Consider the following 72089-nt stretch of genomic DNA (forward strand, 5'->3'; position numbering starts at 1 on the left):
CGGACCTCCGATTTCGATTCCGTAAAAATCCAAACGCTCAGAAAATTATAACTCATACAATACTCTAAGTATATAAAGTTAATTTACAGTTTTAACACAATTAAATCACCACAAATCAAGAATACTCATCAAAACCTAACAATTCCAAAAATCATGAAATATAGGGATTTCAACGTAAACATATTTCTACCCATTGACCCAATCATACTAACCCACAATAATAAGGATTCTCCCTCTTACCTCTTCAATTTTCTGGAAACCTTAGCTTCTCTCTTGTTCTTCCCCTCTTCTCCTTACTTTTCCTCTTTTCTTTCTCTATTGTCGTCAATGATCAAATGAATCCTACTTCTCACTCTCCTCACCTCTTACTATTCTAGTATTATATTTGGGCTTAAAGAATGATACCTCTAATTTAATTAATAGGCCCAATAAGACATAGTATTATAATATCTCTATTTAATTCAAATAAATTAAACCAACACAGTGTACACACCAAGTTAATTAATATAATCAATTATTATACTACCTAACAACCAATTAATTAATTAACACTCCAAATAAATAAAATAAAATATAATAAAAATAATATAAGAAATAAATACTAAAATTGGGTTGTTACAACTCTCCCCCGCTTAAAAGATTTTCGGCCTCGAAAATTTACCTCAAACGAACAACTCCGGATACGATTCCTTCATCTTATCCTCGAGTTCCCAAGTAATATTGCCATTGGCGGCTCCGCCCCATATCACTTTCACCAAAGCAATCTCCTTACCACGAAGCTTCTTCACTTCTCGATCTTCAATTTGCATAGGTGATGTATCAACCGTCAAATTATCCCTCACTTGAACATCATCTAATGGAATAACATGTGATGGATCCGCAATATACTTCCTCAATTGAGACACATGGAACACATCATGAAGATTAGAAAGTGACGGTGGTAATGCAATCTGATATGCCACTTCACCTACCCTCTCGAAAATCTGATAAGGACCAATGAAACGCGGCGTCAACTTACGCGACTTCAAAGCTCTACCAACACCCGTTATTGGCGTAACTCGAAGAAACACATGCTCATCTTTCTCAAACTCAAGAGCTTTCCTCCTCTTATCATGATAACTCTTTTGATGACTCTGAGAAGCCTTCATCTTCTCTTGAATCATCTTAATCTTATCTGTATTCTCTTGAATCAACTCGGGTCTAACCACAGCACTCTCTCCCGATTCGTACCGACACAAAGGAGTTCTACACCTTCTACCATAAAGAGCCTCAAAAGGTGCCATTCTAATACTCGAATGGAAACTGTTGTTATACGTAAACTCGATCAAAGGCAAGAAACTATCCCAATTTCCTCCTTGTTCCAAAACACAAGACCTCAAAAGATCTTCAAGTGACTGAATAGTCCTCTCCGTTTGACCATCAGTTTGCGGATGATACGCCGAACTCAAATGCAACTTCGTACCCAAAGCACTTTGCAAACCTTCCCAAAATCTCGAAGTGAACCTCGGATCTCTATCCGAAACAATGCTCGATGGAATACCATCCAAACACACAATCCTTTCGATGTACAACTTAGCAAGTCTCTCCATCGAATAATCCATCCTCATTGGAATAAAATGAGCACATTTCGCCAACCTGTCCACAACGACCCAAATCGCCTCACAATTACTCAATGTTCTCGGCAAGCCCGAAACAAAATCCATAGAGATACTATCCCACTTCCACTCGGGAATAGATAACGGTTGCATCATACCAGACGGCTTTTGATGTTCAATCTTTGACTTTTGACAAGTCAAACATGAATACACAAATTCCGCTACATCCTTCTTCATACCTTGCCACCAAAACATCTTTCTCAAGTCTTGATACATTTTAGTAGCACCTGGATGAATACTCAAACCACTTATATGCCCTTCCTCAAGAATCCTCTTTCTCAAATCCGCAACATCCGAAACACAAACTCGATCATGACACCTCATGATACCATTCTCATCAATCCGAAAGTCACCACCTTTGTCTTGATTAATCACTGTCATAACATCGACTAATTTCAAATCTGACTTCTGACCTTCTCTAATCTCGTCAAGAATGCCACACGTAAGCTTCAACATACCAAGCTTAACACACGAAGGCGTCGCTTCACAAACCAAACTCAAATCTCTAGATTGCTCCAACAATTCAAACTCTCGAATCATCAACATAGACATGTGCAATGACTTCCTACTCAATGCATCGGCTACAACATTCGCCTTTCCAGGATGATAATTCAAACCAAAATCATAATCTTTCAAGAATTCTAACCATCTCCTTTGCCTCATATTCAATTCCTTCTGATCGAACAAGTACTTCAAACCCTTGTGATCACTAAACATATCAAATCGCGATCCAAACAAATAATGTCTCCAAAGCTTCAACACAAACACAACGGCGGCCAACTCTAAATCATGCGTCGGATAATTCCTCTCATGAACTTTAAGTTTCCTTGAAGCATAAGCTACCACTTTCCCTTTTTGCATCAAAACACCTCCCAAACCCAACAAAGAAGCATCACAATACACAACGAAAGTTTCTAACGGATCCGGTAAAATCAAAATGGGAGCCGTAGTCAATCTTCTCTTAAGCTCTTGAAAATTTGCTTCACACTGCGAAGTCCAAATGAAAGCTTAACCTTTCCCAGTCAACTGCGTCAATGGTAACGACAACTTAGAAAATCCTTCAATGAACTTCCTATAATAACCAGCCAAACCAAGGAAACTTCTAATCTCAGCAATAGACTTAGGAGCTTCCCATTGAGATACAGCTTCAATCTTCGTAGGATCCACAGAAATACCACCACTTGAAATCACATGCCCAAGAAAACTTACTTCACTCAACCAAAACTCACATTTAGAGAGTTTAGCAAACAACTTTTTCTCTTTCAACACCGATAACACAACCTTCAAATGCTCGGCATGATCCTCTTCACTCTTAGAATAAATCAATATATCATCGATGAACACAATAACAAACGTATCCAGATAATCATGAAAAATTCTATTCATATACTCCATAAATACACCAGGTGCATTAGTCACACCAAAAGGCATCACAGAGTACTCGTAGTGACCGTACCTTGTCCGAAAAGCAGTCTTTTAAATATCCTCAGCTTTTACACGAATCTGATGATACCCAAACCTCAAATCAATTTTGCTAAACACACAAGCTCCAACCAGCTAATCCATCAGATCGTCAATCCTCGGGAGTGGATACTTGTTCTTAATCGTCACTTTATTCAGTTGTCTATAATCAACACATAATCTCATAGAACCTTCTTTCTTCTTGACCAACAGAACAAGTGCACCCCACGGCGACACACTAGGACGAATAAACCTCTTCTCAAGCAAGTCTTCAAGTTGACTCTTCAACTCTTTCAACTCAGAAGCAGACATTCTATAGGGAGCCATCAATACAGGACTAGTTCCAGGAACTAAATCAATCGAAAACTCAACCTCACGTTCCGGCGGTAAATCACTTATATCTTCCGAAAATACCTCCGCAAACTCACAAACTATTGGCAATTCTTCAATCGTCCTCTTCTCACGTATATCCAAGGTTGCCAACAACATAAACAACTCAGCACCATCTTGCACCGATTCATCAACTTGCTTAGCAGACACAAACCAATCTTCCTTAGCACCAACCTCAGGGAAAATAACCTTCTTCTCGAAATAGTTGATATACACTCGATTAAATTCTAACCAATACCATCCTCGAATCCGACCTCTCTTCGGATTCGGGAAAACGCAACATTCTCAAAACAGGTTAACTATCCAACACTGCACTCTTGCATGCAACAACATAATGTCCAAGCTCGATAAAATTAGAACATTCAAGATAAGAAGACGCTTCTCCTCAACTTATTTCATTCCCAACCTGCCAATGGAAAATAAAACAAGCATCGACAGTGTTCTCACACACATGTCGCATACTAGGGAACAAACATAATTAAACAACCTGGCCGGACGGACCGACCTTCTCTGATACCACTAATGTAACACCCCTTTTTCTACCCCAAAATACTTAACATATAATCAGAGTGAATAAGCACGCATATAAACAAAAGGGCGTCACATCGACGTTTTTAAAAACCAACAGCTTTCAAAAACCAAACATCATTCATCATCAATATACAATACACCTGGTCATTTAAAATAACACATTTCAATTATCATGAATATTCAGGAATATGCGTTCGCAGCGGAAAATAATGAATATTCACGCATTTCATAAAATGATTCATGTCCCATTCCATGATCATCTCTCAATAATCTCCTCAAGATACAATAAAACCATGTCCAGAATATTTGGCACTATGGCCTCTCAAACAGCAAATGCAATTAACATGTTCACAAATAATAACGTAATCCATATCCAAATAAGACATAAGTTCAATACTACTAATCTACCCCGTGTTACATGACCAGAGCATTGACTCATTACCTAGTCTCTAGGCTAAAACACGGAAACTCTCCGGCTAAATCTCGAGTGAGCTACCGTCCACTTACTTCAGCAATACTACTCTGGAGTATCTGCACGATGCCCATGTAAAGGCAACATTCAAACAGAAGGGTGAGAATTCAAATCATTATGAAAAAGTATAATAAGACACAATGATTAAATCAACAATTAATGGAATTCATCACACCTTGTATAACCATGTCAATAATATTAACCAACATTTATTTCACATGTTTCAAACATCCATCAAAACTCAAGGAGTACAATATTAAAATCCAATACTATATTCCCAAATATACACATAACTACAATTATCACATAATCACGTATTTTTGCCAAGTTATGTATCCAAACATCACCAAATTCAATTACCATATCTCATACACACCTCACAATCACAACAATGCATACACTCAATTATCACATAACTCTAATGTGACTCAATGCAAGACATGTGACTCTATGCATGTGGTACCGCAGTGTGAACCCAACGTTTCACCGCTTTCCGATTCAATATCTAGAATCCAAGCCACGCTTCCGATCCGGACAAGATCAAAGCCACTACGTCTATTTCCAATTAAGGATCAACGTCTACTACGCCTATTTCCATTCAAGGATCAACGTCTATTACCATGTGAACCCACAGTTTCACCGCTTCCACCATGAAGCCGACCATGCCATGAATGAATGTACAAATACCAACACATATGCAATTAAGATCATCTCTACCATCTTAACATTCCACATATCACCATAATTCAACTCTATGAATTATCCACCAATGGTACATATACACATTCATAACAATATATCATTCACAAATATAGGCTAATTATCCAATACGCACACTTAGATTTCATTTTAAACTGAATACAACTTTTAAAGTCTCAATTTTTCATTTTTCAACAGTGTTAACCGGTTAACGCTTTCAGGTAACCGGTTAACGCGAAACAGAATGCACTTCCTGGCAGATTTTCAACAGTGTTAACCGGTTAACGGTTTTGGTTAACCGGTTAACGCAAAACAGAATGGACTTTCTGCGCAGATTTTAACAAGTAACCGGTTAACACAAAACAGAATACAGAATTTTCTGCGTTTTTCATCGTTGGAGGCCTTTCGGACCTCCGATTTCGATTCCGTAAAAAGTCAAACGCTCAGAAAATTATAACTCATACAATACTCTAAGTATATAAAGTTAATTTACAGTTTTAACACAATTAAGTCACCACAAATCAAGAATACTCATCAAAACCTAACAATTCCAAAAACCATGAAATTTAGGGATTTCAACGTAAACATATTTCTACCCATTGACCCAATCATACTAACCCATAATAATAAGGATTCTCCCCCTTACCTCTTCAATTTTCTGGAAACCTTAGCTTCTCTCTTGTTCTTCCCCTCTTCTCCTTACTTTTCCTCTTTTCTTTCTCTGTTGCCGTCAATGATCAAATGAATCCTACTTCTCACTCTCTTCACCTCTTACTATTCTAGTATTATATTTGGGCTTAAAGAATGATACCTCTAATTTAATTAATAGGCCCAATAAGACATAGTGTTATAATATCTCTATTTAATTCAAATAAATTAAACCAACACAGTATACACACCAAGTTAATTAATATAATCAATTATTATATTACCTAACAACCAATTAATTAATTAACACTCCAAATAAATAAAATAAAATATAATAATAATAATATAAGAAATAAATACTAAAATTGGGTTGTTACACAGGGTGTAATGAATGTGGTCTTCTCCATATCTTCGGGTGCCATCTTGATCTGATTATATCCGGAAAATCCATCCATAAACGAAAAGACTTTGAATTTAGCAGTATTGTCTACCAACATATCAATGTGTGGCAGAGGGAAATCATCTTTCGGACTAGCTTTATTAAAATTTCTATAGTCAACGCGCATGCGGACTTTTTCATCTTTCTTCGGCACAGGCACAATATTGGCCACCCATTGCGGATACTCAGCGGTCACAAGGAAACCGACATCAATCTACTTCTGCACTTCCTCTTTGATCTTCACAGCTATATCAGGATGCGTTCTTCTCAACTTCTGTTTGACTGGCAGGCATTCTGGCTTCAACGGCAATCTATGCTCCACAATCTCAGAATCCAAACCAGACATGTCTTGATAAGACCAATCAAACACATCTGAATACTCTCGAAGAATATCAATCAACTCTTTATTAGCATCTGGACACAGTCGAGACCCAATCTTGACTTCCTTCACATCATCTTCGGAACCCAAGTTGACTAGCTCAATCTGCTCTTCAAACGGCTGAATAATCTTTTCATCTTGCTCAAGAAGACGAGTCAATTCATCACTCACTTCTACATCACTTTCCTCTTCGGCCTCAAACACAGGGAATTCAAAATTTGGAGAAGGAGAAGGATCATTGTATTCAATGGGGTTAGGAACCAACCTGCATAATAATTTGATATTTTGATTTTAGAGAAGTGAATTTGTGACCAAATATTATACAGATGGACAATTATATTGTTTATTTATGTTTTTTGTGATTACCATTTTCAGAATAAAGCAAAAAATAAAACAAACATCAAAGATGTGGATGAATAGAATTAATTTTATTAATAATCAATTTAAAATGCCCAAACAATGTTCACTTCTCCCTTAGGCATAGGAGAAGGATTTTAAAATATAAAAGAAATGACTTAGATCGATGCAAAATAATAGGAATATCAACAGCAGTCCAATTGTTGCACGTCTTTCCATGCGTACCAAAGTTGGTGCAGTCTTCCTCTTCACTATCCTCTAGCACGGGAGCTAAGTGTTGTTCATTGCCATGAATGAACCCTCCGCTACGGAAGCTGAGTTGCATATCTTCAGATCTTGCAATTGATGAGCCTTTCTGGAACCCCAAACTGGTTCTGCCCTTGTTGTCGGAGACCTCTACCATGTGCCCCCACTAATCAACAGTACCTTCTTCAACAATCTTCTGAGCATCTTTCAACGAGGACATAGGTGCCCCAACTCTCTTTTCAGCAGCAATAGATAAGGCTTGGAACGGAGTTCCAACCTCATCCTCAGCTTCAACATAAGAGAAAGATGAAAGGTGGCTAACCAACAACGCCTTCTCTCCTCCAACAATTACAAGCTTGCCATTCTTGACAAATTTCAACTTCTGATGTAGAGTGGAGGTAACGGCTCCTGCCTCATGAATCTATGGCCTTCCTAATAAACAGTTGTAGGCCGGGTGGATATCTATTACTTGAAAAGTAATCTGAAAATCACTCGGACCTATCTTGACTGGAAGGTCCACTTCACCAATTACTGTCTTGCGCAAACCATCAAATGCTTTGACGATTACACCGTTATACCTCATAGGCGCTCCTTGGTAAGATAGCTTTGACAAAGTTGACTTCGGAAGCACATTCGGCGATGACCCGGTGTCAACAAGCACGTTTGACAAAGCATCTTCCTTACAATTCATTGAAATATACAAAGCCAGGTTATGATTTCTTCCCTCCTCAGGGAGTTCTTTATCGCAGAAGCTCAGATTATTGCATGAAGTGATGTTAGCCACGATGTGATCAAACTGATCCACAGTAACATCATGCTCTACGTATGCTTGTTCAAGAACTCTCTGTAGTGCTTCTCTGTACGCTTCGGAATTCATCAGCAGAGACAACACTGAGATTTTTGAGGGGGTTTGGAGCAGCTGCTCAACCACATTAAACTCGCTCCTCTTTATCAATCGGAGGACCTCATCATCATCATTGGCTTTCAATTTGCTGGATTCACCAGACTTATCTTTTGAACAACCAACCGGATCTACATTAGGCACCTCCACCTTCTTACCAACAACCGTTTCTTCTTTGTTTTCTGGGAACACCGGCCCAAACACTCGACCACTGCAGATCACCTTCGTAACATCAGCAATACTCACTACTGAACTTGTCGTAGGTAACGGGACCTCTTGACCATTCTTTATCATTGTAGCATTGTACTGATACGATACAGCCTTATCAGATGAATACGGGACTGGACCCGCTAACCGTATTACCAACGGCGATACTGATCTTTGGCTGACATTATTATTGTTGCTGCTGTCATATTGAATTACCAACCGCTCTTGTTGTTTGAAAACGGGCACTATGACATTGACATCATCATCTACATGACGAGATTGAAAAATTTGAATCATGCCTTCATCCATCAGACATTGGATGTCCCTTTTCACTACAACACACCCTCTTGGGTTCATACTACAAACAACACAACCATCATGGTCATGTTCATAGTCACTCACCATACAGATATCCTTATGCATCTGCACCAAGGATCTTCGGATAAACCGAACGTCACAAACCTTGAATTCTCCAAGACAACCGTCCACCATATTCACTGAAGAGTTCCCATGAGCGGGAAAAGGCTTCGCTTTCACATTTGGCGCGCAGTCCTCAAAGGACACCATACCATTCTTCATGAGCTTTTGAACCTCATACTTCAATGGATAGCAGTTTTTAATATCGTGTCCGGGTGCTCCTTGATGAAAAGCACAACGGTGCTTAGGTTTATACCACCAGGGAAGTGATTTTGGGATCTTCGGTGGGTTCCTCGATTGAATTAAGTTCTTGAGAACTAGCGAGGGATACAACTCTGCATATGACATAGGAATCGGGTTAAAAGAAACCTTCTTCCTCTCAAAGTTCTGCTGATGATGATTGTTGTTGTTGTAGGTGTTCGTTCTTTGTTGTGGTTGTTGTTGACGTTGATGTTGTTGTTGTTGAATTGGTGTTGCTTGTTGATTAGAAAATACCAGAATTACGGATGACACTTGATGATGATGATGTTGACAGGGTTGTTGATTCCTTCTGATCTGAGGCCTCCTCTGCCTCCCACTGATTATTGTGTTGGTCTCACTATCCTTCTTCTTACCAAAGTTTCTACCATATCTCTTGCTTGTTGACGCCTCATATCTTGACAAACATCCCTCATGGACTCCTTCCTCAAGCCTCATCCCCATGTTTACCATTTCGGTAAAGTCATTGGGGGAACTAGCAATCATTCGTTCATAGTAAAATGAACGCAGAGTTTTCAAGAAGATCTTTGTCATTTCTTTAAATGACAAAGATATGGGCGGCCGACTCCCTCCATCTTTGCGCATATTCTTTAAATGTCTCTTTGTCCTTCTGAGACATAGACCTCAACTGGTCTCTATCCAGCGCCATGTCCACATTATACTTGTATTGCTTCACAAAAGCCTCTCCCAAGTTGTTGAAAGTGCGAATGCTTGCACTATCCAACCCCATGTACCAACGAAGTGCAGCACCAGTCAGACTATCTTAGAAGTGAATAAGCAATTGATCATTGTCGATCTGAGTAGACATCTTTCGGGCATACATCACAAGATGACTGAGCGGACAAGAGTTCCCCTTATACTTTTCAAAGTCAGGCACTTTGAACTTCACTGGGATCTTGACGTTGGGCACTAAGCACAACTCAGCAGCACTCTTTCCAAACAAATCTTTACCTCTCAGCGTCTTCAATTCCTTGCGCAGCTTAAGAAACTGATCTTTCATCTCGTCCATCTTCTCAAAAACATCCGGACCCTCAGACGGCTTGGAATGATAGATGGTATCCTCTACGCGAGGCAAAGTGTGCACAACGGGAGGTAGCACGGACATGACCGGGCTAGATACCAACATGGAAGTAAATGTAGGCGCAAAGCCTTCGGGCACAAAGTTGGGCGGAATTCCCCTAGGGAATCTGGCAGGCATATTCGACACGAAATGAGAGGTAGCAGCGGGCATGGTAGAGGTAGTCACCTCTGAAGTAACAGTCCTCGCGGGAGGAGTTACAGGTGTTGAAGAAGCTTGATTCTGAGCAGCAAGAACTGACTCCATCATGGCAGTCAGGCGGGCGATCTCGTCCTTCAGCTCTCTGTTCTCTTGCTCCAAATGTGCCAGGATTTTTAGATGATTGGCTCGGGTATTGTACCAGTGAGTCAGCTTGGCTAAAGCATAGAAGAAACACCAATCATACATCTGGCGAAAACCTGCTTATGCAAATGATGCATGAAATGCAATGCTTGATTATTTTATTTTCAAGGAACTTACTATATCATTTGCAAATATATAATATTTAAATGGAAATTGCAACAATTTGATATGACCAAAAATCTATTTTTATTTATATAAATTGGAAGGATTACACTGAGTACAATTTCAGAAACCAAAATAAAAAGATACAAGAGAAAAGAAGACTAGTCATACTAAGGATCCCTAACAACAATGTCAGAAGATCTGGTTGAAGGTGCGTACTTCCTTTGAATGCGACGGATCTCGGTCTCAAAAGAAGCCTTCATCTGAGTCTTCTCGAGGACAAGCTGATCAACAATCTTCTTCCAAGCAACGGAAGACTAAGGCATGCTAGAAGATGAAACCTCTGGCTCTCTCTGTCTCTTCGTCACTCAGTCTTCAAGTAGCTCAATAAGTGCATCTTTGTCCTTAGACTCCAACTACAACTCCTCATGCTTCTTGCTCAAAGCACGAAAACGCTCTTCCCACATATCCTTCTCTTGCTTCATCTTGGCGAGCGCGTCTTCCAACTCCTCTACATCTTGGTTAGGGAGAGTTAATGGCTCAACCACAACCATAGACATAGGTCTTTCGCAAGGATAAGGCATCTTCAACTCCATAGCTCTCTTCTTCACCCAAAGAGTGTAAGCTTCCAAAGCTACACAATTGCGCAGACCAACCTCGGATCTTCCTTTCCTATGCACATTATGCCAAGCATGCACAATCTTCTGCTTCAAATGTTGGGAATCTTTACCCTCTTGATAGAAAAGACCTTCTAACAACATGTTATTAGGTTTATCTCTCAAGGGGAACCCAAGTTGACGACGAGCCAAAGCAGGGTTGTAGTTAACTCTTCCTTGTGTACCAATGAGAGGCACATTAGAGAATTCACCACAACTATCAATAATCTCCAAACTGCTTAAAGATGGGTCATACCAAACTATATCATCATTAGTGAGAGACATAAGTCTCTGAGACCACCTTAGACATTGTTTATTCTCCGCAAAAGCAGGGGTCTGAGGCAAGTGCGAAATAAACCACTTGTACAGAAGAGGAATGCAACAGACAATCATTCCACCACCCTTAGAATTCCTTAGATGCAAAGAGAAATACATATCACCCAACAAAGTAGGCGTAGGATTCCCAATCAAGAAAAGTCTAATGGCGTTAACATCAACAAAATCGTCAATGTTAGGGAACAAAACTAATCCATAAATGAGCAACACAAAGATAGTTTCAAAAGCGTCCACACTACGAGCTTGAGAAAAAGTAGTAGCTTCCTTGATGAGGAAAACAGATGGCAACCCAAATAACCCTTCTTTCTTCACCCAATGAGCCTCTATCTCAGACTTCTTCAAGTGAAGAGCTTCAGCAATAATACTAGATCGAGGAATATCCTCCAATCCACTAAAAGGCACTCTACTAGAAATAGGTATCCCCAAAAGATGAGAATACTCCTCCAAGGTAAGCACAAGCTGAAAATCTGAGAAAGTGAAATAATGGTAAAGAGGATTATAGAATTGCACTAGCACACTCAAGAGTCCTTCACCCACATCAGCAGACAAGATGGACAGAAGCTTCCCATGACGTTGTTTAAAGTCCAAGGGATCTAATACAAAAGATGCTAGCTTCCTTAACTCTTTCAAGTCGGGACATATGAAACTGTACTTATTAGTGTTCCTTCGTCCATAATCCATGGTTTGAAAGTATTTGCAAATGATACCTTTGTTCCTTGAAATTTTCGTGTGATGAATGTTATGATGCGCATGAATGCATGAATGCAACAATCACAAATAAGGGATCACAGACAAGGAAAACAAAGGTCAAGGGATGAATAAAATCTTTTTCAAGATCAATCATCCATTTTGGTGGATTATGGTTTACACCTTATCAACACCCAAGTTCCATTGATATTGACAAGACTTGATTGGATCAACCAAGAATCAAGGGTTTGTTGTAAGTCACGAGCATGGAGTCTGGGTAAGAACCATCCCAAAGGAGTGAACTAAGGATAAAAACCTGTAGATCATGCTCTAAAAAGTTCCCAGAGTCTTAATTTCATCTATCGGATATTACAGGTTAAGATGACTGACTTATCGACCCATAATATTCTCAAGAGAAACTCGTCTGAGTGTAGTATCACGTAACAACTGTTATCAAGTCTACACTTGAACAGTTTCCGCACTACGTCCTAAATAGGCCAAGATGGGTTAAATGTTCTAAGGTTCTCAGCTTCTCGGACCCAATTAGAAATAGTAATGCCTAACCATAAATACTTGTGTGACATTTCCAAATCCAAAGGAGTCTCCACTGAGCAGATGGATCCCAAGCCAACTTGTTAAGGACTACTCCACACAAGTCGAACATGACTATACCATCCTCCTATCTTAATTTCACTCAAGTTAGGGTTAGAACTTATCTCACCATTCAGAGATCACCAAGCACAACAAGCAGATTATATCACACATACATTTATACAAACATCACATATATACAAATATATACACCCAAAAAGTAGGCTAAACCCATTAGAGACTACTCCCCAGCAGAGTCGCCACTTAATTTCTGTAGTGATAAATTCATGATCATCAAGCTATTGACAAGCTAGAGATCAAATAACAAGAGTCGCCACCGCACTTTTATTGTTTCCAAGGGAAAAGGGAAAAAGTACGAACAAAACCCAAAAGTAAGAAGTTTTCAAATCAAAACTAATAAAAAGTCAGAGATTACAGGTAAGGGGGTTGGTTACACAGAGGGAATGTGTTAGCATCCAAAGTGTCCTAGGTACTCCTAGGGAGCCATTTTTGTGTGCATATGTACTTGGTGTAAAGTGATGTTTACAAACAAATAGAATGGGGAGATTAGAAAAGAATTCATTAATTATATTTTTGTGTTTGATAAGACCTTCGGTCTTGTGCCTATGTACCAACATAAAAATGAGGGATCAAAACCTCGTAGTTCGTGATACAAATTTCAAAGTGGATGCATTGCTTTTAACAAAATTTAAGTTTGAAAGGCACGAAGGCCTAAATATGGTTTGAATGAGTTAGTTCTTTTTGGCTTTTTTGAAATTTTAGGTCAATTATAGTTAAATTTATTTACAAGCTTGATTTAAGAAAAGAAGTTTGAAAATGCAATGGCATAAGGCCAAAGTTTCTATCTTTTTTTTTGCAAAGTGGTCAAAGTTTAGAACAAAAGTAGTTCACACAAAGAAGATTTTAAAAAATGGAGGGAGAGATTTTGAAATTAAAGAAATGGGGAGAAGATGAAGAGACTATCCTATGTACAAAATTAAAAGTTTAGAGTTGAAAAGATCTGACCAAATGGGTAGCAATCCAATAGACAAGAATGTCAATAAAAACCCAGAATTCCCTTTAACTTTTAGAATCAAGCAATACACAAATGCATAATTATATTATTTTGAAGAGCAAGGCATCAAATAAAGATGGCCACGTCCAAGTTTATCCATTCCATGATCTTCTTCAAAGTAGCCCATGTAACAGATGAATTCCACAAGTCACAGGTTCAAAATAACAGCTTCACAATGATCATGTTGCAGATGAACTCGAAAGGATCTTGAATGATGTATCAGATAAAGTTTCAAATTGCAAGCACTTGGTTTCTCAACAAGTTGGCATTGGCCAAGTCTTTTAGCATAGGAGGTTGCCTAGACTCTAAGTCCATTTGTCCAAGATCAAGCCAACAATCCACACAAAAGTCTTTTAGGGTTTTTGTTGTTATTATGTACATTAATGGTCAAAGACCATACAAACAAGCAAAGTATACACAAACAAAATTTATCACACAATATGGTCCAAATGGACAAAGTGAAAATTGCATTAACATAAACAATTAGAATGATATGAACAATGGCAAGTGAATAGAAACAAAAATTAAATGGCATTAAAGTAAAGGACTTGAAATTAAAAGTTAGTAGTTAATTGGTTAGAAGTTAGTATTGTTTTGCTTTTGCTTTTTAATTGAAGTCATTCTTTGGAGAACACTCAACCCACTTATCACAAGCATGGATCCTTGAACCAAGACATCTTCCAAAGGAAGGAAAAAGGCCAAGTTTCCACACAATTCCATGAAAGAGGGGAGATTTACAATCTCACTAACTAGAATGATTATCCCTTTTATGTCACAAATTTAGCGCTATGTTAAGCAATCATAATTGGACTTATGTAGAAGTCACAACTATTTGAGGTCGGGCAATAAAATTTTGGTGTTAATGCATGTTAGAGACATAGTATAATGGACTATGCTCATGAAACATACCACACACAAAAAGAATATGCAAAAAGTGTGGCCTAATCTCATCCATACTCATGTCAATTTTTCAATCAACTAGCCTTAGGATTATGAGATATCATAGGCCAAATGGAATGAATGAATGAAGAAAGGGAATAAGATGAAGTGGGAGGGGAATGTATTAAAACACAAATTGGTCAAAGGAGGACTTTTACCAAATTAATATCATCCATTCATTTTGGGAGATGGAATGTACATTCCATCAATCCCCTAAATCCAATGATATTAAGTTGATAAAGTCAAATCAACCTTGACCAAGGCCCAACAACAAGAGTCAAACATAAACAAGTCATCTCAATTGGTCAACAAATTTATTTGGCATTTATTCAAATTAAAATACTAAAATAGTGCATTTAAATTAAATATGGTTTGTCCAATTCCTAAAATCTCATCAAAACACCAAAGAAATGGCCATGAGATTTATCATAGGTCAAACAAGGTCAAAGGACCTTGGAGAAAAAAATTCATAATTTTTGGACATTTAAAAATATTTTTAAACAATTAAAAACAAATGCAAAATCAATTAATTCATGAAAAATATTAATAATAATCCAAAAAATAATTTCAATTCAGAATATGAAAGAGAAAAATATTTGAAATTTTTTGGTGAAAGTCCCATATTTTTTGGATCAATATTGAATTTAATATGAATTATTGAAAATAATGCATTTAAAATGAAAATTAAAATATCAGAGAAAATGTGGACCACTTGATCTCCCTCATTAATTGAGGTGGCAGATCAAGTGGTCACAAACACGCTATCCACGATAGACTCTAGTCAGCACGCCATAACCTTGGTAATCAGAAAGAACGCTCAGGATTAAAATAAATTAGACGGATCATATGGTTGTGAGAGATGCCAACACATCGCCGGAGTTGTAGCTCCGGTCTTCTTCTCCGGTGGACCTCACCGGACTGGTCCACCTTCAATCGTCACCAAAATTAAAAACAAGGACATGATCTCAAAGTAAAAATGGCACTGAGTTCGAATCTGGCCTCAATTCACTCTAACTCCAAGTATATTGAGAGATACATGGAGTTGAAATTTGAGGTACATGAACTGAGTTGCTTCGATTTAGCCTCTAAGCAACTCAATTTCTTGCCTACATTGGTAGGACTTCAGACAACCAAAGAATCAATAGAATTGAGCAAGAATTAGAGAGAATCGAAGAGATCAAAGTTTCTAGAAAATACCTTCACTGGAGGTCTGGATTCAACTGATTTTGCTCTTGCTCGTGCTTGATCTCACTCCAAATGCTTGCAGAAGAAGGATTGAATGCTCAAAAGGCTATGGATTCCTGGAGATTTTAATTTCAAAATAGTAGAAACTCAAACTCAAATTCAAGTGAATTTCTCAGGTTTATGCTTTGCAATGTGAGGGTTAGAGTTAGGGGATCAAAGCTGGCGCGAATGTGTGTGAAATGCTGAGCATATGAGGCTCTATTTATAGCTGAATCCATTTCTTTTTGCACACTTGAATTCACTTTCCAAATTTGGTCATTGATGATGCATGGGTGCATGGGAGCGCATAAGCCCATAAAATCATTGCCATAAGTCCACAAATGAGTGTGAGATAGTCTGAATTCAGCTTGGATTGCAAGGCAAGTGTACATTTTGATTTGAAGTTGGATCCTTGCCAAGTGATGACACCATGTTCATGCCATGCGCAGCCTATGCATTCCTTGTCCAAAATGAATGAATTTGGGCTCTATAGAAAGGTGAGATCAATAGGAATAACTTTCATGTTCAACACTTTTCCATTTGGAGTTTTTATTATGAAGAAATTTGAGGTGGAAGTTTGGAAATTTTTGACATATCAAAACTTTTCTAAGTGTCAAGCCATATGTCTCAATATTCCACCTTGCTTAACTTTTTATATGAGCTTCAAATGAAAAAAGTGTCTTCATAAAAGTTGTAGCTCTCTCAAAGACCTTCAAAATGGTCACAAATTTTATGTAATTTGGATTTGAAATTATAGAGTTATACATTTTTGAAGTTTGGAAAAATCACTTGATCAATGGTATAGGTCAAAAATGACCTATAATGTAACCTCATATCACATGCTCAAAAAAGTTGAATTAGCTCCCACTCCAAAAATCAAAGTTGAATTGGACACATTTAATTTGATTGTTAAACTTGGAAATATTTCATCTCATAAACATTGATCAAGTTATGGCCTTGCGAAGTTGACTTTCAAATTAGGGTTTAGACAAAATGACCTATAATGTTTCAACATAGAAAATAATTTTCCAAGAAAAACTAGCTCTAGGTCTAAACATGAAAGTTGTTTGGATTGTCATTTAGAATAAGTTTTCTCTTGCAATAATTTTCATATAGTGAAAATTGTAGGAGATAGGGTCTAGGGAGACCCAGTTTTGATCAGATGAATTCATCTGGCCAACCACCATCAACCAACTTGCTAACTTCTAATTCTCTTGACTTTATAGGCTCATGGTAGATGATATATGCATAATATGATGAATTTTGAAGTGTCCCTTGAGAAATTTGATCAATTGGTGAGATAGCTTGTTGGAGAAGTTACTCAAGATACCCAGTCAAACTAGGGTTTCCAAGGCAAATCACCCTCAAACTCTTGAAGAAAACTTGATCAATATAAAATGTAGAGAACATTGGGACTTATATATGATGCTCATAACCATTCTTGGATCAATTATTGGTTGTGCTCTTTGTTCATGAGGGTCTCAAACCCTAAATGTGAACTTGATAGATCGATGGAGATCATGCCCTTCCTACAAAAGAGTTAGGCAAATGCAAAGACATATTTTTGATATTTTGGTTAGTGAAATGATAAAATACAAGTATGATACAATCACAAAGTGCTTGGTGATCTCTCCTAGAACAAACCCAATGAAAGAGGGGTAAGGAGGATGCCAAGGTATGATCTCAATGCTAATGCTTATGATGAAATTACATGAGGGATCTTAGGGTCAAAATTGGGGTCTTACCCTTGCCTCATTTAGATGAAGACTTGTGATTGGCTTACAAAATAAAACACACATATGCATGGTTTATGCCTTATTAACATAAAATCTTTATTTTTAATTCCTAAGTAAATAGAACTAAGTTAGATAGGAAGCATGGTATGATCTCAATCCTTCTACCAATGGACTAATGGAAATGACCATTTGCCCTTCAAGTCTTCTAATTTTGGCCTTGCTTCTATAATGGTTATCGCTATTTGTTTTAAGGTCTCCTTAGATTTCTTGGCACGTGCCCTTGTTATTGGTCTTCCTAGTCCTTGAATTTCTTCACTAGAATCCTTGATAATGATGTCCTCATCATTATGTTGACTCCAAGATCTGGTTCCTCGACTCGGGTTGCTCAAATCACATGACTGGTCGAAAAGTGTGGTTAGCAGATTTCGACTCATCGAAGAAGAGCGAGGTCAAACATGCTAATAATACCTCATTTCAAGTAAAAGGTACCGAAGACATAGTTATTCAAAGGAGTAATTGAGGAAAAGTTATGATCAAAGATGTCTTCTATGTACTTGGAATAAAGTGCAATCTTCTAAGTGTTGGACAATTGGTCGAAAAAGGTTTCTTAGTGATTATGAAAGATGGAGCCTTAGAACTGTTCGACACTCAGAATAATTTGGTCTTGAAATCCCCTTTGTCGAAGAATAGGACATTCAAGACCATGATCAGTTCGACTGAAGTACACCGTCTAACAATTATTGTCGACCACAAGCATAATTATTTGTGGCATTTGAAGTTTGGACAACTTTCGGTCACTCAATCAACTGATTACTTAAGATTTTGTAATTGGTATACCAAGTCTTGAAATGCCCTACAAACTCTGTGATGGCTGCTTAGTCAGAAAGCAATCCAAAAAGTCTTTCGTTTTGACTATACCAATGAGATTCTCTTGCATACTACAAGTAGTACATTCAAATGTATGTGGCCCGTTTGAGGATTATACCATTGATGGAAATAAGTATTTTGTATCATTTTTTGATGAGTTTAGTCGAAAGTTTTGGATCTATGTGATCAAGAGAAAGGACAAAGTATTTGAAATCTTTAATATATTCAAGATGCTTGTAAAAAATTAGAGTGAAAAGAAGATCAATGTTTTGCGAACAAGTGGAGGTGGTGAATACACATCCAAGAGATTTTAAGAGTTATGTGTAGAACATGGAATTGATCATGACGTAACTTCTTCTTACATACCTTAACATAATGGAATAGCATAGAGAAGAAACAAGACCATATTGGACATGGAGAGATGCATATTGAAGTAGAAGAATTTGCCAAAATCCTTATGGGGAGAAGTTGTTTCCACGGTAACAGGTTCCCTACCAAGAAGTTGAAGAACAAGGTTCCTGAAGAAGTGTGGAGTGGAAAACGACCATCTGTGATTAATCTGAAGGTGTTTAGCTCTATTTTTAACAAGCATGTTCCTTATGCAAGAAGAAGGAAGCTTAATGACAAGAGTGAACTTATGATTCTGGTAGGATATCACAAAACTGAAGCATACATGTTATTCAATCCAATTAGTGAAAAGATTATAATGAGTCAAGATATTATTATTGATGACAATTCTTCCTGGGATTTGAATTTTGGTGACCCAATTAACAAGCCATTGATGAGCTATGACGACGATGAAGAATCCGCTGAAGTCAAAGTCGAAGTAATTGTCGATATTCCAGTCGAAAAAGTGATAACCCTGAAACGTATCACGCTTATGACTCAATACACATGTCATTTTAGCATATTTTATCTCGTTTTTATACTGTTATGCTGGTATTTTATGTCTGTTTCAGGTACTTTCCAAAAAGGAGCATTCGTGAAAGAAATCGGGACGAAAACGGAAAAGAACAGAGAAAATAGCAAGTTTTTACACTCATGGCATTCACAATGAAGTAGAAGACATGAGAGACATGTGCCATCTAAATAAAAGCAAAAGACCAAGTTTCAGAGGTCATGGCGTCCTCCATGAGGTTATGGCATTCGCCATGGACCTTAAACAACATGTTCTACCCATTCTGTACTCATGGCATTCGCTATGGACTTTAAGGCCTGAAAAATAGTAACATGAAGATTCAATTTCTCCCCACTTCAACATATATTTCTCCCACACTTCCAACACGATTTCAGATATTTTCAATAGTTTTCAGCTCTATAAATAGGCCTAGGTCTTAAGTTCTCATCATCCAAGTTTTAGAGAATTCATTTTTAGGCAGAAATTCCACTATTGTAAAAGCTGCAATTTCTCACATTGAGGAATTGTCGCATCTTAGAATTATGAGTTTTTTTATTTGTACTTGGATCAAGTATTCAGCAATCTTGCCGGAATCGTTTCTCAGTTTAATTTTAGAATCAATTTTTAATTCAACTTTTATTTTCAAGTTTCAATTTATTTACACTTTTAGTTTTATGCTTTATTTATTTCAGTCCTTATTGTTTCAGTTTTTATCATTTTAATTTTTGTTCTTAATTTCCAGTCTCAAATATTATTCATTGTTGCTGTCAGTTTTATTTGCAATTTCAATTTGTACTATTCTTCTTATTATTCAATGTATTTATCTATATATATATATATATATATATATATATATATATATATATATATATATATATATATATATATATATATATATATATATATATATATAAAATTTATTATTATTTTAAATATTAGTTTTCTATATTATTATTTCATGTTTAGTCAAATTAACAACAATATGTTTTTCCTAAATATGTTCGGCTAAGCTCCTAGAGTCCAGGATGTGAGGACCTTCGTTCCGAAGAGATTCGATAAATTTTATCGAAATTCATATTAATTTATTTTTCCGATTTTGAATTTTAGTTTTAAAGTTAAAAAGTTTTGCACAACGGCGAAAGCACTCAGATACTGGTCAATAGCGTGACAGTGTGAGACCGATTTCTGATCAATAAAATTTGGATTTCTAATTTCTAAAAACAGCGACAACTATTTATTAATAAATTAGGACTTATTTGTTTTCAAAAAGTGCTTCAAAATTCTAACTTGTGGAGCGATAACATGGCATTTACGGTTTCCAAACATAACCCGAGTTGCGTGAAAGTGAGTAGTGTTTTTAAATTAATATTTCCTCCAAAAATATTTAAAACTAAAACGAAGTGCCGAAATTTATCCGAGCCCCGAAGGTACACGAAATTAAATTCCGATCTCCATTTATTTAATTCCTAAAATCATTAGTAATTACATCCACTCTCAAATCAATCAAAAAATGATTAGCCTTAGATTTACAAAGCGATGATAGATCACAGTAGGTTGATATTGGTCTCTGTGGGTTTGACATTTTTTATTCTACAATTGATTGGTATGTGCACTTGCAGACTCAATACATTAAAATATTGTTGACATTCCCGACACAGTCGAAATCGAAGAGGGTATGGCTAGTACAAGCCAGAGACCTCAAAGAACTAGAGTTCATCCAACAAGGTTTTAAGATTATGAAATGGTTGATGATGAAGAAGTCACAACAGATGGAGAATTAGTTCATTTTGCTTTACTTGTAGGTGTTAAACTAATCAACTATATCGGGGTTTTAAAGAATATGAAGTGGAAGTCTACTATGGTCGATGAGTTACAAGCAATCAAAAGAAGCAACACATATGAGTTAGTCGAATTGCAGACACATACAAAAGCTATCGAAGTGAAGTGGGTGTTCAAGATGAAGCACAATGCTAATGGGTTGATATCAAGACATAAGGTGGGATTGGTAGCTCGAGGATTTCTTCAGAGAGAAAGACTCGACTACTCTGAAATATATGCAATTGTCGCAAGATTGGAAACCGTCGTATTGGTTGTATCCTTGGCATACAAGTAAAGTTAGTCGACATTTCACTTAGATGTGAAATCAACATTCTTGAATGGTCCCTTAGATGAAGAATTCTATGTCACACAACCTTATGGGTTTATGATACAAAAGGAAGTAGGGAAAGTGTATAAGTTACATAAAGCGCTATATGGCCTCAAGCAGGCACCTAGGGAAAGGAACAAGAAGATAGACTCATACTTATTCGAATTAGGATTCATCAAATGAAGGTATGAGTATGGTGTCTATGCATAGGTTTTGGCACAAGATATAACAATCATCTTCTTATATGTCAATGACTTGCTGGTAAATAGAAATAGCTTGAAGAACTTGTAGAAGTTTAAAGAGATGATGATGAGGGAATTTTAAATATCAAATCTAGGAAACTTGTCTTATTTCCTAGGTATGGAATTTCAAATGTTGAAGCAAGGTGTGGTGCTACATCAAAGAAAGTGTGTCAAAGAGATACTCAAGAGATTCATGATGGATGATCTGACTCTTGCATCTTCTCTTGTCGAACCAAATTTGAAGTTGGAGAAGAATGGAGAGGAAGACAAAGTCAATGAAACTTTGTTCAAACAAATTGTCAAATCTCTAAGATATGTGTGCAATAGTCGATATGATATAGGTTTCTCATCCGGATTAGTGAGCAGATACATGACTGAACAAAGGGTATCACATATGAAGGCTGCAAGAAGAACCCTGAGATACTTAAAAGGATCGATAAACTATGAAATTATATTTTGATGAAACTCTAAAAGTAAAGAATCTATGGTTACTTGCTATTCATATTCTGATTGGTATGGAGATAAGGAAGATCAAAGAAGCACAATTTGTTATTTCTTTCAAGTATTTGGTGCCTAAATTTCATGGTGCTCGAGAAAGCAACCTGTGGTGGCATTATCATCGTGTGATGCTAAATATATAGCATGATCCTATGATGCATGTCAAGCAATCTAGATCAGATATATGCTGGAAGAGAGTGAGGTCAAAGTGAAGAAACCTCTGGTGTTGTAAATTGACAACAAGTCAACCATAAATCTTACAAAGAATCCAATTTTGCATGGAAGGAGTAAGCACGTTGAAGCTACATTTCACTTCTTAAGGGATAAGGTAAATCGAGGTGAAGTTGAAGTAAGGCATTTCTAAAGTGAATTACAGTTGGCCAACCTTTTTACAAAAGGATTGAAGATCGACAAATTCTTGAATTTGAGAAAGAAATTAGGAATAGTTCAGATCGACTATGATTAGCGTATGTTTGACAACTTGGATTATAGGGGGGTGTTGTGATATAATCCAAGTTGTGTAGCCCAAGCCCAAAGTTAATTAGGGTTTAGGGTTTAGGGTTTGTTACTTAGTATAAAAGTTAGTTGTATATAAATAGACATATTTTGTAATTTAATTTGTACAATCATAATTCAATAATATCAATCTTTATTTTTATTCTCTCTTATTTTTTTCTCTCCTTACTAAAAGTGTCTCACTCACTAACAAAAATTACAGACAAATTGACATTCTTGTTAAATATGTTTGGCGAAGAATTACATAAAGTAAATTTTTTATATTGTGTAGTTTTGTTTCTAACATCCTTTTTGTTTGCAGTTATGATATCAAACATATGGAAGAATTCAAATTTTTGCATCTGGAATTCTACTAAGATTATGGAGCAGTTGCAGGCTATCAATTCAGATAGGCTTGGTCTGGTGCACAAGAAAAAGCCTACCCATTTGCTGCTTAAATACAATCCATACACATCTCTTGCTTGTGCTCAAAATCAGGAAGGTGTTGGTATATGTATTTGAGATGAGAATGTGAACTTTTGTTTATTGACCTGTTTGATTGTGAAAGAAGCCAAGTAATTTATTACATAGAGTCTTTATATTTTCATTGGAGACAAGTTCTTTCGGTTGTTCCATATCTCTTGGAGGTTGTTCAGGTACTCATATCATGATAGAAATACCGTTATTATCATTAATCTTAAAACTTAAAAAGGATGTGCTTAAATTTTATAGTAATGTGTCGTTCTACTCTTCAATTTTTCCCATCATCCTGATTCATACAGAAAAAGAAAGAAAGAACTTGCACATGTTATTGTCATAATTTTATCAAATAAAATCGAATGTATGTTGAAGATACATTTAGTGATATGACTAAGTTAATCATAGTCCATGACCCAATTTCTCATGAAATGGAAACCTTGAACTAGTATTAATCGGTTCTTTTCTTCTAGGTATGAGTTCATTTTAATTTCTTATACTTGGGGAATCTTTTTAGGTATATGCTGAAATGCATATCCAATTTTTAGGTGGAATTATACTCTTTTAAGTAGTTAATAACTTCAATCACCAAACTTTTTGGGTTATTACTCCAATTTTCAGGTGGAATTATACTCTTTCAAAATTTGATTCAAGCCTGCAATAACATAACCTAACTAGTTCTACATCATTTTGAGAAATCATCTATAACTATTTTATGGTTTCTATGTTATGTGTTTTTGTGAAGATCCAGTTCAATGGATGGTTTGATAATAAAAATATTTTGTAAGGGGTGTCAACTGCAGCAGGTCAACAACTGGTTAGCTCATTTACTGTAGTTCTTTATTGAAATTATTATATGATCCCAATGTTGCATTGCTACTGTATCATTTGTTTGTTGCAACTTAGGGTCTTAATTCCTCGTAGTTGTTGACCACTTTACTAACGTGGTTGAATTATCACAATTTGAAAAGTTATAGATTTTGTACAAGACTATTAGTAATCATCAAGAAAATAATTTTTCCTAGTTTGTACCTTTTGCTGCAATGAGAAAATTACTCGAGTGCGAAAACGCTCGAAAATAATGAAATTGCCACAAAAATTTATTTTTAAAAGGGAAAATGTTGATAAAATCCTTAAAAAATATGATCATCGCAACCAAACTTAGATTCAAGAGTCAATTATGTGTAAGAAAGGTATTAATATCTTACGAAATTCGTTTAGATATAGGTTACCTCTAATTAATTTTGTGAAAAAATAGTGTTAACCCTAATGTATTTGGATTCTCCTAATTATTAGAACATACTATCAAGAAATGGAAGATTTTTTTTATTAGGGTATTTCACAAGATACAAATTCAAAGTGTCGTAGTATGATGGAGAATTCAAAACTATGTAGTTCTTAGTAGCAAAATACAAGTACCACATGAATATGCAACAATCACATGAATATTTTTAGGAATAATAAACAAACCTACAAGTACCACATGAATATTTTAATGGACAATAATAAACCTACAACAACAATATGAATATTTTTTATGAACAACAACAACATGAATATTTTTTATAAACAACAATAAACTTACAACAACAACATGAGTATTTTTTATAAACAACAACAAACTTACACCAACAACATGGATATTTTTTATGAAGAAAAAAAAAACCTACAACGATAATATGAATATTTTTTATAAACCACAACAAATTTACAACAAAAACATAAATATTTTTTATGAATAATTACAAACTTACAGCAACAACATGAATATTTTTTATGAATAAAAACAAACCTTCAAACTTTGAAAAGTGAATATGGTGAAGCTAATGAAGATATTGGTGTTGTTGGTGAAAATGATGATGAAAGGTTGTTGTGTTGTTGAAGGAAATGGTGAAAATGGTGAAGAAAGGTTGTTGTGTTGTTGAAGAAAATGATGAAAATGGTGAAGAAACATTGTTGAAGAAAATGATCCTTTGCTTTTTTCTTCTTTTTTGTGTAGTCTCCCCTCCACTCATCAATTCTACTATCTATATATATTCTAGAATTTAGGGTTTTAATAAGTCCAACAATAGTACTCATCCTCCACTATGTAGAATACCATTAACTAGATATGGCCATCAGTACTCCCAGCCTCCACTTTGTGGAAATACACTTTACAGAGTCACATTTGCATTAAGTCTAGGGCCTTAACATTCACCTAACCATGCCACCTAACTAACTCTGGAATCAATGGATGTCGGTACTCGCCAAACTCGAAGCATCATTGCACTTCCTATGAGTTCACAATGTCGGATCCTAACTCGATCCTAAGGTATCACCGCTTACCAAGTAACCTTCTTTAGGTAAGAATACACATGCTCATAACGGTCTACCATTATTTACCTAGTCAATCTCTTATAAGCGATGGGTTTTTCACTTACCAATTATTCCATTAGGCAAGCATACACAAACAAGCACATTAGTAGGGTTTCACCACTCTACCCTAATCTACATGGTCTAGGTTTTTTTACTACATATCCACTCAGACTATCAACTTTCTCATAGTATTTTTGTAATGCTCTACATTACTTACTACATATGATATCAAGGGTTCTGGGTTCTTATGACCACCCTTGATCTCTCATAATTAAATTGCAGTACAATTATATTCTTATAACCAACTAGGGTTTCATAAGTCATACACACTTTTAGGAAATCCCCAAGTATGTTAGTCAATTACTTTAGATGATACTTGCACACTATTTCATAGCATAAGGCACACACATGTCCTCATGATCAAGTGGGGATTTAAACAAGTCTAATATATTCATTATAACACACACTATTTAAATTTTAGCATAGAAATAAGGCATAAAGCATGATATACATCACTCATAAGAATACACGAGTAAAACATTACACAAGAGCATGCAACAAATAAGAGACTTGGCCTAGTGGTTAGATGCATGCACTATGATGGGGAGGTCCTAGGTTCAACTCTCACTGGTGGCCGAATTTTCGTTTAAAATTTGGAAAAATTGATTATGTCAATTGATTGTTAAAACTTTCTGGCAAGCAAAATAGTTGAAAAATTGGGCATGTCAATCGATTTTAACAAGAGAGACTATCCTGAGTCTGTTTCTCATACCACGCATGAGGGGCTTATTTGAGTGCATATAAAGCCTTGTGGAGTTTACAAACAAAGGATGGATCTTGATTTTCAAAGACATGTGGTTGACTCATATAGATGTCTTCTTGCAAGGATCCATTGAGAAATGTATTGTTAACATCGATTTGTTGAAGTTCCCACTTGTTAGTAAGTATCAAGGTTATAATGACACAAATGGTGGCTGGTTTGACAATTGTGAGAATGTCTCGTTGAAGTCAAAACAAAATTGTTGGTGATAGTCCTTGGCCACTAGGCATGCTTTGTACCTGTTAATAGTTCCATCGGGATTTCATTTCACCTTGAAGTGATTCATACTCAATTTGCATTGCCTTAGAACAATCTGGATGAGACAAGGCTTGTTTGACCGAAGTTGGTTCTACATGTGCAAGAAGAGTTTTAGGCTTGGAGTGACATGCTTTTTCTATATTCACCATGTGATACTCATTCAATTGATTGATATGTAGGATAGATGAATTGTAAATAGAAGAATATCTCAAATCAGGGGAATTGGATATAGGAATGGTTAAGGTGCCAGAGCTAACATGCATTAATTCATAAAAGTAACCAAAAGGAATATTTGGTGTGGAACTTGAGGTATAATTAAGAGTCGTTACTGAGTTTGAACTCAATGCACCACTAGGGTCAGCTGTAGTTGAGATGCTTCCGCCAATTATGACTTGTGAGCTCACAGGATCAGTTGCATCACTGTGAGACACACTACTTGCATTGCCAATAGGATTTGGATGAATCATATGAGAAGTGTCCCATGAGGGAAATGAGAGTGACTCAGAGGGTATGAATTGGGATTTCGATGTATCATAAGCAGGTTGGAACATTGATGGATAGGAAAAAGAGCTTTCATGTGTTATGACATTTTTTGAGATATAAATTGTGCCAGTCTTGCTTGAGCATTTGAATCCGTTATGTTGAAAAGATATGCATAAGAACACACACTATTGGCTTCTAAAATAAAGTTTGTTTTTGTTGTAGGGCCTGATGTGAGGCAAGCAAGAACATCCAAACACCTTGAGTGAGGCATAACTTAGAAGCTTGTGGTACAAGGCTTGTAGGGTGACTAAAATTGTGAGAGACCAGTTGAAGGGATTCTATTGATCACATAAAATGTTGTTGAAAAGCTATGATCCCAATGCTGGAGAGGCATAGAGGTATGTGACAATATAGTGAGACCCATTCCACAATGTGCCTGTGTTTTCTTTCAACTATGCCATTTTGACAAGATGAGTAAGGACAAGTGAGCATGTGTGAAATGCCTAACTCAATTAGATATTTGGTAAATGGCCTAAGTTTCCCACCATAATCAGACTACATAACTTTGATTGTGGTATGGAATTGAGTTTGAACAAATCTTGCATAAAGCTTGAAAGCATGCATTGCCTCGGATTTTTGCTTCAGGAAGTAGATACAAGTAAACTTAGTGAATGCATCCATAAAAGTAATGTAATAAAGATAACTAGAAGTATAAGGAAAAAGAGAAGGCCCTCAAAGATAATTATGAACTACATAAAAAGATGCATGGTAAATAATTTAAGATAAAGTAGCATGAATTTTATTAGACTTTCCTAAGCAACATGACTTGCATAACAAGGAACTATATTTATTGAATATGGACACATTACAATGTTTAAGATCCATTTGAATGGCTTGAAGGTGTGCATGACCTAGTCTATGATTCCATAAGAGACTAGTGTTATGCTTATTTACATCAGATACTGGTGAGTATGAAATGGAATTAACAGTATAACATAAGGAAGATGAGCTCGGCATAGTTTGTGAATGATTCCTTGAAAGCTCCATAACCAAATGTGGGAAACAATACAGTCCAGTGGAATCAAGAAAACTTTCAAGTAAAGTTGCTTTAGAAACACGAGATTTGATAAAGAACTTGTTATCACAAAACTCAAACACAACTTTGTTGTCTTTGGAAAATTTGGAAATTGATAACAAGTTGCCTGCAATGTAAGGTACAAGCAGGATATCAATGAGAATCATACAAATTGAAGGACACGAAGTGCATTAACATTAGTAGAGCCTACGTATTGAATTGGTAAACACTGGCCATTTTCTATATTGACTCGACTTAGACCATTATAAGATTTCTTAGAATGCAAGAAACAATGATTAGAGGTAAGATGGCGTGAAACACCTAAGTCAATGAACCAAGCTTGACTTTCAAGGTCCTTTGGGAATGAGTATTCATGAGAATAAGCCATCAAGGCCAAGGCTTAAGGGTCTGTTGTCACATCGACATGTTTATCAATGGAGTTAGCAGAAAAATCAGGATCTTTCACCTGAGATGGTGCATGTGTAAAGCTTTCATCGAACCTATGCCAATAATCCATTACATAATGCCCATATTTACCACACAACTTACATGTAGGTCAAATACTAGGCATGATGCATCCTCTACCACACCCGTTGTCAGGAGACATGTGGTCTCTTCCACAAGAATTTGTGTTGATCACATACACCATTTGTCTGATGATTTGCATGAGCCACATTTGCTGACACAGGTGCTACAACAAGCTCTTGCTGAAACTTGTCCAACTGTGCTTGTTGAACATAGAGAAGTACCACAGCATCATAGAGAGAAAGATATTCCATTGTATCATACATTTGTATCACAAATGAATTATATTTTCAAGTAATCCATAAATTATCAAGTCTATCTGATCTTGTTCCAAAATAGCATCACCAACAACCAATAATGAATTTGCAATTGCCTTGACATGAAGAACGTATTCAGTGAATGAGTTGTTACATTTCTTGATTGATTTAAGTTTAAGTTTAAGTTGCCTCACACGAGCCTTCATGTGAGCATTGAAGTACTTGTGGATCTTGTCCCATGCTTCAAACATGTGTTTACAACAAAGTACTCGAGGTAGCATGGATGCCGAGATGGTGGATTGAAGCCAAATGAAAATTTATTGATCATGCACGATTTATGCTTCATATTCATCGGAAACCTTGTGTTTCAACTTGATCTTGCAGCGTTTTGAATTTTGGAGGAATGTTAGGATTTACCACTACTTTGTGCACTCTCTAAGTAAGTATTACACCCTAAACTTGTTTGATCCAAAACAAGTAGTTTTATTTTAAAGTTTGATTAAAAGTTTGAGACTGAGGTGATGCGAAGAGTAATAATTCGGTGTAGTGAATGCAAGATTCCGACGTTGCGTCGACATTGTTGTCGGTGATGGAGCTTGTGGTAGTTCTGTGAATTCATCCATCGATGCTCAAGGTGGAAGAAGTAGTTACACACGTGGAATGTAACTGAATTGATTAGAATGGTTAGAGTTGTTAGAGAGCGAAAGGGGTCGACGAGGGGAATGATACCATAATGAAAAAACATTTTGCGAACTTCATTTCACGTTATTTACAATGCTAAGGCTGATAGAATAGAATATTTGATTATTATTAGTCATAAATAATTTCCTATAATTAGGATTGTATCATAATTACATACGTTACACATTGTTGTATATATACCCTATTCAGATTAATGAAAAGGCAACGCATTCCATTATCTTCCATGTATCGGAGTCTTGCAGGGGCCCTACAATATCTCACCTTCACTCGACCTGACATATCATATGCTGTTCAGCAAGTTTGTCTTCATATGCACGCCCCTCGCACGGAACACATGCTTGCTCTTAAGCGCATTTTGCGCTATGTTCAGGGCACCTTACATTTTGGATTACATTTATCACCATCTCCTATTACAAAACTGATCTCCTACACTGACGCTGATTGGGGTGGATGTCCTGACACCAGACGGTCTACATCTGGTTACTGTGTTTTTCTAGGGGACAACCTTATTTCTTGGTCTTCAAAAAGACAACCTACTCTCTCCCGTTCTAGTGCTGAAGCCGAATATAGGGGAGTTGCCAATGTTGTCTCATAATCGTGTTGGATTCGCAATCTTCTCCTAGAACTCCATTTTCCTATTCCTCAGGCCACTTTGGTGTATTGTGACAATGTTAGTGCCATCTATCTATCTGGTAATCCTGTGCAACATCAGCGCACTAAGCATATTGAGATGGACATTCATTTTGTTCGGGAAAAGGTCGCGCGTGGTCAGGCTCGCGTCCTTCATGTCCCATCCAGACATCAGATTGCAGACATCTTCACCAAAGGACTTCCTCGCATTCTCTTTGATGATTTTCGGACCAGTCTAAGCGTCCGTGAACCTCCCGCTTCGACTGTGGGGGTGTGATAGAATAGAATATTTGATTATTATTAGTCATAAATAATTTCCTATAATTAGGATTGTATCATAATTACATACGTTACACATTGTTGTATATATACCCTATTCAGATTAATGAAAAGGCAACGCATTCCATTATCTTACAAAGGCGTCGATATATAGTCACTCATGCATGCTTGAACATACTCCATACATATGCATGACTTGCATGCATGTGAACCTATGCCATGCTTATGATGCTTAAGTTTTGGTGAGTGATATCCTCCACTCTATTAAGTATAATTGATTTATGTTTGAATACATTTATGTAAAAATGAGTTAAACAATAAATTTCAATGTAAAAATCACGTTTAAACTCAAAAACTACAAATTATAACTTCAAATAGGATCAATTCTAAATGCAAAATAAATTATACTTTAGAAAAATCTAACACCTCAAAATCATTATTATATATATATATATATATATATATATATATATATATATATATATATATATATATATATATATATATATGCAAAAGTGAATCCAATCCAATCATGCTAGGAATAGTCTATATCACACTAGCAACAAAAACATAATCACAACAAAAAAAAACAAGTATAGGCAGCTAAGAATTTAAAAGGTGGCTAATTATAATTTTGTTGTAACGTTCTAATTTTCCTTGTCTTCTAAAAGTAAACAAAGCATATAAGGCTGTCCAATAAAAATCAAAAGAGAAATATAAATTGATTGAAGATAAATTACAAATTTTACAATATAAAACTATACGTGGCATGTTTGAATAAAAGGTCACAACCATAACTTCAAAACTAAAACAAAATAACACCATCTAAATAAAATTATTAATTGCCTTATCACTAGGTGTGAAAAAAAAACGATTATCCATAACTAAATTGGTATCCAAATTGTTCTATTTTTAAAAAATCAAACCAAATACTAAAATAAAAATTTGGGTATCCATTTTGTCATCCAAATATAAACCGTTACCAATTATAAAAATTTGATTTTGTTATTGGATATCCAAATTTTACTATGCGTTAAATTTTTATATTTGTCTGTTTTTATATTTTATCACATTATAAATCAATTTTATATTTTAAATTTTTTTAAATTTTATAAAAAATTATTTTAAAAATAAAATTTAGAATACTTTTTCTTTTCACGAAAAATATTATATTTTAATTTTTTTTTCAAAAAAATTATATTTGATATTTTTTTTCAAATAAAATTATTATTTTCTTCTAAATAAAAAAAATATTTTTTATCAAAAATATTTTTTATTTTTTTAGTAAAAAAATGTTTTAAAATAAATTTATTTTATTTTTAATTTATTTTTTTCAATTTTCATTTTTTTTAAATAATTTTTTTTCAGTTATTTTTATTTTTTGGAATAATTTTTTTTCAGAATATAATTTTATTATTTTCAATTTTCTTTTCTTTTTTCTGTATTTGTTATTTTTTTTCTAAAAAAATTGTTTTTTTTTATGTTTTTTAAATTTTAAAAAAAATATTTTAAAACTTTATAAAATTTGTTTATGAACAATTATGAGAGATTTTAGAAGTTTGAACAATTTTTTAGATGAATTATTTATTTTATGAATAATTATGATTTATAGAGATATGATTCATAATTATTTTATTTTATGATCGTTTTTATGTAACACATCATATTTTGGGATTGTTTTTAGTCAAGATATTATTTGTGGTGATTATAAAAGTCAAATTTAAAATAATTTTTTAAAATAAATATTTTTTATAGAAAATAGTTTTATAACTAATGAAAATAAAAAAGTTAATTAAAAGAAAATAAAATTATTTTTGATATAATTTTTTTTTTTAAATATAGTTTTAAAAACTGATTTTCTTATAAAATTAGTTTTGAAATTGATTTTTTTAAAAAAATAAAAAATTGATTTTAAAAAAATTGATTTAAAATTATTTTTTTAATTGTTTTTTTTATTTAAAGAAATGGTTTAAAACCGAATCAATCCACTTATAAATCGATTTTAAAAAAATAAATTGATTTTATGAAAATAGTTTTAAGATCCAAACTGAAACATATATGATCCAATTTAATTTGATTTATGATCACGGCTACTTATTACATATCATTACTATCACCGCTACTTATTACATATCATTACTATCACTTAGCCTTATCATTACTATCACCCCTACTTATTACATATCATTACTATCACTTAGCCTTAGAGTACAAAGTCCATAACTTAAAGATTCGTGAAATTAAGATAAGAAAAATAAATAAATAATTCAATTATTAGACACCACCAAAAACATTAAATGACAACTTAGTGTATATTCTAAAATAAAAGACATTATATAGATTTTTTTGCTACTGCAAAAACTAATTTTTCCTTTCAATGCATGTGTACTCATAGTTCCCAAGGCAATACACGAGAACCAACACATGTACATGATATACCCATACACTTCACAACACTAGGAGGCAAGCACATGTTTTGTGGACAATCGGAATCTGTCTTGCATCTAATTGCTGCTGTAATAAATAAATAAAAAGAATGCAATAATGTTAAAAAATAAGACAAAATATTGTGCATGAATTAATGAATTCTGAAGTAGATAAGGAAATTTAAAAGAATAAAAAATGGATACCATTAACATTCATTGCAGCAAGATATAGTGAAAAAAATAGAATTATAAGATAAACAAAATTGAAAATTGCAGCCATGTTATTTCTTATTTGTGTGTATTAGAAAATGGAATTTGATCACTATTTTATAATGTATACAACTTATGCTCTAACAAAATAGTTAAGATTGCTTTTGCTTGCACATATGGAGTTATAAAAAAACCTTTTCTAACATTGAGTTGTAATTACGTATTTTTTAAATAAATCATTGTGTTATGTTTGTCCTTTTAGAACAGTAAGTAAGTAGGTTACCTAATTATTATAATTTTAATTATAAGAATTAAAACTTTTTAAATTTTTAATTTTATTTTGACCTTTCAAGAAAGAAAACACCTTAAAAATAAATAAAAATATGATTGGATTATGGCAAAGTTACATGCATGAGTATTACACCAATGTATTGATGACATATTTATGGGCAAGTTGAATGTATTGTTGGATCAACTTTGTTTTTCAACAAATTTATTTGATTATGTGAAAGTGTATCAAATGTTATAATTGTATAATTAATTTTCTGTCTTTGAAGCCCCCGAACGAAAATTTCTCTGCGAAAAATTTCACTGACAGATTGACATTCATAATGCTGAAGTGGATAATTTGAGTTTGAGATTCATATCATATTTGTATATATTCAATTATTATTTAACATGGTTTTAATTAAAAAAAATACAGACAAATAGTATCAAACATGCCTAACTGATAAACATATTCACATAAAGTTACACAAGCACCCCTATGAATTTCCACATTGTATTTCTTTAAGGTTATATTTAGATTGATATACTAAAAACGGAATGGAATTAATGAAATAGGATGGAATAAAGTAAAGTGGAGTGAAATGGTACAAAGATTTCATTTCATTATTTGTGTATTTTTAATAATTGGACGAAACGAAATAGATCAAATTAGTTCATTTCATTGCATACACCCTAAATTGAATGGAATAAAAATTGAAGGATTTAATTGAATAAAAAGGAATGGATTCCATCATGTTTCATTCCGCTTCATCCATTATTTGCAAATCCAAACAATAGAAGCAAGATACTTCACATGGATTGTTTCCTTTCTTTTTGATATTGTCAAAGGGGAAGAAGCAAGATGAAGTTGGGATGCATATATTTAGGGGGAACCTTTCATTTAAAACATGAAACACATCGTCTCAAGTTTTATCATCATCAAAAAGGGGGAGTATATGAGCGCAACTTCCGTTAGATGTATTTTGCATGATGTCAAAACTATGATACTTTAGCGTTAATGTATATTGGACGGTATTCTCTGATTCACTATGTGCATCTTACTGTTAGGAAGCATAAAAGTATTTGAAAGCAAATTTGAAAAAGGTTTCATGCATCAAAAAGAATTTTTGTGAAAAAATGAACTATAGGTCAACCTATAGAATTTTTTTCTGTTATAGGTCGACACATCTGTTCCATAGATCGACTCCTATGTTGTATTATTAAAGCCTGTAGGTTCTGTTCCATGTGCCGCCTCTTCAAGTCGACACATAGGCAGCACATGACCTTCACAAGTTGACCATGACTTATACAGGTCAGTCTATGCATCAAACATGTCGGCACATGACTTTCATAGATCGACCTATGCAAGGAAAACTTCCAAAAATTCATATTTTTTTTCAAATCTTTTACATTCCTTTTGCCTCCAAACATGCATGCATATAAATACTTCATACATGTATCATTTACTAGTAGTAAGGTTTCTAATAAGTAAAACCTATACGAAACCGGGATTTCAAAGCATTCTCATCATCTTCAACCTCTCTCATATGCATACACACAATTAAATTACACATAATCATTTTTTGATTGAGTATCATCTAGATTAGGGTTGATAATGTCCAATTTAGGTTGATTGTACCGTAAAATTGGGTTGAAAACTTTTAGGGTTTCAAATCAGAAAACCGAGGTGGGGTGTTCCTTCAAGATCTTTTAGGGTTTGAAGGTTTTGGACAAGATTACACAATTTGGATCCGATCGAGTGAATCCTTTGAAGAACGGGAGGTTCTTGGAAAATGAGTAGCGTAGAACGGTGGATCGCATTGGTAAATCTTAGGTTTCAACAAGTGCGTGTTTGGAACTGATTTGATCGAGTGAAAGCTTTGAAGGAGAAGGGGTTTCATTCAAAGAAGTAGCGTGCGACAGTGAATCAAAGCGACGTTGTTGGTTACTTGAACAATCTTTGATCAAGGGAAGAGAATAGGGTAAAATCAACATCAAGCCTAGGGTTTGTAAGGTTAGATTGCTACATTTCTCTAGTACTCATACATTTGCAAAGTAAGATATATTACACTATCTCAATTCGCATTTGAATTGAGGGCATACGTACCCATAACGAGGTCGATTGGGGAACTGCCTAAAAAATCCATGTGTACTCTCTCTCTCTCTCTCTCATTTTCGGTTTGCAAATTGTGGATTTCATGGATCGTTTGATCAATTTGGTTTTGATCATAATTTTGAACATATTTTGAAAACTGGTGTTGTTGTGTAGATCATAAACCATTTGGTTACGATTGGATTTTTAGAATAACAATACCACATAGAATTCCAAATATTATTGATCGTACACCAAGTGCTTGACAATTTGATTCACTTGATTTTTGATGAGATTTTTCATTGGAAGTAGACTTTTTGTATTACTTTGCATTCAACTAGTTGTGATTAATTGTTGTTGATTGATTTGTGAATCATTATCATATCATTGTCACTATTATGAATATCCGAACTTTTTGATAGCGGTTCCCGTTACACGATTTTTTTATCCAGGATATTTGTAACTTACTTCCGCGCCATAAAACTTTCAAACTAATTTTTTGTCAAGTTTTAACTCGGGACCTATTCACCCCTCTAGATCTAGACCTATAGTCTAACATGCTACCATTCATCTTTGCAGCAAACACGATTCACAATCCCTAGAAACACGACCATCGACCTTCTATACTTGAAGTTTTGATCAAGAAGGACAAATCAGAAGCTCTATATACCAATTTGTTAGTGCCATTGCATTTGAGTGAGGAAGGAATGAGACAGAGAATGCAAGTAATTGTATTGAAAAGTTGTTTATTGAATTATTGTTAATGTATTGTACTATGCACATGTATATATATAGGGCCGTCTCAATCAATTTGGAGGCCCTGTTCTATTTTAAAATTAGATATTTAATAGATGAAAACACAACAAATTAAAAAATATATATTTTATTTAATTGTAAATAAAATTAAATATATAGAGACAAAGATGATAAAAAATACTATGTAGAAATTTGATTTATCGAAGTTTAGTTATTCACGTCTTTCTTCTCTTACCATCTTCGATTTATAAAAAAAAGTTCATACCATTTAATAAAAGAAGAAAAAAAATTGAACAATTTCCACAATATTAATAATGAAGTGTTTTAGTTAATAAACAATCAACAATGTAAAATTATAAATTTTCAAAGTCTCATAACTACTATTTGAAATTTATTAATGTAGCGATTCACAATGATACAAAAATATAAATATTTTCAAAATTACATCTTAAAATTTTTCGTAGATCTATAAAATATATTAATAAAAGAAAAAAATTAATTAGGTTAATTGCGATATTAAATTTTAAATAAATTTAAATATAATTTATTTAGATTATAGGCTGTTGGATATGATATACTTCAATATATTAATAAAAGAAAATATTTATTAAATTAATTGCAACATTAAATTAAATTTAAAAACAATGTGGTGGCATTTTATTATAAAAGTAAAAATATACATAAAATGTAAGAACAAGGAATCGAATCCAGGTTTTATTACTACCAAAATAGTATGACCACCACTAGGCTACGCTACAATCATATATTAAAATGGAATTAGAGATATATATTCATTAGTCTTATATTTATATTGACTCTATCTATCAAATTTGGGGCCATAAAAAGTCGGAGACCCTGTGCGGTAGCACTCCTCGCACCCCCACATGGCCGCCCCTGTATATATACAAGTTGGTTACTTGTAATCCAAGTAACTTTAATAAACTGTATAACTAATTAGCTTAGATTATATCACAACATCATGAACGTTCACCATTAATAAGGCAAACAAGCAATCAAAGAAGAAGATGAGGGATTACAATGTGGAAAATAAAGGAATCGAAAGTTGATACCATATGAAAGATCAAATAAATTTCTAATTCGTTATTGGATGAGTAATTACAATCTCGAAATGACACCATTAATATAAAATTTAGTTATGATTCAATCCCAATCCCAATTTATCATAATTAATTTTAGCTAACTAGTTGAATGAGTTAAAAGATATACAAGAGTAACTTAGTCTAAGTAAATAATCATTCTAATATATATTATAACAGAAATGATATGTTTACACTTAATCATACACCTACACCGTAGGTACTGTACAAAAAGACTGTTTTTTTTTGTAATTCATTTAATAAATAAGGGCAACTTGGTCATTTGCATTTGGGTTTTAGGTTAACTCAAAAAGAAAACCCATTTTCTCAGTCCACAACACCTCTCTCAAAAGTGATAAACGGCGCTGGAGAAGGCTCAATGTCTCACCGTCCACCGCGTTGAAGTTGTCCCACCGTCCACCCACCGTGCTAAAGTTGTCTCACCATCCACGGAGACCGAAGCTCTCTCACCTTCTACGATGCTCAAATCCGTCTTTCCGTCACACCGTCTCTCCATCCACGGCGATTGAAACTCTCTCAACTTATCACCGAACAAAGAAAACAACTTCTCTCTCAAGGTTAGATGTTCTTTTCCCCTTTATTTTTTTGTTAAATATGTTGTTCAAATAGGTGAAATTGAAAGAGGATTAAAATTTAGGGTTTATTCCTTTTAGATTAATGTGATAAAATTTTCAATCCACGGTTGTTATACTGCTTATGTTTTTCTTTGATTTTGTTTTGTTATTAGGTTGAGTGCTTTATTGCTGAAACTATGACATCATCAAAAAATGGTTACGAAACTGAAGTAAGTAAGAGGCATAGGTTTAAATTTTTATTTTTATTTGTTATTCTTGTTGGTATGTGTCTAAAATTAATCAAGTTTTTTCATGAATTTAAGGTACAAATGAGGGATAACTGTATTCCGATGAATTTGAGCAGCATCAATGAAAAGTTAACCACAACTCAACGTGCCCACATCGAATGCACCCCATTCAAATGGGCGTTGGATATTTCTAACAACTTCTCAATCTCAGGTGGTTTATTATGGGAGTTAGTAAGTAGATGAGACGTACGTAGTAGGGAATTTAGGGTTAGGGATATGATAGTTCCCTTTACTCCGGTTGATGCTTCTTTTTCTCTTGGATTGTCTATTATTGGTAAGTCTCTAGTAGTAGAAAAAGACCAACAATGTCAAACATTAGATCTATTTAAAGGGGTTGAGGCAACCATTAATAATATTCGTAAACAACTTCGTTGCCACAAGAAAAAAGTAGTTAATTTTGTTAGACTTTACATATTACTTGCATTTGCGGAGTTTTACTTTCCCAAAATAGGGAATACGGAATTTACGGGATTTATTAAGCAATTGTATGATTTGGATTCACTTGATACCCATAGTTACGGACTTGCTGTTTATAACTTTGTGGTTTCTAGTTTATGTGAGTCTTCAGTTGTGTTGAAGGAGGGAAAAAACAAGGCACAAAGACATTTAAACGGGTGTGCTGCCATGTTGAAGGTAAATAGATTATATAACTTTATAGTTCCATCTTGTGTTTTGAAACTTTGAAAATTTGAAATTTACAACTTCTAATATTTGTTATAGATTTGGGCATTCAACCACTTATCTTTGGGGAAAGCACCTGCTGTTTCTAGGTTTTCTTTTCCACGTGTATTAAATTGGCCGGTTATAAGTCTGTAGAAGAAAAATATTGAAAAAGAATTTGAAAAAAATATGGTAAGATTTTGTGTGTTTGAATTGAGAAAAATAGGTTTTCTATTACTGTGTGTTTGAATTGACTTTTTTTTTGTTAGATAATTGATAGAGTGGTTGCAACAAATGAAGAACTAAAATATGACATATTCAATGCTGCTCTGTTTGAACAAGGACAATCGTTTGTGGATGTTAATTGTTATCAAAGATTGGTGGCTGAGAATAAAGATTTCAAAGAGAGGATAATAGTTCTTGAGTATGAAATGAGGATGATGAAAGAGGCGAGAGTTAACACTTCGTTTGAGGACGGGGTTGTTCAAGATGATCGAAAACTTGTGAACTTTGTCACTGAAGATGAAGTAGGAACTTTTACTGGAGATGTTGGACATAACACTCCATTTAATGATGATGCCAATGTTGCGAAGAACCAATCAAAGTCTAAATCCAACATGGCTACAAGAATGAGGAAGAAATCAAGGAAACGTGGAAAAATAACTAGAATGAATTTGTAAATCATTAGTGTTGTAGTGTAGAATTTGATAAATATGTATTGCAGAATTTGACCCAATTATGATGTGTTGTAGTGCAAAATTTGGCACAATGTTGACAATTTATGGTTATGTTTTGTTTATGTGCACAATGTCTTGATTATGTTAGAGTTCATTTTATGGTTAATGTGTTGAGTATGTTATAATTCATTATGTTGTTAATGTGTTAAGTGTGTTATACTGAATCTTGTTCCATCAATGTATTAACCAAGTCTGATTTAACAATTTCCCTTGTTTTGAAGTCTGGGTCTGCATTAACCAAAGTTAAACGTCCATTAACCAACTTCTTGCAATGTATTAACCAAGTATGAGACTGCAATTTCCCTTGTTTTGAAGTTTGGGATTGCATTAACCAAAGTTAAACCTCCATTAACCAACTTCATGAAATATATCAACCAAGTCTAAGACTACAATTTCCCTTGTTTTGAAGTATGGTACTGCATTAATCGAAGTTAAACTTCTATTAACCAACTTCATGCAATGTATTAACCAAGTTTGGGACTGCAATTTCCCTTGTTTCGAAGTCCGGTACTGCATTAACCGAAATTAAACTTCTATTAACCAACATCATGCAATGTATTAACCAACTTTATGTTTCTTTTATGTTTGGATACGAACTAACTGTATTAACAAAATATTTATATATTATATACACCAACAAAGTTTAATACAATTTGAATTATGACAAAAGTCAATTTACAATACTGCAACATTTACATGACAAAAGTAAATTTATAATCTTGATAATATATTTTAACTTCCTCTAGATAAGAAAAACATATCCCAATTGCAGGAACCCAAAGCGAGTCATCATTATCACCATCATAATCAATGTGATCAACTTCTACATCTTCCCCTTGACTACTACCACATTCTATAAAAATGCTTGAACTGTCCATTATGACACAAAGACTGCACAAAAAATGTCAATATTATGTATAATATAAATTTATAACAATGTTGGTTAATAGCATTCAAAATTATGGTTAATGTTGTTTATAACTTGGTTAATAAACGCCCAGACATGTGGGCAGGTTTATAACATTGTTTATTATAAAGTTGGTTATTTGTGTGATATAAGTTGGTTAGTACAGTTCTCATAATGGTTAACGAACCAACATGAGAAAATATATGAAATCGTTTCGCAGTAAATAAACATGGTTAACAGTGTGAAAAGTAGATGAATATTGTTTAGAACATAGCTAATGAACAATCGTGAATAAACATATGAAATCTATAATAGTAAAAAAGTTGGCTAATACTGTGTTAAGTCTAGAAACATATGAACAATCGTAAACAAATATATGATTCAAAAGAAGAACATTGATATTATTGGATGAATCTATAATGATATCTAGAAACTTATTGAGTTAAATCTTCATCTTCATCACATAATGATTCTAAATCAATTTCCTTTTTTCTTGATAAACTATGTATTTGATTGGGTATGGTTGAAGATGTAAAGAAAATAATAGTTGAAGAAGAGATGAGAAATGACGCAGAAAGAGAAAGAAGAAGAAAGAATGGATACATTAGTTATTGATATGTGATTGTTGTTAGGAGAGAGAAATAACAAGTGATAGTGAATATGACCTTCATAAAATAACATAGAGAACAAAAAATAGTAGTCATATTTTATTATTTTAAATAATAGAAGAATACGATTCATACAATTTAGTATGATTCAAGTGTAAGAATAACAAAAGTGATTATATCCATATATAATTGCAAAACATTGTCCGGGATGATGCACAAAGCTATAATGCTGACGTGGCAGGTCAATGGTGCGAATATCACATGTTAATGCCACGGAACCGTGCTTACGTGGAAAGTAAAAGCGAATTTAGAAAACTAAACGGTTCGTTTCAACTGTTTGCCACTCCAGAGCTAAACGCGGGCTCTCGCGCGTTAATATAAAATCTCCGTCACCATGGCGCGTAACTGCATTTGAACTTTACTCTGAACTGCATCGTTTTTGCAGAGTGATAACAGAATAGTGTGAGGAAGAAGATAAAGGCTTAAACTCTGCACTCAGATTTCTAGGGTTTCATTTCTCGTTTTTGGTTTCGATCTTCACAATGCAGAAGCGAGGATTTCCAATCTCCACGAGCCTCGACAAATTCAAATCACTGTACGGCACCACATCGGGAACTGTGAAGCCATTATCATCGCTCTCTGCGCGTCAAACTTCAGATTCCGTTTCATCGGGGAGTTTCGCGAATCTGAAGCTAACTGCAGGTTTTGACACCGATTTCGCTTTGATTTCATTTTTTTCTTTGTCTTATTGATTGTGATCGGAAGTTTCCATTGTAATGGTGCGTCGCTTGTTTCTTCATTTGCAGAGAAATTGGTGAAAGAGCAAGCATCGGTGAAGACTGATCTTGATATTGCGGTATGATATGATTCTAATTTGCTATTGTGTGTGTTTTAAGATGTTGAATGCTTGAATGGTGAAATGTATGATGCTTAGGGTTTCGTTTGGCTGTTATAACTTATATTGAACGATTATTACTTTCTTGTTGTTCATGTGAAGAATACTAAGCTAAAGAAATCTCTGGAGCATATCCGTGCATTAGAAGAAAAACTGCAGAATGCCTTCAACGATAATGCGAAGCTCAAAGTGAAGCAGAAGGAAGATGAGAAACTATGGAAAGGACTTGAATCTAAGTTCTCATCGACTAAGACTCTGTGCGATCAACTTACTGAGACTCTACAACAGTTGGCTGGTATAGTTCAGGATGGTATGACAATTCAATCTCTCCGTTTGTTTGTTTTTGTTTTTGTTTTGTTATTTCAATTTTTCTTAGCTTTTCCTTTGTAATTTGTCAACTTTTTTTATGCGTCTTGTCATAGCTGAGAAAGATAAAGAAACATTGGAAAATAAACTCTCAGCAAGTTCAGAAGCTCTTGAGAGTTTGAACAAACAGATGGATGGTTTGTCTTTGAAGCTAGACTCTACACAGGAAATAATAAAATCTCGTAAGTTATTTTTATTAGCTTTAAACTTTATTCAAAAAGTTGATTTGAAAAGTCTTTTGGTTTGATTTGTTTTTGAGGTTCTAAATTCAAATAAAAAAAATATATTTTATCCAATGTTATAAAAAACGGTCCATTCCTGTGAAAATTGCCGTGACAAAGCGGTATTGGATGGTGCCTTCCGATACTGTTTTTATGGTAAAAAAACAAATTGTGGTAATTTACACTGCAGCGACTGCAATCACTGTCGCAACCCTTGTACCGACCGAAATCTCGAAAGCCTTTACGCGACCGTAACACAACCGCGACTGTTATTTAAAACTTTGGTTTTATCCTTATGACAGGTGACAATGAGCTAGAGATGCTAAAGTTCTCTGCAAAAGAAAGGGAGAAGTTTCACAGCGATGAAAAGTGCAGAGCTGCCAATGTTATACAAGAGAAGGGTGAGTTAAATTGCTAATTACTATTCCTTAGAATTCATATGACATGCATTGAATGTTTTATTTCAAGAATAGGAATAATTAATGAATGATATAGTTAAACAGTGTCTGGTGAAGGTTGTCTTAAACAGACTGACTGTTTTGGTCAAGTAGGTTTATAAGTTTTTTATTTGTGTGTGTGCATAGGGGATTTAGGAATGAATGATTTATTTAAGTGGTTTCATATTAGAAAGGTCATTGATCTTTTGGTCCCCCAGGGTCTTAAATTTGGTTTTATTGTGCATATTATATATATTGTTAACAGGTCATATTTTGAAAAGGGAAAGGCCCAGAGAGTCAATCATGTTTTCTTTGGTTTTCATTGTTAATATTTTCTTACTTTATGTAGTATTTATTCTTTAGTGAGTCTGGTTTTGTGGTATGGATACTGCTTCTTATATGATGAACAATCTAAGGTTTCATTATGGAACACTGATGGAAGTTGGCATAAGGTAGTGTTAATCATCCCTATGTCTTGATTTCAAACCCAGAAGACATTTATATGAGTTGGCATGTTTGAAATATTTTCTGTCCTACTTATGCAGGGTAAAAATACAGAAATAGTCTTTATAATAGAGCCTGTAATTTGTATCACATTAATCAATAATACTCAGATCATTCAAACCTTTCAAGTTTGTATCAAAGCTCCTGATCTGGGATACTTTGCATCTGAACCAAAATATTACAAGACTCGGACATAGGTTGAAAGTCATCTCCAACTAATGCTTCTGGTGAGGGTACTGAAACAAACAATCAATGACTCCTCCTCCATCATAGGGATGTTAAAAGAGTCTGATTTTGAACTGATGCATTTGTGGTGACCATGGAGAATGAATATCATGGACATGCTATTGAGCTTAGTCAATATAGCTCATCATTACTGGTCTGTACTTTGTTCAGGTAACTAGGTAGGTCATGGCCTGTCATCTAAAGTGTGTTGGGCTATGGACTGACTAATACAGTGGCAGTATATCATTAGGGTTGACATTTTACACCTTTTCCAGGCATCATAACATGTTTTTGAAGGACAAAAATGTAGCATTAATTTGTTTTAACTTACTTAAACTTGAATGATACAAATTGATGCTCAGCCCTTTGCCATTCATCCTAGTTAGATGCAGCAATATCATAAGTCTTTTAGTTTCTTTGTGAGGTCACGAGGTGTTAAGATAGATGGGCCCAAAAGCCGCTCGTTCACATCATAACCTCGGACCAAACAATTCTTGCCATCTGTTAAATTTTTAGAAGAGTTATATACGTAACCGTATAACTCTATTTATACTGATACTACTACTAATACAGACTCACTCTCCGCTTCATGGTTATTACAAGTAGATAATGACTTTACATGGTAGAGTTTCTTCCTAACTTAATACTATGTTGTATTAATTAATAACATACATGTAAAAGTAACTACTTTTTCATGTTTACTTAGAAGACGTTGATTAAGATGTTTAAAAAAGGGCTTAATGTCAAAATAACATCAAGATGTTTTCCTATGGTTTCTAGAGAGACACATAGTAAATTTCATGGACGAAGATAACACCAATTGATTTACTTCTCATGTGGCAGTGGGTTTAGTACTTCTCTTTTGTATCACATCATATTACATTAAATCAAGCTCAAATGTTTCTTGCGGTTCTTTATGTTTGACCTTTGTAACGATTTGGTCATTTTCATTGTTTTTGTTTCGGAACAGTCTTTAAGTAACAAACATATATTAAATGTAGTCCTTTAAGTTAAATATTTGTAACAAAAAGTTATTTCTAACAAGAAGGTCCTTTAAGTTATTACTATGTTAGTTACCATTTTTCCCCAACAAAATACGGACTGTTTTTGAAACAAAAAAAGACCAAATCTTTACAAAGGCCAAACGTAAAGGACCACGGGAAGCATTTGACCTTAAATGAATAACATTTCAAATTATTTGGTCTCTATTTTGTATTTTCCTGCTTCCCCTCATAAATCCTTATAACTTCATCATAGTGAATATCCATAATCTTCAACTTGCTACTAATTTTTATTGTTTTATGGAATGCTAATTTGTTTGCAGATACCATGATAAAGAGTTTAGAAGACATGTTAACTTCTAGTAGATTGGATACAGAGACTTTGAACTCAAAGTTGGGAGAGCTTCACCTTCAACTAAAAGTCAAAGATGAAGAAATTACAAATCGCATAGCCTGTCAACAGAAATTGGATAAAGAAAAAAGTGATCTTCAATTATGCAATGCTGATCTTACTGAAAAGCTTGGCAAGTCACTTCAGGAAATCAAAAACCTTGAAGGATCACTTCAGTCGATGGCTACTCATTTGTTGAATTTAGACAAAGAAAGCTTGAACCTTGTGAGCAAGTTTAACGAAATGGACTCTCTCTATACTTCTTGCTTCACGTTGGTCCAGCACGAAAGAGACACTTTCTCGAAGCATGCTCAAAACCAGTATGATGAGCTTCATAATAAGTTCTCGGTCTTGTCATCTGAAAATGATGGAATTCATATGATAAATCAAGAGCTAAGCAATAGTTTGAATGATCTTCGCAAAGTCCAAGAGTCTACTTTAGCACAGTATACAGAGGATTGTCGATTATCTGCCGAGAAAATTCAGCGTTTGGAGTTAGAAGCGGAAGATTCAATCTCAAAGAAGGCAGAAGCAGAAGTAACTATTTCCAAATTAGAGGAGAAAGCTGAAGCTCTGTTAGAGAGTGTTAGATCATCGGAGAACCAAATGGTACTACAGTTAATCTGCTTTATTTAACAGCGTATCAGCATACATTGTGTTCCTTATCAGGATGTCTATTGCTTTGCAGCAAGGCTTACTACTCAAAATTTCAGCTTTAGAGACTGAAAGCAAAGAAAATATGGAAAGAATGCAGGTGGACATATTGAAGAAGTCAGAGGAAATTGATACTCTGCAAAAGGAGAGGATGAAAGTAGAGGAACATGCAGACACTTTTGACAAAGAAGTCATACAGCTACGTAAAGTCTTAGAGGAAAAAGAACAATGCATTTTGCACCATAAGGAACAGGAAAAAAATCTGGAAGATCAAATCACAGAGGTTTTGGAGCAAAAATATTGTGCATGCTGCAATTTCCTGACTGGTGTTTGTATAATATTTATGTTTTTTCATGCCTTTGCAGAACCGGTCATTATTAACTGCTTCTGAAAGTAAACTTGCAGAAGCTAGAAATCAATATAATCAAATGGTAGAAGACAAAAAGTTGGAATTGTCAAAACATTTAAAAGAAATATCTCAGAGAAATGATCAGGTGTTGCATATAACCGGTTATCTATCATAGGTGCTTGATTTATATTGCAATAATGTCTCATAACATGTATTTGAACAGGCTATTAATGACATTAAAAGGAAGTATGAATTAGAGAAAAAGGAAATTGTCAACATGGAAAAAGACAAGGTTTGATCGGATATATTAGTCTTTGCAGCACTTACTCTCCACTGACACATTTCTGACTAATTTGAACCATCAGGCTGACAAGGCTATTGCAGAAATTGAGGGAAGGCGTGACCAAAAACTTGCAGAATGCAAAGAAGAATCAAGGCAGCAGTTGATACATATTCAGGAGGAGCACACTAAGCTGGTATGTAATAAAAAATATAGAATTACAATTATTGACTTAGAAATATTTTGGTGTTTCATCTGGATTATAGGTTGTCTGTATGCAAATAATTAGTTCAAATAACCCCTATTTCTATAAACAACTCAACTAATTTGTAATTAGTACTTACACTATTCAAGTAATAATGTAATTTGATCCAAGTGCATCGGAGTTTGTGTGTTACACTTTGTAGGGTGGTTATGTACCTCATATGAGCTGTGACAATGCTTTTGTGTCACTACTTAGTTTGTATGAGATTTACTTGACATAATGTCAAAACATATCTAAACACCAGGTAAGCTTATTTCCTGTCCAATCTACAGGTTACTCATATGCAGCAGGAACATGATAAGAGGCAACTATGCCTGCAAGCTGAACACAGTGAACAGCTGAAGCGTACCCAACTGCAGGCTGAAAATGAACTTAGAGAGGTGGAGTACACACACAAACTCTCAAAATAAGATCCGAGCTATGATTTGTATACAATTTTACTTCATCTGCTGATAGCCTGATACCTTGATTACATGTAGAAAACAACGTTTATGAGGAAGGACCATGAAGCTCAAATTAAAGCATTGAGGTGTGAACTTGAAGATGAGTGTCGGAAGCTGGAAGAGGAATTGCATCTCCAGAAATCCAAAGTATGGAGTACATGATATGATAAATTAATCTCATTACATTTCTGATATATATATTTTTTGCAATATTTGTAGGAAGACAGGCAAAGGGCTTTGCTGCAGCTGCAATGGAAAGTGATGAGTGACAAGCCAAAAGAAGACCAAGAAGTTAACTCAAAACAGGTTGATTTGTGTAACCAATCTGTGTTTGTTTTCATTTTGTTGATTTGCATGTTGGGATACAAATATATAATGTTTTTTAGATCATTTGTATATCTTATAAGAATATGTTTGCTGCTACCCAAAAATAGCACTGAAGCTAACCTGAAGATTCAAATTAATCATACAGTTATATTTTGAATTAATAGATTTTTATACTGTGGTGCTATTTTAACTATGTTTAACCTAAGGGAATATATTATTTCATTGATTGCATAGGATCAATGAAGTCTTTTTATATTATATTCACATAAGATCCCCACTGACTGCTGTGATAATCTGTCTGATCAACAGGCTCTAGGGAATAGTAGGAGTACCTATAGTTTGATGTATTAGAATTGAGAATGAATTGGGGAAATAATAAGACTTAGTTAGTTCAATTGTAACCTAAAATTGCCTAAGTTTTCTTTATAGTTTTTATACACCATCCTAGCATGGTAATGGAAATAAGAATGCGCTGCTTCATATTTATGTTCCTTATGGTTATCTTGTCACTTACAGGCATAATATGGTTTCTATAGCATGGATATTTTGTAATGACAACTTATTAGCATGCTATTAGATAGATTTAGTTGGTAAAATTTTTGCAGCCATGTTGAAATTTAAGTTGAAAATTTTTTAATGGTGACTTCGCTTATAGAAGAGCATAGGTTAACAACAGAACTCTCTCCCAAAGCTTCATATTGGAGCAGAAATCATGTTTTCATATAGTGATAATAGACATTGGTTTCGCTATCATTTGTGTATTTCTGTTGTTATATAATGGTATTTTCCACTCTAATCATATGGTGATTTAAGTTCTGAAGTATTAAGATGACTGCTACAGAAAGTAACAGACCATGCTACTCAGGCTTTGTTTAGTAAAACTAGGGTAATTTAATCAACAACTAATAAGGTAATTGATAGTAGATCAACTAAGTTTTAGAAAAAAGTTAATAGCTGAAAAACTAGTTGATTGAATTTGAAGTATTTAGAGCATATTTATATTTTGTATATAATCATTCTAATATAATTATCACTTTTATGTTAATTTTTAATTCTTATTTCATGCTATATATTGTATATAAATTTGAATATTATTTTTTATATTCTCATTTTTAAATATTTTTATCAAATGAAATGTGATGATATAATATAAATGAGAAGTTCATATTATTATCTTTTTAATATGTTTTGGTACATAAAATATGTTCTTTGTTCCGGTAAAAAAAAAGTTCTCATTTATTTTTTATCTTAATTATGTATCTGGATAATGAAATTATTCCTTAAATATATATTTCGATTACATGAATTTTTAAAATTTATAATTTAAAGACTAGAGAGGGATAAGGAGGAATTTAGTTAAAACATTATGAATAAAAACTAGGTAAAAAAAATCTATAAGTTATAAGTTCAAATACTATTGCCGATAACATTTGAATAAAATGACAATCTAGAAATATAAGCTTGTTTATCAAACACAACTACTTTGTCAATCAAATTTATAAGTTTGTTGAAATGGCATAGCGAAAAAACCCTTTGTGGTTGTAGCAATGTTTTTTTCTCTCTATCTGATTTCATATATCATCCTTAAAATTTCACCTTTGAAGATAAGTTATGAGTTATTAAAAGATCAAAGAAAGAGCCTTAATAGTTTCCTGTCTGTAAAAGAAAGGTTTAGCCATAATATATTTTCTGATCAATAAAAGCTCACCATTGAGGATGAGTTATGAATTATTAAAATATTTAATTCGTCTTCATTAATGGGAGATATAATATACATATATAAATATTATGACAATATGGGAGATAGGTGTTAGAATAAATTAGTTGGAGCTAACTTTATTCAAATTTAATCAATCTCTCTCTTCAACTAATGTTGAATAAATTAGCAAAGTGAACATGTTTTTTGTTTCATGTAATAGGAATACTCCGTTTCATCGATTAAGAGAAGGAGTTCTTTTGGCGGGAAAGTAAATCAGCATGAAGTGGTAAGAATGTTAACAAGGAATATTATTTCTTATTCAGTAATATGTTAATATCATGTTCTCTCCAAGTCATCTTATTTGTTTTGTTTTTATCTCCTCGCCATAGGAATCTCCTTACTTAGAAGAAATAGAAGCACCAGTGCCTAAGTTGTCGAAGAAAGTGGAGAACGTAAAAGCAGGAAATGCAGGAGGCATTCCTAAGCATCATAGAAAGGTGAATTACTTTTCTATGAACTCATGGGCAACAGGCGGGACCCTTATTATTATATTGAAGTAATACATAACAATTATAAATTGATCAAAGTTTTTAGCCTTTAATTGGTTGTCTGAAATCATATTTAATAACTGCCTTTGCTCCTATACTCAATGAGCAGGTAACTCGCCGTGAATACGAAGTTGAGACTTCTAATGGAAGAACAATTACAAAGAAAAGGAAAACAAGAAGTACTGTCTTGTTTGAGGCATGTACCTGTTTCTCTCTCTATATGCAATTAACCCTCTAGATTTACACATGAACTACATTCCACACCAGATGGCTTGGCTTCCAAGTGCAGAATTCTTATATGCCTGAAATTATTGAACTTCTTTTCTTTATCAGGATCCAAGAAAACAAAAGATAAATACACCAAAGACAAACACCCCTAGAACTGTTGTTAAGGTAATTAACTCAGCTGAAATTTTCCTTTTAATTGGCATGTCATTTATTGATTGCTTTTAGCGTTATTGTTTTAACATATCAAGATGCATAGTTCTAATGAATTTGGATGAATTATAAGAGGATAATTTTTTTATCATGTCAAACAACAATAATTTCGTTTTCATTTTCATTACCACACTATGCTGGTGCTATCATAGATGATGATGGTTAAGAGCATATATTATCTTATTATTTTATAGATTTTGTTTAATTTAATCCAATTTTTTTTTAACTTGAGTATTTTCCCCTTTGGTTATCGAGTTTGTAAACTATTTTCTTTGGAAATGCAAGATATGTAACATTTTCTTTTAGAATCCAATGCTTTCAAATTTTTCAAAGTCCAATATTTTGCTGAAATATATATCGGGCTACTTCGTGTAATGCTGTTGACATAGTATACTTAAAAGCAAAAAGAAAAGAAAAGCTTTGTATGAAAGTTATTTTCCCCCTTTTTCCTGTAAGACTTTAGGATAAACCAAGTCAGATAGAATACTAATCTTTGTACAATACTTTGTATAAGGTGACAAATACGTCCTCTTGCATTTGTTATGCTGTTCTTGGTGTGCGGTAGTGTGGATATAATCTTTACATTTCATTGATGCAGAGTATGAGGGCTGAAGGCCATCCCCGTCCTTCAACTATCGGTGATTTATTTTCAGAGGGTTCTCTAAATCCATATGCAGATGATCCTTATGCATTTGATTAGAGGTAAAATAACTTTGAAGTTTATTTCCTTTGAAATAGGATGCATGCTCCTACTAAAAGCCGTAATATAATTACAGGAGCCCTTTCATCACTTCCTTTTGGTCTTAGTGATACAAAGTTTTAACTATTTACTTAAAATAAAGATATGAAGTCCAACTATTACTGAATAATAATTTTTGTTGAAAATTCTTTAACTTCTTCTCTGACTTTCTCAGCCATACCCTCTGCAAGGGAATAAGCTTGTTGTTTAATAGTTTAAATCTAAACCAATGGATACTTGATGACACGTTTCTGAATTATATATTCTTTATGGCTATGTCCTTGAACAACCACAGGAGAGATGACCAAATATTTTGAAAGCCTAAATTTTTCACAGCTTGTCTGTTCATGTGACATTATGATAGGAACCCAATGCATGTAAAGATAAAAAGTATATTACTAATTGTTGGCAAGAGCTATTTCAGAAGAAAAATCCCCGCAAAACCCAGAGCAACGCTCCAACTCATTAACTTTTGTGCCCATCAACAGAATTCCCATTACTGACTCCTCCCACTTGACACCACTATTCTCATATTTCCCTTTTCTGTTTTATTCCTCCTCAATTTTCACTTTTGTATACACACTAGCTTTTAGTGTCATTTGTAGTTTCTGTTGAGCTCTCTTTTATCCCAAAATATGCATCTCTCCTTGAATATGCATTACCACATGCCTAAAATTCAGCCATGCTCTCAGGATGGAGTCTTAAAACTTGGAAGCATCTTCTCATACAACTATTATAGTCTCTTCTATGGATTGTCCTTGTCAGTGAATAACTTCTGTAGGTGTTTTCTTCCCCTGTTCTACAATATTTCAAGTAATCAATTCTTTCAAATGTCATTCCACACCTGTGGCTTCCACTACCATCCCCTGTTAGCCACATGCCTGAATCTCAGTCATGCTCTCAAGGAATTTTCAAAGAATCTTCTCATACAGTGTCTTCTATAGATTGTCCTTCTCAATGGATAAATAATTTGGTGTTTTCTTCCCCTATTTCCAATAGTTTCCATGTGGGTAGATCCTTTACAAAACCATATTTCTACACAACCCTCTTGTGAGATATGAGAAAATCGATGAACTCTAGAAGTAGCAGGAAACATGAACTTATAAGCTACTAGACCAATTCTTTCTATCACTTGATAAACTCCATAAGGTAGCGCAGAAAGCTTACAATTGATTTGCCCTAACTACACTTTGCCACGTGTACCCGAGGTTTCAAAATTCTGATCATCCTCTTTTTATCAGCCCACTTCTTCATATGTTCCCGGGCTTGTTGTAAATGAAACCAAAGCTATTTCATTTCAAATACTCCCTCCTGTCAATCTAGTCCCTTGCTACAGACTCCATGCTTGTTTCTCCTGACAGATATTGGATAATGGTTATTGTTGGCAGCTTTCTAGTTACACGATAAGTGGTACTGTGGTAGAGTTGGATATGCTTATGATTCCTATATCAATTGAAATAGGTGAATTTTAGTCCATATAAAACGCGAGTACTTTTTACGAGGCTGGTGAGTGGTGATGAATAGAATATATTTTTTTGGTTAAATATACGGTATAAATTTCTAAAATATTTATAGGAATTATTTATAGGGATCAAAATTAATATATTTTCCCATTGGATTCTTGTATTTGACTCCTCCCAGTCCCTCCTATCTCCACAAATAACTTGGTAACTCAGATTCAGGTTGTCTGCAATCAAATTACACTCCAGTCACTATAATCAGCATGCCTCGATTGGATCAAGATTGGACAATTTAAATTTCTACACTACCAAATTAGATTTCAAATACAAACTTAGAATATGAACTGTACGGTCTTACAATGGCTGAGTTATGCTACTGAATGTAATGACCGAATGGTGTTCTTACTCCATCTAATCCAAACCTTTTAGTTTTTATCCCCCTCCTCTCATTCGTCTGTTAGATTTTAAGTATGCTTAATTTTCTGATGTTCTTTCCTCCCCGACTTATTTTGCTGAGTTTTTTTGCGTCAATTGTTCATATCTGGAAAATTAGCCAATACACTGTTCCTTAAGGCTTTCTCACTGTTCTTAGAAATAGTTTTTCCGTCTCTGTCCCTATTTCCTCTGATGATTGCTTTATCTCGTTATGATATTCTGTATTAGGCTTGGACTGCTGTTTTATTAAATGTCATAGTGACAATATCTCCACCAGTAGTGCTAAATTATACAGTTGCATATAAAAATATATTTTTTCACCAGTAGTAGGATCTTACGATCCGTGCTAGGATACTCGAGTTTTAAAACATTGGTGACAAATAATATATAGAAGAGCAGTTTTACTGATTTGAAAAATAACCAGGCTGAGGAAACTATGAAGTTATCATAATTCTGAGTTGTTGATAGATGTCATCAAATTTTATTGAACGTTTTAAGATCTCCATTTGTGAAAACAGCTCTGATCGGATTGGATTTCAAAATTGAACTTGCTTTAATTGCAGAAAGTGTAGAAAGTGTTTCGAAAAAGTTGGCCATTCTTTGTTTACATCGAGGAATTAAATGATTACTGATTGTATTGTAGTAGATTCTTTGTTTATCCTGACTCCATATTTCACCCGGATGAGTGGATAATCGTAAAATTGTCCCAATTTTGTAGGACTCTAATTTTTATTTCTTCCTCGGAATAAGTACATCTGACAGGCAACTGTTATCCTTGGTCAAATGGAATAATATTCATGAACTTTGCATCCTTTAATTGGTGTATAAACTAATTGAAATTTAGAACTTCCTTTTAGACACACAACTCATCTCTTACTATTACCAACCCCTTCTTTCTATATGTTTTTGAATGCTTGTATATGTTCATATGATTCTCACTGTAGTGCTGAGAGTGAAATATCTTTAGTTTGTGCCGATAAAGTGATAAATCTTTGGCTTCTTGATGGTTTCATTTAATGCCCTATTTTTTATACTAATGGGTTTGATCTAAACATGGAATGGAGATTGAAATTCCATATCTGTTGGTTTTGGTCTACAGCTGCTAACGAAAGAATGGCAGATTATTGGTCTACAGAAGGGATTTGACTAATGCTAGTTCCCCGTGTAATTTGTCAATACACAACTGTTTGCTTGGTTGCAGTATATACCAGTTCTCTGCTGGTGAGCTTGTAAAATAATAAAAGGTCTCATGAGTTTTTATTTTTTTCATAATATGGACATAACTCTAAATTTCAATCACTGTAAATATTTTCGTAAAAAAAACACTCAAAAGATGCCCAATATCCCTAGCTATTATGGTGTAATATGTACAATTTGAAGCAAAATATCGAAGTGTATTTTCCAGCCATTTTCTTGTCTTTTTATGGTTGATCGTTCCGAGGTAAATATTTTGCTTTCCACTTTGTACACCGGGGATAAATGAACATTTTGTTGATTAAACAAAAATGATATTTAGACACAAAATTTGACATCAAATACTTTGTTGACATACGGTATCAGGTTTTGATGTAAAAGTAACAGCTCTGATAATTAAAACAAAACAGTTATTTGATGACAAACTTCCTACCTAATGTTTTGTTGGGTATAGTATCCAACACTCAATAATTTGATGCTTATTGGTACATATGGGAAGCAACGAATTTTAATTTTAATTTTAACCGAACAAGAATACAGTTTTTCATAACATGTAATCGGTTAGCAAGGATCAACTAACGCTATAAATTCTGTAGGTATTAAGATTAACCTAAGACCGTGACTCCATGGTTCAACGAATTGCATGAAACTTGGACGCTAGAGCACAATAAATATTTAATTCCACCTAGAGTAAGCCAAAGTTCCACCCAAAGTGAACAAAAAACACAGGTGAAATGACATGTTTAATTATGCAAATATAATGATAGAAGATAAGAACCATTATAAACAACAGATTAATAACTACAACCATCAAGAGACTAAGATTTTGTTTAGAAAAAATGTAATCATAGAAGATGAGATTATAGTTGATATTGTATTTATAATTTTTTTTTTAAGAATTAAGTTGCGCTTGAAAAACATAACAATTTTCACTACAAGAATCTAGTTTGTTTATTGGTTAAAAACTCTTACTAACAATCAGAAAAACTACAAATCAAGTATTTGTAAAGAAATATTAGACATACAAATGACAAGTTGCGTCACTATTTTTTTTGGATGATAAATTCAATCTTCTTAGAAATTAAATTCATTGTTCTAAGAGATACAATATTGTTATGCATAAGCCTTTGCACTATCGATAAAAGATTCATTGTTTATGGTGGTAGAAAATCAAAAGTGTCAAAGCCAAATGGTATGAAAGCATGTTGATTGTTGGAACATGCTTTATCATATTTGACCACTTTAATAAAGCGGTTTTGGAAGCGGCTTGTCCCAAAGTAAAACCTCCAGTCCTCAGTCTCACTAGTAGAGAAACCCTAATCAAGTTTAGATGTGAATGTTTCTCTCCTATCCACCTGTACAGAACATCTGTTGACCTAAGTATCGATCTCCCCTCCCGCGGGTTAGTCAAGAAATTCACTAGCGTTACTTTCTTCACAGATACCTTGTCACACATAAATATATTAAATAAGACACCTCTAACAAAGTCATGTTGATATTTGAATCCTATAAACTTCTTACAATGAATGACGTGTTACTCAAATGTATCCAACCACGCCTTGCGGCAAAAAAGGAAAGTCCCGTCAACAAAAAAAAGAAGAGAATTATAAGTCGGTATTTAAGGATGATACGATACTCTAACGGGGACATATGCTGGCCTAGACCGTCAATAGAGATAGCAAGGAAAAAATCTTGAGTATATGCTGCCTGCAAACAACCAAAAGTTGTTTTCTGTCTTATGGTGACGTCAAACATTACATCCATGTCTTAAACACTTTTACTAAAAAGGACACTCAACAAAATATGTTGTGCTTTAGCTGGGACAACGTTCTTTCTAATAAAACTGCTAAGGTCAAAATTTGGAATCACAACACTAAGACCATCCAAAACTCTGTCGAAATTAAGATCCATACCATATATCCAACTGTCTCTCAATATATGATAGCTACAAACGTGTATGAGGCAACATTTACTGTCGAGTAGAAACTCAATCCCCCAACTCTAATAGGTAAATAAACTATCTTTCATTGAAGGTCTCCAAAGAAAGAAAATCCACCAACCACAATGTCTTCAATTATCCTTTACAACCCTTTATCAAACCAAATAATTTTTCCATATGATTAAGTTGACACATTCTAAAGGCAAAAAAAAGTTTGACTAACAAAAATAAAGTATAAGAAACTCACTCTAAAAATCTCTTTATTGTGACAAAAAATGCATTAACTCAACCCTCCTTACCGCTATTTTCATGGACATTTGATGATAATAAAGTATAGGAAAATAACTTTATTGCTATGACATTTGTTTGATTGTGCAAATATAAATAGCGTCTATTGGTATAGAGCATTTGCCTCTGATAAATATTGACTAGTAAATGTTGTGATAACTATTGTCTATAATAAAGAGTGTCTAACCAAAATACTAGATCTTTATTGTGAAACACTCATTAGATTTAGACTTTCATAAGGTTACATACATGTATTTTAAGAATTATACATATGTTGTTCACTCACTCTGATTCTGTATAATATTATCATGAGTAAATACAATAGAAATTGAGTAGATATTTTTGGCGCACAAAATTGATACGTTTAAAAAGCCGTATTCACATAATTGTCAATAGTTTGACGTGGTACGAGTTATCACATGAATCGTGAGAATCATATAAGGACGGACATAATATGGTTGATACCTTCAATAATAAAAAATATGTTAAATACCTTCAACGATATTGTGTTTCAAGGAGTACTATACCCTAACCATTACAAATTCTCTATCCAAAGAGAAATAATCTAGAAGAAACCTTTCAACAAATTACTTTGAAAAACAAGTGAATGTTTTAGAGACTCAATAATCTAGGAGCACAATTCAATTTTAGTCCTATAATGTTTCTTCCTATTAATGGTCTTTTAAATATTTTTCTATGTAAGTCCTAGAAGTCAATAAGATTTAATATTTATATTAAATTATTTATTAATAATTAAAAGATATTTTTTTATTATTAAGTTTATTTTTAGTCTATTTAATGAAATATTAAGTGTGACTTAATCATGAGATCCTATTAAACATAATGACACTATTCTTAAAGTATATGTAGTTGAGCTTTATTGTGAAGTGGGATAACATTAAAGCATTGAAATTATTATGTGGATAGACTGATGATCACATCTCATAGATCATGAATAAAGAGTTATCAACTCTACACTTAGGTATGAATATTAGGAGTAATATTCATATTGGATTGACTCACTATGAGGATAGTACATAAAATATTATGCAAATTGTCATAAGTTATTCTCAAGGTAATAGTGGTGTATATCACCATTCGACTTGAAACTACTATGGACCCTACATGTAGAGTCGAGTACTTTATTGTTGATCAAACATTGTCCGTAACTAGATGACCATAAAGACAATTGATGGGTACTCCACAAATCATGCTAAGGGACATAAGTGATCTAGATGAAATTTTTCCATCATGCATAATAGGATAAATGTCTAAGAGTCCATATTGAACTACAAAAGAGTGACACGATATATGCCTTTTGGTAAATATAGACATGAGGGCAAAAGGATAATTGTACATACAATCATTATCACATAAAGATTTTGTTATATCATATGACATTTTTGTGACTTGGGTAGCAGTGATGTGTTGTTTGATACTGCTCATTGTTTATTATATTAAATGTGTGATTTAATATAATTGTCAACACCACGACAACCTACAGAATCACACATAAGGACATATTGATGAGTGATAAAATAAATAAGGAACACCGTAAGGTACAATGTACTTAAGAGAGTTATGGAATACAGTAAGGTACAATGCACTTAAGTAAATTATAGAACACCGTAAGATACATTGCACTTAAGTGAAATACATAATATGATAAGGTGCTGTGGGCTTAAGTGAAATATAGTACATCATAAGGTACAATCCGCTTAAGTGGGTTTTTTAGCGTGTAGCCCACACAAGTGGTTATGTAAATATCACCCTCGTGTAAAAGCTTTCACACTTGATGAAATTCAGTTTGTGAAACCATGACAGTAATTTCTCTTTTTCTCTTTGATCCAAAGTCTTCATTTGTAATAGCTAGCACTAAAATTGAAGGCACTTTATTCGTGTGAAATGAGTAGAGGCGTTGTTCTTCATTCAACACTCGTGATCATTCCTCCGATTCTACATCAAAGGTGTTAATCACCATAAGAGATAATAGTTTTATCAATGATTATGCATCATTCGTAACAATCAACTAAACGGAAATTTTGTTCTCTGTTGTGTTTTGTATCGTGATTTCCCTTCAATTTGGTCCCTCTCATTAGTTTTCACTAACGGAGGCTGACGTGGAAGAACACGTGACATAACTTTTATGATTTGGCAAATGATAACTTGGCCAACATGGATTATGATGGAATACATTTTATTTTGGTGAAGTTAAAATTAATTTATGACTTAGAAAATCAAACGTTATTTCTGAAATTGTCTTAGGCGCTCACCCATTTGAAACCCTACCATTTGAACCTTCTATCTCTTCTTCTAGCTATGCTCTATTGGTGTCTCATTCATGTAGCTTCTTTGAATTCTTGCATCATCAAACATTTAGTGTCTTGTGGTTTGTAGTCGTCTACAAAGAAAATGCAAAAAAACCTTGCTTTATTGGTGCGGTGGTCTCGTTCAGGTTATTGAAAGCTTGTTGTGGTCCCATTGAGACATTTCCAAACCATATCTTGTGGTCCTGTTGTGGTCCTTCACACTCCAGTTCAGGTTGATCCAGTTATTTACTCAATTTTTTAATTTTGTGTTGAATATTATTTTAGGATTTCTTTATCTATCACTTTTATAGGTGTGTTGTACCACATGTTTCCCATTAGGAATGTTTAATGTAACAATTCAGTTTTTGATTGTTTAATGTGAGACATATTTTGATTGTGTGTTGAATGTATTTATATTGCATATTGTATAACGCGAGTCGTATTTTATTTGTATTCTGACTATGTTTGAATATACTTTATTTGACTTAATTTCAACAAATTTGACCTTTAATGTGATGTACAAGACATGAGTTTATTTAAGGTGGTATTCTATACCAATGATTTTTTTTGTAAAAGACTCTAAGTTAAGATATGAGGGTGGAGAAGTTTATTTGTATAGTGGTCAAAATCCGGATTATTGGTCATTTTTTGAAGCATGTGGTTTAATTAAGGGGATTAACTCAGAGTTTGATTCCGTGACTGTGAAAATGTGGTGGAAACATGATAGTGGTAGTTTCGATGAAGATTTAAAACCCTTTAGGGATGATGGAGATGCAATTGAGTTAGATATGTTTTCATTTGGAAATGATTGTGAACTTGAAATAATTGTGAACTAGTAACACAGGTTAATGATAATGTCTTGCCTAATGTGGAAGTGGAACCCCCAATACAGGTTGATGATAATGTCTTTCCTAATATGGAACTACCAATACATGTTGATCACAATATCTTGCCTAATGTGTAAGACTCAAATTTGAATAAGTATTATGGGTTAGATCTTGAGACATTAGAAGTATTATTGAGTAATGAAGACATTTTACATTCAACCTATTAGTATTTACACAACACCTATCAAACTAACATCTACTGTCAAACTAAGTGCAACAAAGTTAGATAATGTTAGAACTTTCTTTGGTAAAATCCAAAAAGTTTTAAATTCTAGTGCCTTCAACCCACAAGGTGTTGTCAATGTTTCTTTACAAAAGCCGAGTAGTATTGATCCTGTAAGTATATTCAAACTTTGTGATTTCAAACCACCCTGTGAATTTACTAACTCTTGCTTGTTATGACAAGTCAAGAGACTGATAACAAACAAGAACAAAGTGAAGAAACATGTTGATTTGACAGGTCCAAGAAGAAAGTGTGTCATACTATTGAATCTCAAAACAAGAGACATTATGGGCCCTGGAAAACATCCTGAAGATCCATTGGTGATTCCGGAAGAGGATACCATATTATATGATATTGGAAGTGATAAGAGATCTAAAAGTTGGGTAGATATTTTGAAGATATTTATATATTTTGTAACTGTATTGTCATAAATTATGACCATTTTGTTTTATTTTGTATTGTAATGTAAGGATTGAATGGTCTTGTATCACCATTATGTCATATAACTTGTTGCAACTATTTTCTGATTAATGAACCGCTATTTAGATGAATGTTGTTTGGAATTTTTGCTGTCAATTGGCATTTAAGTATCGTATAACAAATCTGTTTGGCCAAACATGATACAAATATCATCGTAGTTGCACAATTAAAAATATAGGCAAAACAATTTTAAATACAAGAAATATATGTCAAAATTAAACTAAATATAGGCCATACTATGTCCAAATTTCTGGCCATACTTTGTCAAAATTAAGTTAAATATAGGCTATACTGTCGCAACGCGAAAAAACAACCGGCAGGAAAAGACACAGAGCCGCCACCGTGCGTTATTTATCCCAAAGGAGGGAAAGGAAACGCTCGAAGTAAACCTAAGAAAGGGGAAAGGAATGGTCTTACGACCAGAGATTGCAAGGTACGGGAGTCGATTACGCGAGGGGAAGGTATTAGCACCCCTCACGTCCGCCGTACTCGACAGGATCCACTCTCAAAAGAATAGAATAAGGTTGCCAAATAACTGCTCAAAAAAGAATGCACACACACTGGAATAAGCAAACACAGGTGAAAAAAGATGGAAGAAGGTGACTCGGCAGGATGTCGCATCCTAGGTCTACGTAGTTTGTCAGAAACAAACATCAGAGTCAACGTAGTTCGGGGAAATGGGAAACGTGCTCGATAGGATATCGCATCCTATGCCTATGTATCTTCTCTATCCAGAGAAAGAATCAGAACACTCGTAGTTTGGCTAACGCACGCCGAAACAAAACACTGAAAAGAGACGCTGAGACGTCAAAAGAAAAACACAACAGGAAATGGAATGCCAATCAATGGACTTACATCCAACTCCACACAAAATAAAGAAACGGGAAACCGAATGCCAATCGTTGGGCTTACATCAGACTCCAAGCACACAACAAATAGGAAACGGAATGCCAATCAATGGACTTACATCCAACTCCCAACAAAAGCAAACAAGGAAACCGAATGCCAATGGCTGGACTTACATCAGACTCCAGACACACAACAAATAGGAAACGGAATGCCAATCGCTGGTCTTACATCCAACTCCTAACACACACAAAAAGCTTATCAAACAGACAAGCTAATAGGGAGTCTGGAACTCGAGCCTAATAGCTGTCAAGCAAACACACACAAAAAAGAAAAGGTTGCCCGGAGAGATCTCGCACGATCTCCTGTCTACGTACCTCATCTGGTATGAGGATCAGGGCGACGTAGTTCCCCTTAACAGGGGAGAAACTCTCTCCTAACTAGAGACCGGGAAATAACAAACTAAAAGGGAGACTGACTCGAGCCTAATAGTTGTCATGCAATCCACAATAGTCCTAGGTTGAGGTATCTAAACAGAACCTAACTCGCACAGGAAGCAAGTTGAAGCAGCAAATAAACAGCAAGTACACATCACAGGTGAACAGGTATCACACACTATATGCAAACAAGCGGCTCATACAAGGCTGGGCTTTAGTCAAGGGGTCATATCAACCTCGACAAACAAGCCAACACTGGAAGGGGTGTATGAGGCTCTTTACCACTGACATTGACCGTCAGGGTGAGCAGATGAAAGGTAATGAGGGTTGAACCTCACAACTCTTAACCCGGGCCTGGGTGAGCTTGAATCAATGAAAACGTGGGGGTCCAGAATGAGGGACCCTACTCCACTTGACTGATTCTATATACAAGGATCTTGGGTGTTTATTCAAAAGCATCAGCACGTAGTGCGAGCATAATGAAAGACTCAACTGAGTAGCAGGGGATTGATTGCTAATCCCTTCTATCTGCCAATCACCTCTTCACTTAGGAGGACTTGAAGTACATGGCACAAATATAAGCAATCACAGTCATTGCCTCTTAAGGAGGACTTCAGCCAAATGCCTGCCAAAAGAAACGACAGGGCTTCCAGACTACATGGAGTTAGAGGATGATTACCTAGGTGGTATGCCAACCACAAGCAAAAGCAAAGCTCAAGCAATGAGCTAAAGCGACTAAAGTACCTGAACAAAAGTCAAACAAGTCAATATGGTATTCAGACAAACCAAAACAGACAATCAACAGTGGTTCTATATGTTCACAAGGCCAGTCAACAACTCAAGTGAGTTCATCACCCAAGGACCTACAACACAATCAAGGTTAGCGGACAATGTAATTTGCATCTCAAGTAATGAGATTACATCAATCATTAGAGCTAATAGCTTGAACCTGAAATACAAAGCTTAAAAGATGAGTACAAACCACTAGTACCAAGACTAGGGTCAAAGGCAAAGCAAAAAGTCAAAACAGCAACCAATACTCAACATGAAGCACATTTATTCAAGTAAGAACATGTCCTAAAAAGGACCAAACTCAAATCCTAAGGCAAATCCATCTAATGGTCATGCTAAGGCAAAGGCACACCATGTGATCCATAATTGGACATATAAATGAGAAAATGCACATTAAATCAGAAACACATCCAATGATCATGAAAATTTTTATGTGACATCAACAGGCTAAACAAAAGCATGATGCAAAAAATTAGAATCAGAAAAGCTCAATTGACCTAGGAATGAAAATGAACAAGATCAACATCCAAATGTGTGACACAAATTGTCACACCATACATTCATGTGTCCACAACAGAAATGAAAAATGCTAAAAATGCCAAACCAATTCTCAAAAATCAGGCAACATGTATAGAACAAGCATGTCAAATTTCAGATTAATTGGAGAAAGTATGAGCATTTCACAATTAATTGAATGAAGCATGGTAGATTTGCATACATGTTCAATCATCAATTCACATTCAAAAATCCAGCAATGATAAAATCAGGAAATTGACATAAACAAATAGTAGACATCAAGATGAACATGTAGGAAAAAATTGCATTCAATTTGGATAATCATGCTATTTTTTATGAATTTTGCAAGTGGAAGAAAATAAATTGAATTAATGTGAACCATATGTAAAATATAAAATGAAATGTGAACAGAAATGTGGAAAGTGCATGGGCTGAGTGTTGAACACAGGTTCTGTGAGTTACAAAAGGCGCTCAAAATAATTTCACAAACATGCACTGGTCTGGAACCGAACACAGGACAAGAGGTTAAAAGCAACGCTACTAATTGAAACACAGTCGTTTTGGCCAAGGCAAGGGAAATTAAGGTGGAAAATAAAATGGCCTCGCTGGGAATCGAACTGGTGATACAAGCGCGTTTTGGAATCAAAACGCAGCACTTCATTAATTGAAGTGGCGTTCCAGTCAGCACAGTCAAGGTACATGTGGATTGGTCAAGGAACAACAACCAATCAAGTGGACAGCAGGACGCGTGCGTGGCAGTCCACAGGGCGAACCCTAGCGCTCAATTGCAGAGCCGGCTACGGTGGAGCTCCGCCGTCTTCTCCGACGGTTCAGGCGGAGGAGCAACAATTTTTTTTCCAGAAACATGCATATGATACATCAATGGGAAGCTCTCATCATGTACATTCCAAATCTAACATTATCTAAGCCTAGATCTCAATATATTTCACGAATCGAGCAAAAGAAAATTGGATATCCAAACTTCAAATTGACATAACTCATTCAATATTTAGCCAAATCAAAAACTATTTATATCAGGATGATCAGCAATGAAAACTCTACAACATCATGTGCATAAAACAAAGGATTATGATGATCGAATTTCCAACCTCTTGAAGAGCAATGGATGAAAACAAGCGTATTCAAGGCCTAGCAATGTCCAGATCTTCCTCCTTTGGTCTCTAATGAAGCTCTATGTAGGAATTGGCACTTGAATCGTCCTGGATCTTACTTAAACTTTAACTTCCATTTTCATGTTCAAGCTATGAATGTGCATAAATCTCCACCAATTTCTTCAAACCAGAGATCAAATCCTACTCAATGATGCATGCTGAACTAGAATATGCAGAGAAATTGATGCCTTGTGTGAAGAAATTTTGAATTTCAATGAGAGAGAATTTTGGAGGGAAAAGCAAATTTTGAGATCTAGAATTATGATTATGCCAAATTCTGTTACAATTAGGCTTTTATATCATTCACTAATCACCATGCTAATCACAAATGAACTTGGTTAATTAAGATTAGTGTAATGAGAGGTATTTTGCAAATTTGGAAAAGTGTGGTGCATGGCCTAATTCACACGTGAACAGTAACATGCTAGCATCCAAATCCACTTAAAATCATCTAATAAACACAATGGAAGTGGTATTTTTCATGTATGATCAATAGAATTTGAATTCCCCAATTTCCCTCCAAAATGCATATGAATGGACACATGATCATGTAATGTTATTTCATGCAATGCAAGGCTTGATTTGGAAAATATAGGTCACAAGAAGCAAATTGCCAAAAGAGTGGCTCAATTTGGAGTTTTGGATCAAAAGTTATGGCATGTTGAACCTCCATATACACTTCATGATCATCTGGGCATAACTCCTCAACCATTCATCATAAATTCATGAAATAGGACTTTTTGAAAAGAGGAGAGAAAGATCTTCAACTTTCATGTTGACCGAAATTTCATTTGAAGCTTATTTGATGTTGGAAAGTCAAGTTGAATGTGGTCTAAAAACTTGCCATTTTTGGAAACATGAAATTACAAGCCACTTTCCATTTTTGGAAATTTTTGATCTGGCTTTAAAATCTTCAATATAGAGGTTTGACATGACAAAGGAACCTCTTTTGAACATGAATGAGATGTTGAAACTCATTTCTCCACCTCCTAGCCCTCAGTTGACTTGCAGTTAACTTTATAGGCCCCTAGATGACCTGAAAATGCACTGATGACTTTGGGCCTCTACCACTTGAGGAATTGGCTCAGAAATGAAACCCTAGCTCTTGTAAGCTCAATATAATGATCACGTGACCCTCATTCCATAAAAGTACCTCATCTCCTTGAAAATCCCTGGTTGGAAGAATGCAACTGATTAGGGTTGACCAGTGGTCAAAACCCTAATCCAGAGGAAGCTGAGCATGAAGCATGAAGCCCTTGATGATGACATAACCATGATGATGGTGACATACCCTTGCTAACAAGATAATACCCAAGACCTCTGAAGGATCAAGAAACCCTAATTGAAGCACAAACCCTCAGATGGTTGATCACCAATTCATGGACCCAAAAGCTTGAACCAGGTATCTCTCCATCTTCTGAAAAGACTTTGGAGGATGATCTCTTATTTCACATGATATGCAATATGCAAATGCCTAATGCCCTAAAACATGAAATGCAATATGCTGAACTAGTCCCAAGGAGAGGAGGGCAAATTTTGAGGTGTTACAGCTGCCCCTATTCAATCCACTGTGAACCTGTCGATATGAACAGCCTCGGCTTTCAGATGATCAGGGTGAAGAGTGGTTGAATACTAAGAACAGACGAACAATTTGCGCTCTGTGGGGAAATAATTAACAATGCCTGTCAGAATCGGCAAAGAAGTGATCCTGAAATAAAAACCCGTCTGGTACGGTGAAAGTCGGCCTGAATACCGAAAAGGAATATTGACCTGGATACCAAAATAAATGGTAACACAGGAATAACCATGGCCTGAATGCCACTCATCAGTCTGAATACTGAACTTTTGAATACGAGATGACTAATATCGGTCTGAACACCGAGAGACTGGCCTGAATGCCTACTTTGGTCTGGATACCAGGAGATTGGCCTGAGTGCCTACTTCGGTCTGGATACCGGAAAACTGACTTAAATGCCACAAGTGCGTCGACCTGAACGTCGGAAACTTCTTCGATCTGAACATCAGAAACTGGCCTGAGTGCCACAAGTACTTCGACCTGATCGTCGGAAACTTCTTCGATCTGAACATCAAAAACCTGGCCTGAGTGCCACAAGTGCTTCGACCTGAACGTCGGAAACTTCTTCGATCTGAACATCGGGAACCTGGCCTGAGTGCCACAAGTGCTTCGACCTGAACGTCGGAAACTTCTTCGATCTGAACATCGGGAAACTGGCCTGAGTGCCACAAGTACTTCGACCTGAATGTCGGAAACTTCTTCGATCTGAGCATCGGAAAAACTTCATGCCTGTCGGCATCGGCAGAAATAAGGAAAAGTGATAAACGAGGCGGCATGCGGGCCAACGACCTACGCTGGGGATGACAAGCCATGAGCATGCTATCCTTATTCAACTCTAGCAAACAAAGAATTTGCACTTAGCTGGGGATTTTTTCTCTCTTTATTTGTTTTTCTTTGGACCCCGAAACTTCTTTGATTATCATTTCCATCTCCGCCCGACAGAAATTTCTTCCAGTATCGCACTACTGGGGAACATTATTGATCTGACTTCATGATGCTAAACTCCTCAGAGTAATATCTTCATCAACTGGATAAACCAATTCTCAAACGGTAACCACGGCTTGAGACTAACTTATGTTTGCAATGCTGATGCATGATAATTTTTCAGCATAATGCTCCATAACCATGGAATTGCTACGCAATTAACTATGCAATATGCTATGCTTATCTAAATGATGAATGCATAAAAAACATCCCCCTCAAGGGACTCTACTGGGGAGCTCGAGGCACTCTGCTGAGGAACTTGCTATCGCTCCAATCTCCACCCTGCTGGGGAATAACACTGCTGCTGGGGAAAGAACAACCCTCACCAGGGATGACCTCCACCAAACTCGATCCGCTTGGGAACTTCGCTGGGAAAACAACCACCAACGCACTCTACGGGGAAAACAACAATCTTCGACTTGCTAGGGAGGAATCCACCAACGCACACCGCCGCTGGGGAAACAACATCCTTCAGACCTGGCTGCTGAGGAAACATCGATCTCGAATCCGCTAGGGGGAGATACGGAACACCTGTCGACTCGTCGAGCACTGGCATTCAACATCTAACCAATGTCAACTTTCTATTTTTCTAGACTTTGAAGGGTCTTCTTGATTAACACTCAAGGATTGTCATACGTCTTTCGCCGTCCTTTCACCATTCTCAACTCCTCGTCCCTGATCGGACTCCACGGGGATCTTTTGTCAAAAGCTTCACCTCACAACCTGCAAGTGAGTGAAAATATCTAACAACACCTGTAAAAGAGATCGTTAGATAAAAACGTGCCCCAGGCGTGCCAAAATTTCAACACCTAGGTCACTCAACCTTCTGAATAAGATTTCAGGTTTTCAATCTTATGAACATGCATTGGAAGGGACATGTATGTCTCAAAATGCAAATATTCTTTATCAAAATAAACGGATGTTTTTGCACTCAAAGCGGTAATGAAAACAAAAACAAAATTATATGACTGAATATGCACTTTATTGATTGAAAAAGGTGGCTCATAACTGAGCAGTACACAGGAAGCAAACCCTGAAAAGAGGTAATTACGCACAAAAGGAAAAAATCTATCCTAATGGCAATGTGAACCCGCGATCTCATCGAGTTCCAACTCGGTTACACCCCATATGTCCTCAAGACTCTCCGAGCTTTCTGCCTTCTGAACAAGACGCTTCCGACTGATCTCTGCCGAGGATTATCCACATGTCTTAACCAAAGCACAAACGATCATGCTAGACGCAGTTGTTCGTTCCATTCCCTCTTTTTCCTGGACCGCCCTTTCGGGTTTTCAGTCCACCGGGATACCCTTTTTTGCCCAAACCGCCCTTGTGGGGTTTTCGACTTGCCGGGTGTACAGTTTTTCTTTTTTATCCCTAATTTCTGCCCGAACCTTTCATCATTTTTTTGGTTCGCGAGGATGCCCATTTTTGCCTGGACTATTTTATTCTTTTCGTCCAGCGGGTCTCTTATACGAAGTATTTTTTAACTGCGTCCGCATTCACAGGGGATGGAAAATCCTCGCCACCCATGGTCGTCAACAACAAGGCTCCGCCAGAGAAAAACTTCTCGACCACGAATGGACCTTCATAATTGGGTGTCCACTTGCCCCTACGATCGTTTTGAGGAGGAAGGATCCTTTTCAACACCATATCTCCTACGCGATACACACGAGGTCATACCTTTCGTTCAAAAGCACGCTTCATCCGCTGCTGGTACAACTACCCATGACAAATGGCTGCCAGCCTTTTTTCCTCAATCAGACTCAACTCTTCATACCGAGTCCTTACCCATTCAGCCTCTTGCAATTTCACGTCCATCAGGACTCTCAAAGAGGGAATCTGAACCTCAACTGGTAGCACGACTTCCATTCCATATACAAGCGAGAACGGTCTTTCCCCAGTAGACGTACGCACCAGGGTTCGATACCCATGCAATGTGTAACAACCCAGTTTTTTTAGTATTGAATTATTATACTATTATTATTATAATTTTAATTTAATTATGTGGAGTGTTAATTAATTCATTGGTGTATTAATTCATTATCTAGTGGATATGAGAAATAATTAAGTAATAGAATTAATTAATTAACTTGGTTGCATAGTGAGTGGTTAATATTTAAATTTAAATAGAGGTATTTAAATATTAGGTATTATTGGGCCTAGTGATTAAATTAGATGATTTAAGCCCAAATAGAATACTATTATAAATAGTAAGAGTGAAGGAAGTGAGAATTAGAATTCACTGGAGCACTGAAGGCAATAGAGAAAGAGGAGAGGAATAGCGAGTGGAGTCAAGGTTTCCATCAAATTGACAAGGTAAGGGGGGAAATCCTTATTATTATGGGTTGGTATAATTGGGTAAATGGGTAGGAACATGATTTAGGTTGAAATCCTTAATTGGCATGGTTTTGGAATTATTAGGTCTTGATAAATACTCTTGAATTGTGATGATTAAATTATGCTAAAACTGTGAATGAATATATAATTGGATGAGTCATAATTTTCTGAACATGTAGCTTTTTACGGAATCGAAATCGGAGGTCCGGAAGTCCTCCAACGATGAAAAATGCGGGGAAATCTGCATTCTGTTTTCGTGTTAGCGCAGGAACAACTTTCTGTTTTGCGTTAACCGGTTAACCCAGGGCGTTAACCGGTTAACACTGTTATAATATGGAAAAAATTGCATTCTGTCTTGCGTTAACCGGTTAACCCAGGGCGTTAACCGGTTAACACTATTAAAAATTGCCAAGAAGCGCATTCTGTTTTGTGTTAACCGATTAACCCAGGGCGTTAACCGGTTAACACTGTTTGAAAAGTGAAAAATTGATATTTAAATGTTGTGTGCGTTTTGGAATGAAACCTATGTGTACATATTTGATGATTGGCCTATATTGGTGAATAATATATTGTATGAATGTGTATGTATACCATTATTGAATTGTGAATGATTTATGGTTATGGATGTGTATATGTAATCGTAATTGAGGTGTTGTGATGAATGTGTATGTGTACCTGTCGCACCTCAAAAATGCTGATAATGCGATCCCTCGCGATGGGACGCGGAAAAAAATGTTCGAAACAGAGTCGCCACCGAACTTTATTCATTCCAATGAAGGAATAGGAAAATATCGAGAAAACCTTTATAGACAAGAATAATGGTCGTCGCAACCATATTCGGGTTCGGGAGTCAATTACGCAAGGGGAAGGTATTAGCACCCCTTACGTCCGTTGTACTCAACGGGAACCTTTTAGTCTGATTTGCTATTTGACTGTTAATTGACTGTTATTTGCTTGCTTCGAGTGATTAGAATTGATGATAGATATGGATGAAGACCTCAGGAGGGGGAAATGAGAGGTTTTTTTATTAGTATGCTCGCGAAGATACAACAATCTCCTGCCTACGTATCCTTATGGTGCAATAAGGAAATCAGAGCATTCGTAGTTCGGGCACTACGAATATTTGGGTGTGTTTTGTTTTGATGAACGACTGTGTAGGTCGGCGCTCTAAAGGCTAAACGTTGGCTTGTCTACTCTCTACGGAGGCTTAAGCACTGGTTTGTTGTGCGCATTAGAAAGGATTTACAGTGTTCTTTTGAAGAGGTTTTGGTCACGCGGGGGTGACGAGTTGAATTGATGTGTTTGGCTGTTTTGGTTTGGTTTCGATCGCTCGGGGGCGAGAAGTTAGGTTTAATGTATTTGAGATGTTTTTGAAGAACGACGAAAGATTGAGCAATGTGGTGTTCACCAATCGTCCAATTCTTTCGAGGAGTAATAAGGCGTCCGCCTTCTACTCCTTTTTCGTTCGAATTATTTTGAAAGTTTGTTTGTGGATGTTGAATATGCACGGTAGTGAGGCGTACGCCCCCTACTTGCTTATTCAAAGGATAATGAGGCGTACGCCACTTATTCCCTTATCCAAGTTTATTTAGCGTGTTTTAGTCGGGAGTCGATAATTTGTGCAATATGGCGTTCGCCAATTATTCAAATAATCGAGAGATGGCGAGGCGTACGCCTCTCATCTTTTATCATCCGAGGTTTAATTTAAGTAAGACATGTTTAGATGTTGTATAGGATTTGCGAAAATAGTTTGAATTTTGAATTGATAGGTTTTGATTTTGATGACGAAGATTCGAGCAATATGGCGTACGCCAGTTATTCGAATAATCGAGAGATAATGAAGCAGATGCTCACTATTCTCCTTTTCATCTGAAATGTGGAATTAAAAGAATTTAGGATTTGTAATTGATTTAGAAGATGTGATTTGAACTTGTATGATTATTAGGATTTTATTTGAATGACGAAAATCCGAGTAATATGGCGTACGCCAATTATTCGAATAATCGAGAGATAATGAAGCGGATGCTCACTATTCTCCTTTTCATTCAAAGATTAATTATTAAAAAGTTTTGAGGAGTGTATTGATTGAAAGGGTTTGATTTGAATGACGAAAATCCGAGCAATATGGCGTACGCCAATTATTCGAATAGCCGAGAGATAGTGAAGCGGAAGCTTACTATTCTCCTTTTCATCCCAATGTTTATGTTTAAAAGAGAAAATCCTTTTGAAGTTGAATGGTTTGAAAAATGATTTGAATTTGTGAAATTTAAGATTTAATCGGATGACAAGAACTCGCGCAATATGGCGCACGCCAATTATTCAAGTGCTTGAGAAATAGTGAAGCGTACGCTTCCTATCTCCTTTTCATCCCAAGTTTATGTTTGAAAAAGAAAATCCTTTTGAAGTCAAATGGTTTTGGAAAAGGATTGAATTCGTGTTTATGAATGAAATGAATTTTATTTAGTGTATTATTTCATCTACTCGATTAATCAATAACCAAGTAGGTTTCATTGTAAGGAAGCCCAAGAGTAAGCTATGTGAGGTTGATGGCGATGCAAAGAGCAATCGACTTACAAGGGGGTTTATTTTGAAAATAGGCTCGATATGGAATCGAGAATTGTATGATGTGATTTTTGAAATTGGTTTGTATGATTTTGAAGTAAAATTGGAAATGATAATGAAAAGATGGTTTGGAATTGGAATGAAATGAAATGGTTTTCTAATTAACCCAAATAAATTTCTCAAAATTTGATGGAATCAATTAATTAATTTAACTAAAACTAATTACCAAAATTATTTACTTAAAAAATAATAATCATGTTAATTAAAATTAATTAATTAATTAAACAACATTTAAAATTGATTAATTAAAAAAAGCAATATATGATAACACTGATTTACAAAACTCGAATCATGGTAGTCACAAAATGTGCTTCTGATTTATGCATCAAATGTA

At 34.9% G+C, this 72089-nt stretch overlaps 1 protein-coding gene across 1 annotated transcript; it reads left to right on the plus strand.

Annotated features, from left to right (window-relative positions):
• Window positions 1-41759: 41759 nt before the first annotated feature.
• On the plus strand, window positions 41760-54555 carry LOC127118780 (synaptonemal complex protein 1). The gene is made up of 19 exons (XM_051049036.1): window positions 41760-42178; window positions 42283-42332; window positions 42474-42681; window positions 42794-42919; window positions 43261-43359; window positions 45449-46125; window positions 46205-46453; window positions 46536-46664; window positions 46743-46811; window positions 46885-46995; window positions 47337-47444; window positions 47544-47654; window positions 47727-47813; window positions 49754-49819; window positions 49923-50030; window positions 50191-50277; window positions 50415-50474; window positions 51118-51221; window positions 54253-54555. Exons 1-18 carry the CDS (start codon window positions 42019-42021, stop codon window positions 51217-51219), a joined length of 2607 nt encoding a protein of 868 aa, XP_050904993.1. The 5' UTR covers window positions 41760-42018; the 3' UTR covers window positions 51220-51221; window positions 54253-54555.
• The last annotated feature ends 17534 nt before the right edge of the window (window positions 54556-72089 follow it).

Source organism: Lathyrus oleraceus, chromosome 2 (genome assembly GCF_024323335.1).
Source record: "Lathyrus oleraceus cultivar Zhongwan6 chromosome 2, CAAS_Psat_ZW6_1.0, whole genome shotgun sequence".
NCBI classification, from domain to species: Eukaryota; Viridiplantae; Streptophyta; class Magnoliopsida; order Fabales; family Fabaceae; genus Lathyrus; species Lathyrus oleraceus.

Bases quoted from the DNA above. Each gene is read 5' to 3' on its own strand.
- LOC127118780 (XM_051049036.1), top strand. From the start codon at position 42,019: ATGCAGAAGCGAGGATTTCCAATCTCCACGAGCCTCGACAAATTCAAA. The intron at 42,920-43,260 runs GTAAGTTATTTT...TCCTTATGACAG, and splicing joins ACAGGAAATAATAAAATCTC to GTGACAATGAGCTAGAGATG. The intron at 50,031-50,190 runs GTGAATTACTTT...CTCAATGAGCAG, and splicing joins TTCCTAAGCATCATAGAAAG to GTAACTCGCCGTGAATACGA.